The following is a 62,756-nucleotide window of genomic DNA, read 5'->3' as shown; positions in this document are numbered from 1 at the left end:
GCCACACTTAAATTATGTTTCGATACTTGTCTAACTTCAAAAGATATGCTGAAATCGATCTTTAACTATTTGTTCAGCATACACTTGAGAAGCTTACATTCACTGTTTTTTCGTTTTGTATTTCGATAGTAACTGCAATCGGTTGGTTCTCTTTTGTTGTTTTAGGTCCTATTAATCCATCTGTTAGTTTTGTTTGATTGTGCGAGATAATTTAATTTAATTTGAATTTGCTCTCATCTTGTCTTACTTTTCTTTACTCTCAATTTTTTTATTCCTAGGTTGTGTAATTTATGTATTTTTCTTTCACCTGTAAATTGTTGTGTTTTGTTTTCTTATAAATTTAATTTCCTCATGCTACATATTTTATTCAGAAACTGCCATAAGTTATGTTTCTGTATAGGGTTTAACTTTGCCGAGTTGTTCTTCACAAGTGATAGTTCCTTTCATTCATTTAAGTTTTCAAATTGTTATTTTTGTGTCCAGATGGTAAGTGTGAAATGGTAATGTTATATGTCTTCATATGTTTAGTTAAAGCATTGTTCATAGGCGTTCATAAAATTTGTTAAAAACACTTGAAAACTTTTTCTTATTGCTTATTTGCAGGCTAACTCACGGTTGGGTTTATCATCTCCTTCTAGCTCACCAAACAGATAAGAGGAAACCAAACTTTTTATAGTTTTTCATCAAATTATTCAAAGTTCCATAATCACAAGGCAGGTGTTGTGACACATTGCAATAATCAGATTGCCGATCATTTATAACATATCAGTTGGAGAGCTGGAAGTTTTTACGAGATGATTAATCTTGTTTACAAATTGTAAAATTCATATTCGGCACAAATGCCGTTGTATAGTAAATAAGACGCCATTTGTGCCAAATTACCACTTATTGTGATAAAGGGACCCACGCAAATGTTGTATGAGTTGTGACTGGAAGGGGGATCAGACTGCTGATTTTGCAAACTTCTGAGTAATGTTCCCTTGAACCACCATAAGTCTCCTGCACCATCAAATTAGTTAAATTCGGAAAAATAAAAATTTACAAGTAATTTTTAAAATTACATAAGAAATGCGTTGTAATGTCTCCGCTTAGCGGAGTTTATTTTAGATTTGTTTCTTGAAAGAATCATATGTGCTTCAATGAAATAAACAGTGTTGAAATGCTGAGAGTTACAATAGACCTTTCTACTTTTAATATCATTAGAAAATGCTAATGTAAGAAATGGAAGTAACTATAAAGGGAGGTAAGATAAGAACTAATGGTTTGAAGTTCATCATACATTAAAACGTGTGCTAACGATTAGAAATGCATGGCACTCTTCAAAGCATACTGCACTGCATACTTCCAGCGATAAGTTGAGATAATTCAGAATGTATTTTAGAGAAGTCGGGAAACAGATGGGAAGTTAACCTTGACCTAAATGAATGGAATATGATGGGTAAATTACAGAGACTATTTCAAGCGTAATGAATAAAGGGTAGAATTATCACACTTTTCAATTCGTACATAGTAAAATGCAGAAAAAGTAACATAAACAGTGATATAAGTATTACCAGGAATGCATTGAGCTGAAATAATCCAAGTTCTGCTGTCATATTATCAGTGATCATAGAAACTGATCATATATCATAAAGGATGAGATCAGTATAGTGAAGCACATTAACGATATTTGGCAACTGGTTACAGTAAATGCCCTCATATTCTCGGGTACTGATCGAGTTTCCCAACCACTACTTAGAAAATCTTCTACGTTGGACCATGTACCATTATGTCGATGTGGCGGCTCAATTCCAAATATATTCATCATTACCTGCCAAAAAAATGTTGTAAATTTAGTGAAAACTAAAGCCGCATATTTGAGTTTAATATAAGAAAATAGCACTACTTAATGGATCATGAAACACATTCTGCTTATTTCTTAATTTACTAATTACTAACCAAATGCTCAGTTGACTGGAAATCTAAAAAGATATAAATTTACAAAAAAAAAAAAAAAGCTTCAAATAGTAAATACAGGAATTCATTTTACCTGATAGATGTCAACTACATTGATATCTGAAGCTTCGTAATCTTCTTTGAAAGCTAAAAGAAATAATACTAAAAAATTCAAACAAATTTCATAATTTGTAGTAATAAAAATCACTTAAAAATTATACATATTACTTATCGACTTGTACACACCATTTATTAAATACTGTTTTTGTTTTTTATCTCAAAAATTTACCTGGTCCTCGAGCAAAAAAAATACCATGCATATTGAGATTTTCATTATCCCAACCACCAGTTAATAAAATATCTCTTTCTTGCTCATCATGTGGTGGTAGAGAGGGCAATTCACGCTGTAAAAAAAGAATGTTTCAGTTAAGTGTAATTTATTCATAGCAATTTTTTTTTTCTTCAAATTATTTTTGATAAACTTATTTGTTAATAAAGATAAGCTAGTTTTTAATAATAAATAGTAAAAGAATTATTTTTGATACGAAAATGAAAAATATATATATCACATTTTAGTATTTCTTTTTATTTTATGGCAGAAACGAGAAAAAATCAGCTTTAAATGAATATCAGTCTGAAAAAGATATTGTTAACGAAATTTATGCAGTATTCGGAATACTGTAAACAACCGGAATGTAATGATAATATACCGTTAAGACAGTTGCACCTGGACGAGTTATCAGTACAATTTCTGGCATATACTGAAAATTTTTCCAATGGAAACGATCCGGTAACTCAGTTGTTTGATAGACTGATACAAGTGGTTGTTCATTTTCATCATAATCACCCATCGGTGCCCACTGATCGCACAATTTCAATTCAAAAAATACCTTAAAAACAAATCTATTTAAAAATGATCGTTGCAACACTGGTTCTATCCAGATAATAACCAGATTCAAAAACAGAACAGCTTACAAGAACTATTTATATGATAAGCTTCAATAAAGTAATAGCCTGTAAGATAGTGTAGCAGGCATTGCAGGCTGTTGTGAAATATGCAAATATGATTATGCACATTTTGTTTATGAACCAGATCACGATTTAACTAGAAAAATTTCATGATCCGGTACTTTTCTTGATTAAAATAGCATTTTGATTAATTTGTATGAAACTTGGTATGTTCACTACAATAAAAACCCTTTCCATACCTCATTAGCCTCATCGGGATTTGTAAAAATCATCATCATTGCATGATGATTAACCACTTTTTGAATTTTTGAATAATCTGTTAGACATTCTTCGATGAAAAATTGCTCTTCTTGTTCTACTGTATACAGACCATGTGTTGAAATTACCATCAAATTTGTTGATTCGAAAAGTTTCTCAGCATCAAGCTTTTGCTATAATGTGAACGGATATTTTAATTACTGATAAATACCTTCTGATTGATAATTCAGATGTTATCGTATAAAATTTTTAAAAATACGAAAGCAACAGCTTTTTTAAAAATACATTTTTTGGAAATGTCTTGGAAATCAAAAAAATAAAAAAAGAATAACTTGTAACAGAAGAAGACTTAAATCGACATTAATAAGAGCTTGCTTTAATTCGTCGCTACGTAATCCAAATGTCTCTAATGCTGCTTGTACACCAGCATATCGAATAAGAAAAAACTAAAATACTTGAAATCATTTTAATACTATTAAATTTTATTTAACCATAAATGATTCTAACTAATTACTGCATTAAAATTACTTGTTGCCTATATGGTTGGTATTTGGTAATTCGTTCGATTATTTCTGGAAAATAACTCATCAGTGCATCAGTTTGCTCTGGTAATGAAGCATTGTACTTACGCTCCTGTGGTACCTGTACAATTATATCTTGATATGGAAGCTGCAAATATTACTTGTTTAAAACATCTAAATTTAAAAAATTTACATTTAGGACAACAAGACAAAAAGAAGAATGAGGCAAAAAAAAAAAAAAAAAAAAAAAAAAAAAAAGAAGGAAAAAACCATACGAAGAAAACAAACGAGTTACTAGCTTTTACTTTATTAGTACTGAAAAAATATCTTTATTTCAAATTATTGATCTCTCATCTGAACTCCTAGTTTTATCTACTTTAGATATTATATTGTCTTGTGCAGAATTAGCTAATCACGGTAAGTCTAGATATAAAAAGGCAATTATGGTTTATATGTGATGTAAGTTTTAATAGATCATTTTTTAATTCTTTATTTTAAAATTTGGCACAATAACATTAACTAATCTAACACTAACTAAATTTTTGCTTTTTTTTTCTAACAATTAATTTGAACTTACATCACATCCTGGCATCCAGTAGCAGTGCACATCAACGTTTGATTTGCCTGTAGTATACCAAGCTGGTACTACACCATCAGGCCACCAACTGTCACCAACACGATTTGTTTCACCTTTCCAAAATCTTCGATTTTTAACCCTATCCCACATGTAATTAGCGCCAAAGCCATGATTTTCTGCATATAAACCTAAAGCACTAATGAATGAATCATAGCTTTTAATTCACACTCTAAAGTAAAATTGAAATTCGCTAAATTTCAGTAGCATGGGAAAAATTTTCACTGGACTTTCTATAGTCTGATTTTCTCTTAGCTTCAAATGTCGCCTAAATTTTATTTGTTATGCATTTAAATTTAGAAGGTTTAATAATGACTAGAAACGGACAGAACAAGCAACCTGTTACAAGACTCATCCAATTCGGATAATTATGAGTTGGATAAACAGGTTTTAAAAAGTCGCTGTATACGCCATTTTGAGTTAGCAATCGGAAACCAATATCAGATTGATTCAATAATGCTTTCCCATATCCATCTATGATAAATACAATTAAATTTTGACCACATGGAATTTTTTCAGTAGCAGCAACGAAATGGGCTATTATGCAAAATATGTACTGGCAATACCACATAATTCCTGAAATATGTTTTCAAATGAAAAGAAAAAAGCCAAATTTTACCAAAAATGTTCCAATAGAAGTATTTCAAGAATTGTGAATGCATAATTTGTAATTAGGTTCATTTGGTTGTTTATAGTTTGAAATTTATATTCAAAAAACAAGGGGAATGTATTTGAATGATTTTTTAGAAGAACAGCAATATAAAACTTTTGAAAAATAATTTAAAGTTGAAAAGGCTTAGAAAAATTGAAAAATACGGAAATGTAAATTAAAGTTGCGAAATTATGCAAAAATGCAAGAAGTATTTTTGATCAATGGAGCAATCTGAATCACGGGAGCCCATCTCGTCCTATGATAATTGCAGGAGGTGAAGAGACACCTGAAATAAAGCAATGGCAACAATAATCAAATCATTTCATTTAATTCACCTGTTGATTAGACTGTATGATTGATATTTCTGATGCATGTGATAAAGTCCAAATTTCTGAAACGAAATGAAACATCAAATGCAACAACTGCTGCAGATCATCTATTCCTTTCATAAAATTCATATACACTCGAAATATAGAGGTTCTCGGTATCCTGAAATTTATCAACAGCAATCAGCAATTTTTGATTATAAATGATTTTAAGTCATTTTTCTGACGATTTTTTTTAACGAATTAAAGACTTCGGATTACCGACAGCCTAATCAGTAGATGAAAGAAAGAATTAAATATTGCGACAATTGCAACAAGCTTGTTTTAAAGAATCTCATATACCGTAGCAATTCAATACTAGCATTTTAGTGGAACAATTATCATAAATAGTAGGTTGGTTATTAAAGAATGTACTTCACTTCGGAGTAATGGAGAAAACTTGACAATAAAATGATACAATAATTGTAAAGTTCAAGGTTTTTTTTTTTTAACTTGTCACATATTTTGTCCATATCCATATAATAGGGTTTTGCTATAAAGGGAAAGGGAAAAATGATAAATAATTAATAAGCATTATTTTTAAATCAATACATTTAAAAGAGAATTTATGAAATAAATTTAGTATGATAAGAAACACTAAGTAATACATGAAATGAAAAATAGGAATAAATGGGGTTCGATCATCAGTTATTTTAGCATCACTCGATCAATCAAAATCTAGAATTCTGCTTTAAAGTGCACACATTTAATTTAATCTAAAAGATTTTTTATTTGAAACCAATTCTTGCAGCATATTTTAATTTCTTCTTTCATTAGCTAATTTTTTGACTTGAATTATTTGCTTGTTAGATGAAAATTTGAATATTGAAATAATATGATTGAAAAATTATCCAAATATTCGAAAATTGTATATTAGATCTATGTGGAAGAAAATTTTGCATTATATTATTTTTCATCAATAAATTTATGTATTTCACATAAAATGAAACTTTCTTCAGTTTACTTTCAAACAAATCATCTCAAGTTAGAAGGTTATCTTATCACTCATACAGCTAGATAGATTGATAAAGATACGTTGCATACTCAGAAAATGGAAACAAAAGATTATGAAAAATAGTTGAAACAGTAAAATATCATGTAATCTCCTCACGATAGACATATATCAATTCAATAATCAAAAATCTTTTTTTTTTTTCTTGCAAAAGGGAGTTACAGTGGGTTAACCCAAAATTTCTTATTTAAGAATTATTACCTGCTCGAGTTCAACATCCCAAATTACTACCAAAAATTTGAATAGAAGTAAACTCCCAAAACTTTAACAAATTAGTTACACTCAAAAACATTACCTAAAAAAAAAAAGTAAAAAAGAAAACGAAAGCAAAAAAAAAAGCACTAGAAGACATTATTTTAAGAAAAATGATCAATCTTTTTGATCGAACAATTGTTCAATTCGACAGCTCGCAGTTCTTTTTTTTTTTTTTTTTTGTTTTTTGCAACTACAATTTTAATTACGAATTACTATATAAGGGGATAAGATTTGTGTATTAAAATGATGCAAAATTATTTGATTCATTTCCTTGCTAACAACTAATAATAGCTAAGAAAGATTTTGCAAGATTTGAAAATTTGAAAAATTGGATTCAATGCATTGTGTTTCTGCATAACTTAAGCCACCAATGATTAAAAAAGAAAAGGTCTGTTGAGGAAGTCAAAGATGATAAAATTCCTTTTATAATAACATATTTTTATGATATATATTAATTTTGGTTTACTGCTGCATGAACATAAATAAATGCAAAAACTGTTGACATTTTTGCATAAATTTTGCATAATCAGCTTGTGCATTAAAAAAATTATTTTAAATAATAGAATATTCGTTTAATCAATTTCCACACTTTTTTATTTAAAAATTTAGACATTTTAATGAAAAATGAAAACAAATCAGTAATTAAATTAATGAATTTATTGATTTCTGTGTTTACAAAATGTGATGTGCTATAATTGAGAAAGACTTTTTAATTTTAGTAAATTGGCTTAAAAAGTGGCAACAAATAGCAAAATCACATTCAAGACACAATTACCTATCGGATATGACCGAATGTCAACTTTATCAAAAGTTTTCACAATGACAGTCGTTCTATTATCTATTCACTGGAATGGCAACTATGTCAATTAAACAAGTGCTTTGAACTATAGAAAACTATACTGAAAATCAACCGATTCAAATTTGCTTTCTGAATCTTTTTTTCCTGAATTTAATTAGATGAATTTTATAAAAAATAATACATCATAAATTTGTGAATAAATTAAATCAAAGATTGATGAACAATGAATGATATTTCAAGAAATAATGGTAAGTTAAAACTAAATTCTTCACTTTCAATAAACCACTGAATCATATACCGAACAAATGGTTTAACTGAATGTGGAATTACGAGAACACGACGTTTACTAAAATGATGTCTAAAACTTTTGCTTAAAAATGGCAAATTTTTTTTCTTAGCTTTTTTCTCTTAGCTAATTTCTTACTAACAACCTTAGGAATCCGAAAAAGTCAATTAATCATAAATTACAACCATAGTCTAATTTCAAATTCCTAATACACGACTTTAGTTTTAAAAAACGAAAAAGTGAACGAGATAATAATGATGATTCAGAGCAAAAAACTTATTTCAGTGTTCAATATCAGCTCAGCCAATTTGCTTACACAACTCAAAACTTGTTCTCATCTGTCACTATTTTGTTCCTCACCAACTGACACTGAAATTAAACACCTTATTTTAACTAACCATTGAATTGATTTATTTAACTGTTTAGTCATTTTTTTTTAGCTAACGTTAATGAATTTTCGTTTTCCGCCTGCTAAATTAGTTGCAATTTAATTACTAAAGATTACCAAAATCTGATAAAAATTTGAAAAGTTTGCTAATCCATTTCAAATCATTTCGAGCTAACACAGAAAGCGAAAAAAAAAATGATGGATGATGTTTAATGCGCTATTCAAAAAAGTAACCAAAAAATCCATAGTAATGGTGCAAATTAAATGAATTGATAAAAGACTAACACCTTATTAAATTTCATTAAAAATGCAGTAGTTATCCGAGTGCACTTCCACCGGATAACTAATAACTTGAGCGTTATTTGTAAAAATTCATTATTAGCAAGATAATAAAATATTATAAATATTATAATAAAATATAATCATTATTATTAACAAGAAAATATTATTTATTATTGCTATTATTATTATTATTACCATTATTATTATTGTGTTTTTCCAGATCATCTCCTTTTCCGTTCTACAGTCATTCAGCCTGATATCTCTCTCCATTATAGTTTTGAAAACCAATTGAAATTGAGTTACATTAATTCTGAGTGTTTAGGTCGAGCTACAAATCTTCTTAGGATTGATAGAAAAATACCTGCTGATAAACTTTGCACTAGTTCCTGTTGCTGTTGTGAAAAATATGGACAATGAAACCCATTTGTTACTCCATTATCGTTTTTGATTGAAAGGGCCAGACCTTTTAACCCAAGTTTCTGGAAAATTGGACATGACGGGTAATTTTAACGGCTTAGAAATCCATCTTTTATATGCCATGCGTTCATTAATAACTCGTCTTATTTCTGTTTTATCCTTAGATATCCAAAATTTACGTCTTATATCTGATAGCATATGGATAGTTCCATCACGGTACAATCCTTCATGCTTTTGCTGTATGAAAAACTCTGTTACTCGATTATGTCTTGGTAGATTGGATATTTGCTGCTTCTAACTCTAAACTTTCCAACCGACTCTTTGATTTCCATAACAGAGACTTCATTTATTTGTTTAATTAAGATCCATCTTGCTACATCGTAATCATTGATACAATTGATTTTTTTGCGTTGAAATCGGTTGTATCCAAAATAAGTTTCAAATCAAAAGGATAAATCGAAAATTCAGGACTTTTTTCGAAGTTCTAGAGAAGCTCCATGTTTTTTCCTTCTCCGGCTTATTAGTTATTATTAGATATAAACTGTATATACCTTTGATCTTCTCCAGCACAAAGATAATTACAACATTTGATACCAGCTAATGCTGTTCAAAAAAATTGAAAAACAAGATAACGTTAAATTACTCGATGATATCATTATTTCTCAATCTGATAATTTAGTAGATCTCAGTCAGACATAAATCCAACGTGCCATTTCAAAACTTACTCAAGCCATTAACAACAAATTTAAATAAGTCTTTACCTAGCTGTTTAAAATCTATAATCCACCATCCTTAAGCATAACATGACACTAACAAGCATAATGTAATAGAACTTAACCTATTGCAATTCAAGTGATATAAAATAAAACATATTGCAACTTGGTGCTCGAAATGAAATAAAAATTTGATGAAAAAATTAAACGAGTTAAGTAATATTAAAACAATATTTAAAAATATTGGATAAAATAACACAAATTCCAGATAATGAACAATAGTTATCTTTTTTTAAGAAAACAGAAAATGAAAAATAGTTATTAGTTCATAAACAGATTATTCACATTGATGGAATGAAAAAAAAATACAAAAGTGAACATTCAACAAAAATTAATCGCCCACAGGGGGGGTGGGCTTCCGTGCTAAATTCCGTCTTTTGAGGTAAATTCCTCTTCCAATTCTTCTAAATTCCACCTTCCTCCATATATTATTAAGCATTTCGCCCTTCATATACCGCCAATCCCCTTTCTGTTTCATTTTCATCCTGAAAAACTTATAATGATTATTCTACCATTTCTTTCAACGTTCAATTTCCTCCATTATAACTTCAAAATTTCATTACTATTCGGCGTTTTTGGCGCAAATTTAACGCATCTTTTACACCAGAATTAAAAAGTAACAACACCAACAGTAAATAAAAATCATAAAATCAATTGGTGAGAAATAAAATAAAAGGGGAGGTGAAATAATTACCTACTGCGATATGGATAAGATCTCCTATAATGCATAGAGCATTGCAAGGCTATTCTCGAAATACTGAAGGAACAGTAAATATGTTCGGATGTTCCGGACCTTCTTCATCTGCAGCAAGCATTCTACAAAGTGATCTCAAGTATACCATACATCAGTGATTTCAAGTACATCCTTCAGCTAAAATAAACCATTCATTTGCCTAAGCTAAAGAGATGCAACATCCCATACAACGACATCACTCCACCGTTCATTTTTATTTTGCCAAATAAAACCATATCTACTGAAAAGGAATTTGAAATGCATTTGACGAAAAGTAATTAATTGTCTATGTTGCAAATTAAATAATGTAAGCTATTTCCCAATTTTATATTGTATGAGTCATAAACATTTCTTACAGTACTCAGTTTTGAGATGAACGTGTTTTTTCATCTGAAAGCTTTGCTAAAAAAAAAAAAAAAAAAAATATTATGTTTAGAAATGATAAGAATATTTTAGTTGTAAAAAATTGGAAGTTTAAAAAATAATTGGAAATCGAATCATTTTTATTGAATCTTACCTGCTCAAAAAATTAAATCATACACAAATATAATTTGAGTATCTTACACAAATATAATTTGAGTAGGAATTTGGAATTCTTTTTTTTTTGTATTTTTTCGATTTCTTGCATTTTTGAATTCTTTTTATGAGCTTTCAAATTTCGTAGAAATTTTCGAAATTTTGATTCTTTTGTTTTTTCGATTTCCAAACCTTTTCCGTAAATTTTTGAATTTTTTTCAAAAAAACCTTTTTGATAATAATTTGGAACATCTCAAATGTAGATCTTATCAGAAAATGAAATAAAAACTAACTTTCATTCTTCGAATTAATTTTAGCATAACATAAAGATTTGAACATACACCTGATCAATCATGTTTGAAAACAAAGTGATTTGTTAAACTGATAAAATATAAGATTAAAGAACTACCTAAAGAGTGCGTTCAGATCCTCAATGCTCTATCTTTGTTCGTTTTTAAGGTTTTAGATAATTATTAATTTAGCTCTCATTACATTATCAAATATTTAATTTTATGTTCAGAAATACAAATATACTCTGATATATGTTTTTGCTATCTGATTTATGCAAATGACCCCTGACTTAAAAACATTTTATAACAGAAAGAACTGAACAAGTTTGCTTATAGATTTCAATGCTTGTAATGATGATGTAAGCATTTTATATAAGCGCCTATTCAAATACTCTATTCTCCTGCATCGATATTCGCTGCACATCAGTCCTACTTGAAACGTTAATAGGCTCATCAATTAACTAATTTCGTAGTTTTTTCTGTTTTTTGTTTTTATTTTTTAATCATGGGTTAATCACTCCAGTCCATCTTATTAATTTCATTTGATGAAGTCTACTCTTATTTTGTTTACTTACGTTTTATTTGTAAAATATGGGCACTACTTCCTCCGATGATCTGTTTTTTCCTCTTCCCTTTAGCATTGAGATCTCTCTTTTGCTTATTAATTCTAAGCAATATGCGTTGTTTCTTGTAGATGACATTTTCCGTTCATAAAGTTCCCGACCCGCTAAATGAATGAGTACCTTTTCCATCCAAAACTACTCATACCAACAAATTTAAGGCATTGTTGTCGATTTCGTCATAAATTCAATTTCCCTTGTGGTATTATAGTTGAGCCGTAATGTCAGTTTAGCACGAAATTTGCAATAACATTTAAAATGGGCCTAAATATATTTACCGCCAGAAATGCTCTAGAAATTGCAGATCATGCACAAACTAATTTTCACCTGGGAATTAAAGCGAATATCGGAGGTCATTCCAAAAGAGCATCTCGCACTTTCATCCACTTCACATAATTTGTCGTGGAAGATTTGATAATTTAATTTATTATACTGAGAGAGGCTGTTGATTGCAGCGAGATTCGTTGATGTAGATGTAAATATGTCAATTAAATCCCGCATAAAAGACAAAAAAGAAAGTCTGGAAATTTTCCGACTAGCTACAAGACATCAAAATCATTCCTTTCCTTATGATTTCAAAACACTACTTTGGAACTACTTTTTCTACATTTCTTTGTACCAGTGTACCAAAACATATTCCGAACACCATCGATCTAAATGACACTTACTTTCACTACTACTCTTTATTGGGAGCTCGAGTTTCTTATGATTTTAATTTTAAGCTAAGTAGTACAAGATTTCAATAATATGGTAGTTTTTCTGACTTTTTTCCATACATCAATTCAGCACATACGTGCAAGTCCTTCATGTTGATAATGTCTTCTAAGAGCTCATCAAGACCTGGAGTGGTTTAAATAGCTTCACAGTACCTGCTTAATTGTTATATGTGATGTGGAGCGGTGTATTTCTTCAATTTGTGAACTGTTATCAACAAACAGTCAAAATGAAGCCAAATAGTATATAGCAAGCATTAAAAGAGAATAAATAAGCAGTGAAAAAGAAAAGGACAAAACGAAATAAGAGGTTGAATTGCAAAAGAATTTCAAATCGTTAAGATTTAATCAATCCTCAATGAGGAAATAAGTAGCAAAATAAAAACTTCATATAAAAAAAAAAAAATATTGAAAAAATAAAAAATATAAGTATATATAAAATAAAAAAAAATGAAAATTTCTGACTGTCATATTTTTTTATGAAACTGATAATGAAAATCAAACATTACAATTTATCATTGTTCGTTTCTTTGAAATCCAATAAAAAAAGATTTAGAGCTTAGTAAGCTCCAAAATTTCTTATTAACACATGGAAAAAACATAATGAAGAACAAGTAACGCAACCACCATCAGGCTTTTTTATCCACCCTAATGGATTATCTGAAGGGCTGCAACAGCAAAGGCAAAAGGCATATTAAAGCAAACTAAGTCAAACTGTGATATTTCTTCTTTATATAGACCGATATATTCAGCCAGCTGAGTGGTAACACTTCTCAAGTGCATCACTTATTGTTGAATTATTCAGTTTGTGATTCGGAAATTTACCAACATAGCGTAGAAATCTGAAACTGCTATTATTCAAAGCATTTTAATGATTTAAGTAGAAAAACAGATAAGAAATCCTAAGAGCAAATAATTTTTGTTGGAAAGTCAAAATTCTCAAGTCGAATTTTGAATTAAATTATAAGCAGAAACATTTCTCAGGAAGGCATCAATTCAAACTAGTCCGCGGAGATTTTCTGTGACAGTTTGCTCTTCCAGTAAAAGGTACGACAACTGGACTGAAATGCAAAAGAACCAAGCACAAATACAGCCGGAAGCCAAAGGAATGTTGGAATAAAAGAATTCATTCAAAGCAAGCTTCAATTAATTCAGATTGTTTAAAAAGAATAGAATTTAAAGAATATGGAAAGGAGTAATCCCTCGATCTGAAATGCATATAGAAAGAGCACAATTATAGAAAAACATAGTATAAATATTGAAGAAAGTAACAAAATCATCAAGTTATTAGATTGAATAATTTCGTTAGAAAAAACTGTAAAAAGAATACAGAATGTTGAAGCCAGCAAACCAACAACTGTACAACCAATACTGGGAAGCAAACTATTCTAACAACAATTGGATCTAATTGAGATTAATCTTGTTGTATTATCGAGAACTGAAAATGCTGTAGGATGATGTGTCAAATTGCAAAAATTTCTCCTCAACTTCCACTGCTTGTCATACGCCTAGCAGATCATTATTAAAGAGATATTATGTAGTTTACAAAACAAACACAAAACAAATCTTTGAAAGAACCAATCTTTCAGAAAACTTAATATCCTCCTTTTTGCATCAGCAAGGAAATTATATAGTGTTGAAATGTCAACTGATTTGAAATTAAGAACAGATACAGTTTAAGAAAAAGCAAAGAACAACGAATATCAAGCAACAAAAAGTTAACATATTATACACAACATAACATGTAATACAAATTTTACACACAAAGTATCACCTAACAACTTTTAATTTGTTTTGACGTATATAAGCCACATATCGACTAAATATATATTGAAATGGAGAAACTTCGACACTCATTTCAAAAAGGGTCAAGATCGCAAACTAAAAAAAGTCCAGAAGATTCCAATAGTAATATCGCCCCGAAGTTCAATAAAAAAAAGAACCAAACTAACTACAGTCGACAAAAACGCTTTTATTTCCTAAAATTATGGCAAAAGGAAAATCGTAGACCTATAGCAAAACAATCAGTTACAAAGAGCGCCTATTTCTCCCTATAAATGACGAATGCGCTCCTCCAGCCAGTATATCTAGTCCTGTATTCCTTACTACAATAATTCCTTATCTTCTTTTGCATACAACCAGGTCTACAGAGGAATAAATATGTCTCGAAATTTTTATCTCAGTGAGGCGATCTTGTTGGATTATCGAAGGTTGGAAGTGTTGTAGAACATAGCAAATTATTAGAAGTTAAAACGTATTAGTCAGTTTGGTCGTTTGTTATGCAAATTTAGTGCAGGCGGATTTATCATAAATTGTAAATGCAGTTGTTTGCTGAAATAGACATATATATTCATCCCTCTGCAGACTTCAATGCCTCTATACAGGGCTTAGGCTTACAAAAAAGAGAAAATGTAGTAGTGGAAAGGAGGGAGTGCTTTCATCGTTTGTTAGGAGCAGGCGCTCATTGTAATTGTTTCGTCCCATGACAGTAGGTCTACGATTTCCCTTTTATTATCATTATTACTAAATCGTTATTATCTATCATTATTCATATTTATTGTTTATTATTTATTATTATTTATTATCTATCATTATTTATTACTATTTATTGTCACTTATTTATTGTTTATTATTATCAATTATTAATTATTATACATACATATTCTAAGTACGTCGCAAAATTTCATTTATTAGGTTCTGCTTTCCATATTACGGGCGTTAAAGCATATGTATTATTATAGGTTGTTCCATGTCTGCATGCTAAATTTTGTGTGTTAATATGTCATAATAAAATTTTATTAAATCTAAAGGACTAAATTTGTCTTAATATGGTTAAGTTTGATAAAAGTTAGACGACTAAGAGCCACGTCGTTATTAACTGTAAAGGATGTATTAGTTATTCAATGGGAGGTAAATTGTGATTTTAACAATCATTTTCCTATGCTCGATGATAAAAGAATATTTATTTAAAAGAAATAAATAGTGATATGAAGCTGAAAAAATGTTGGGTCGCCAGGCAAAACAATCCTCATGAACTTATTAACATTCATTGTACTTGAATTTGAATCTTTTGGAGTAATTTTGAATGAATTTTGTAATAAGCAGATATGGTCGTTTCATCAATTTGACTTATCCCGATAAAAAAAATATGCTTAAAAATACGAATCTGTTTTTAATGAGGCTTCAGTGGGTCTCTATCGAACGATCGATGGAATTGGAATCCATCTCGAAAAAGGATCAAATAGAAATCAAATTAAGAAAATCCTTGGAATTAACTGAGGTCATAGTAGGGACACAAACGCTAAAAGCAAGGAACGGGTAGGGATTTACGAAGAGGTCCATCTTACAATTCGTGGGCTCTCAGTATGTTTCACTAAGATTTCTTGTTCCTGTCATGATAAAATTTAAATTATCACGTAGGTTTTTTTTTGAGCTATTTCAGAGTTACGAAGGTTACGATTCTCTATATGATTAAGAGAGTGGTGGAACTTTTGATGTATTTGCATATTTGCACCTAACATTTCAAGGTTCTCTTAAGGAAACATGTTATGTTGTATGGGATGTTGCATCTCCTTAGCTTTGGCAAATGAATGGTTTATTTTAGCTGAAGGATGTACTTGAAATCACTGATGTATGGTATACTTGAGATCACTTTGTAGAATGCTTGCTGCAGATGAAGAAGGTCCGGAACATCCGAACATATTTACTGTTCCTTCAGTATTTCGAGAATAGCCTTGCAATGCTCTATGCATTATAGGAGATCTTATCCATATCGCAGTAGGTAATTATTTCACCTCCCCTTTTATTTTATTTCTCACCAATTGATTTTATGATTTTTATTTACTGTTGGTGTTGTTACTTTTTAATTCTGGTGTAAAAGATGCGTTAAATTTGCGCCAAAAACGCCGAATAGTAATGAAATTTTGAAGTTATAATGGAGGAAATTGAACGTTGAAAGAAATGGTAGAATAATCATTATAAGTTTTTCAGGATGAAAATGAAACAGAAAGGGGATTGGCGGTATATGAAGGGCGAAATGCTTAATAATATATGGAGGAAGGTGGAATTTAGAAGAATTGGAAGAGGAATTTACCTCAAAAGACGGAATTTAGCATAAAAGCAGAGTGTTCTAGTTTGTCAGATGATAGCGAAAAAATTCCTGAGGTGCTGGTGGCACTAATGGAGACAAATGGTGTTAACAAATCCTGAAGAAAATATTCAAAAAATGCCCTGTAAGCTTCATACTACTGTAATGGGAAAGAAGCTAAAACGAGTATTAAAATTTGCTTATCATGTGAAACAGATAAATGTGCCTAGATTTAAATTTATTTCAGAAGATCAGGGATGATAAGAATGCCAGCTCCGCATACAATGATAGACTTTGGAAAGGGTTGGAAGTGCTGCAGACGAAGTCGTACGCTGTTTCGAGCGGAAGGAAATACTAACATCGATAATTCATAATTTTATGAATATTAAATTATATTAATAAATTATGTCTGTCGTAGTGCAATGAAAGGCATCATATTTTAGCTTGCTTTCATTTTAACCAAAGAAATCAACCAAAAAAGTAAATTTCATGCAGATAAGGCAGCACATTAATGTATCCAGAACGGCAAGTGCTTCAAGAAAGAATTTTCAAATTGTTCGGGCACAGAAAATGTGGCAGACTGATCATGCATATTCTAGGTTTTACTCATTAATTATATATTTTCTAATCTAACAATCTATATTATATTTTTCTAATTCTTATGAACAACTGACATAGTATATATCAGTAAAAATAAGTTATAATCGTACTTGTTTAGGTAGCAGCAGTGGTTGATATAATGTATACTTTAGCAATAATAATAATAATAATCTCATGTTGCACATATTACCACTGTTTATGGCTAATTTAGAATTTTTGGAAATAATTGCTCACGATCATTTATTAAAATGACAGCTCAATTTTGTAAATAATATATAATAGGTGAAATTTCTCAAATTTGGAATTTTCAAAAGATTTGTTAATTACATACTATATCACATATTTTATCTTCTAAAATAATGATTTAGTAATTTCAGATAGATGATTATAATAAATTCAATAAGAGAAGCAGTTTTTGCTTCGGCATTGGTTGATGCATGCAAATCGACCAGTTGCTTCATTTGAAGTTTGTTTTAAAATTATCATTTGAAAATTTTGAGTTGATTCAATTTGACATATGTTACAAAATCACGACGACAACATCTCCATTCCTTTATGAATGAAGAGAAGTAAAGATCAGCTTTTTTTCGCTGCTAATATAATTCACATAGAGTAACAAATTTACAAATGGATCAGTGAAATTAACAAATAAAGTTGAAATAACAAATGAAATTGATAGCATTTATTATCCTCTTAAATTAAAATTACACATTAAAGAAGGGCATGCAACAGCAGAAAGTATAAATTACTTGAGTGGACAGAGTTGACAAAAAGTATACACTAAATAATAGTAACCAAAAAGTGGAAAAATAAATTAAAGAAAAAGAAACAAATAAATAAAGTAAAACATTATCCATTAATTAAAGTTAAATTGACGAAAAGAGCATGCACTTGGTAAAACTACAAGAATACAGATTTCTGATTTCTAATAAGAGGAAACGTAAAATTTTGAACTATGCAAGTCTTGAAAATTTGACAAGTTCTGACGATCAGATTCAATGCCAAGTTACCAAATTTTGCAAAATTTTAAAAATTGAATAGTTAGAACAAATGATTAATATTTTCAAACTATTTTTCAACACGCATTTTTTGATTTCTTTTGGTACTGTTGAAAGTTGAAGAAAAAAATAGTGATCATTTTTTATTAGTTTTCGATAATTCAGTAGTGATTAGAATGCATTTTCACGAGATAATGATAATTTGAACATTACTCGCAAAAATTCATTATTAACAAAAAATCAGTCTCTCAAGGATTGTACCATGCTGAAATCCTCATGTACTGCTTAAGATGACTTAAACAAATTAGTGTATAAGGTATGCATTACTAAATGCCAATTTGTAGTTTGTAATCACCTGTCACTGTCAACATGAGCATTTCGCTGAACAAGTTGAAAAGTAAAATAATTTAGATTCCAAGCTATAAAAGAAATAAAGCATTGTTTATTTCTAAAAAAAGTGGAAAAAGCTCATTGTATTAGTTATTTATCCGATGTTTATTTTAGTTGTTGCACATTAATATTTGAGCTATCAATTGGAATAAGTTAAAATGGTTACAGTTAAACTTAATGACTGAAATTAAATCCGTTTTTGCCTTTGCCCATAATTAATCTTACTACTATTATACCTATTAGCAATATGAAAGTGCTATTAATGTCCATTGGATATACATGTTGATCAGCCAATGTCATCTGAGTTCGTTTCACTTTGATTTTCATTGCGAACAAGTGCAAAACTATTTTTTAATTGCTGCTACCAAAACTATAATTTTTTTTCACGAAGCTTAAATTCTGAAACGGAAATAAATTTAAAAAGATTTCATTCTGAAATCTATACTTATGTAATTCAATAACTGCAATGGAAAGGCTAATAGTGAATTTTCCTACAAAAAAAGATGAAAGATGAAGAAATTTCAATTCATTGTCATTTTAATTCATCCACAAAAAGGATAAAAGAAGATATTTTCTTTTTTTAAATTTGTCCCTAAAAAAAAGGAAATGGAATTATGAGAAATAATTTACTGCTTCAAAAAAAAGGCTAATCACAAATTGTTTCTTTTAAATTTTGAATTTAAGTCATTTTGTCATTAATCAATTAAGCAGGCATGCAACAGAAATAATTTCTCTCAAATACATAATAATTGGATCAGATGTTGAACTTGCAATTATATAAAGCCATATGTTGCATCCTAAGGAAGGAAATTATGTCAGAGCAATAAAATTTAGCTAAAAAAAGTTTGTTATGCTTTAATTTGTGCATAATAATTTTCTGTTCCCTTTAAACTGTGCTTTGATCAAATTTTGCGACTCTTTAAACTTTAATTTTTCATAGCTTTTTTTTGTGCAACTATTTAGACAATATATTGATATCGGTAGCTTATATTACTTGGCCGAAAGGCAAATTAAACACAGCGATTTAATGGGAAGCATTATATTAATAGCTTTCAGAAGTTCCGTACACTTGTCATAAACAGAATAAAACTCTCTGTAGACTTGTAATCAAAATAAGACTTTAAAAATTTCCCACATTTATCACCATTGTTTTATTTAAAACAATAAAAAAATTTTCCCATACATAATATAATATAGTCGGAATAAAATTCTTTTAAAAAACATTGTCAAAATAATCAATCCGAAAGAATGAAGAATGAGTTTCCATAAAACAATACAAATATACACAATCACAATAGTATCAAAAGCAATACCAGTATTTGTAAAATGCTTAACCATAACATTAACAGCCATTGTTTTTTTACATAACTGATAACTAACTGAAATAAAATGAAGAAAATTTGATGGTGAAAAAAAAAAAAAATTAATTAATTAATTAAAATTTTCAAGATACTTGAATAAAACAATTCCTCACTTATTTGCCACTGAATAAAAATAGAACTAATTTTATTATTAAAATTTCTTGAAAATAAGACTGCATCATCAAATCCTAACTGATTAAAAATGTAAAATAATTTAATATAAGTTATTTGAAAATTGTACATTGTATGAAATATGAACACTTTCAATTTTCAGATGAAACGTGTTTGTTCATCTGAAACCTTTGATAATATAATAACTAAAGTTAGAAAAATGTTAAAAGAAAAATGTTAGAAAAGATGCGATAATTTAGTTATAAAAAATTGGAAGTTAAAAAACTAATTGAAAATTGAGTCATTTCTGTGTACAGCGACAAGAAATTTAGAATCCTTGTTTTTTATTGTTTAAAGTCGCGGTTATTTTGAACTAATTGAGTTTTGAAATTCATTTTCACATTTTTCCGAGTTTTCTATGTTTCTGTTTTTTATATAAAGCTTCTGAATTTCATAATTATATTCTAAAAATTTCGACTTTTGTTTTTGTTTCGTCGATTTCTAGGTTTTCCAGATATTTTCGAACTTTTTTCATTTTTTTTTTTGAGCTTTATGTACTATACATCACTTACTTTTTGAATCTTTTGAAATCCTGAATTTTTTTCCAAAATTTTCAAAGCTCAATTTTTTTAAATATTTTGGAGTATTCTAATTTTATTACACATTTTATAAACTAAACGATGAAAGGTAGTGAAATCAATGCAGCCATGAAACATTTACTTCATACTAATTCATCGAAATTGATTTGAAGTATTCGATTATTAATATAAATTAACCTTACTAATTCCATCAATTATATGGCACACTTTAAGATTTATTTATTGCTATGTTCTAAGGGAGCGAAAAATCATGAGCAATCGATGGTGACTAAATGACTGCCAACCAAATAGTTATTGAATGTATACAAGGAAATATCAATAACACCTAGTCATTCTAAACAAAATTTATATGTCATATGTGAAAATTTCTGATTTATAAGAAACGCTTTCTTTGTACATATTTAAGCCAAGATTGAAGTTCAGAATTCAACATCCTGTAAAAGCAGTTCAGTTTCTTCATATTGCTAATGTGATTAAGCAATCATATAAAATTATTTGATTTATAGAGTTTTCGAGTGGTTTACTATTAAATATGAACGTTGCAGCAAAATTAACAAATAATAAAATTCATGCAAAAATTGGTGAAATATGAAGAAAAAATCATATAAAAACATAACTTTACAATTAATGCATTAGAACAAAGCAATTAATTAGTTGTGAGCATATGGATAACTTCATTCTTAGATTTAACTTCATTTTTTTTATTTGACATCAAATAGAAAAGAAAACATGACCTGTGAGAGAAAGAATATTACAAAGACCCAGAAGACGAAGTAACATAAACATTTGTTTTATAATCAAATTTTAAGTAAAAATACAAAAATTTCAGATAGTAAAGAGGTTTAATGGAAAAACATTATCATACGTCTTTTCCAATCATAAAAATTATTTTCAAACTGTCAGAAGCAATTATTTTATTTGATAATAGACATGAAAATATGATAATATTAGTATGTTCTCTGCAAACACTTATCTATTCTTTTTTTTTTTTTTTTTCATATTTGATATCACTGAATCAATTTACAGTATTTGAACTAATATCTTCTACTTATTTACAATCACAAAGAATATTTAACAGGCCCCAACAATAGTCAATTTATTATCTCATAAAAATCTTATCGTGGATTGCAAATTTGATTGTTATCACTAAAGTTACTTGTTCATCTCCATCTACATATCCGTATAGATAGATAATAGCAACTATTTATTAGTTGCAGAAAGTTTTGAGAATTTGACGAGAAATTCACAAAAAGTTCCTTTCTAAAAATTAAATGTACTTATTAATATTAAAATATTATGGTTGTTTAAAAAATTTCAAAATCATGCATATCACATTTTGAAAAGTTTTATTTGCAATTTAGGTAAATACGCTACATACAAAACAGCGTGCATTATTGCACTGAAAATTCCATCATGATTTATCTATCTATTAGATTAGCTAAATTATTTGTTTTACTGAATTCGGTAATTCTTTCTTTGATATTGACATCAATTTTTTTTGTTAAAAGATAATATATGAGAAGAGTGATCAACCTCTGATCACTTTTTTTTTTTTTTTTTTTGCTGTTCGATTTTTATTTTGATCAACCATTCATTTTTCTAAATCTAACTTTACAATTGCATATGCATTTTGTTTGACTAATCCTTTCATAAGTTGGAAAACTTCTTCAATAATATTCTTCTTTTCCTTACAATTTCAAAGCTATAACTAGATTGTTAAATTTTTTTAAAGAATAAAATTTTATCCCAAATTTAAAATGGCAGTGCTTTCAAACAAATAATAATCAATCAGAATAGCTTACAAACAAAAAAAAAAAAAAAATTCTTTAGCTCTTCTTTACAAATGAAAAAAAAGCGAAAAATTTCTTTTTTTTGAACACAATTTAAAGGTTATCAAATAGCTATTGAAATCTGAAGTTCAATGATAGAAAGAAATATTTGATTTCATCTAATTTCATGCACACTTCAGCAACTATCGAACAAGTTATTCCACTTATTCACGGCATTCATCGTAATTTAATATCTCGTTTTTTTTTTTTTTTTTTTTCTTGTTTTTATGCTATAACACATTTATTGCTTTCCGGACCCGTAAAATTTGCTGCTATCCATGTTCCTTGTCTTTTGTTAACTAGTCAAGTCAACATCAAATTAATCAATATTTTCATCGTTTCTTCAATGCATCCTCTAAGTTAATTAACTTTTCTACGTTCTTTTTTTTCTGCTTAACGTCATTTAATCAGTATGCACTGCTTAACTCCTTTGGGTGAATGTTTTGAATGATTTTAGTTTTAAATGACCAAATGCATACTTGACTTCATTTAATTCAAGTATGAGTTTCTAGCTGTAGTTTTAAATGCAAGCTTTAATATGATTAAGGAAATATAAAATGTCTTATTTAATTTTTTTTAAAATGAAATATCGTTTTGCGGTAGTTCCCTTTATTTATAATAAAATGAATGACCGGAAAGATGACAGACTAACCTACTAAGCTATCATTTTCTACATCATCTTATAAGTGTGTTTTTTTTTTCTACATTCATCCAATAATTCCAACAACAACGACAGCAACAAAATTTCTATAATTTCCATATTCTTTTCAAATTTAACATAATTTGGAAAATTTCAACAATTTCAAAGACTACACGAAAAATGTAATAATCGTTTCTATCTTAATTAATGCAAATAATGAGTAAATAGAAATTGCAGCATTAAAATTATTTTCATCATTTCAAAAAGAACATTGATAATTTTTTTCTCTCACAGCAATTTTAAAAAATCAAAATTTAATGCTAACGCAAAAGATTCTGATGATTTGGTTATATCAGTTTCCAGACAACTTTTTTCCCTGCTTTTTTAATGTCATAGCAATTTTCAAAAATTAAAGCTTAATGCTAGAGATTCTATTTTAATTTTCTAGCAATCTTTTTTTGCCTTTCTTATGACATAACAATATTGAAAAATTAAAACTCAACATTAAGGATTTTGATGATCCGGTTGTTTTAATTTTCATATAGATGAAATTTTCAATTTCATCAGCTGAAAGATCTTGGCATCAGAAAAAAGATGTCACATTTAATAAAAAGTGCATTAATTAAAATACTGAGCATTTTTCTTTGAATCAAATTATGCAACAAAATGTTAACAATTCAGTCGTTTTTCTTTTGTTTTTTGTTTTTTTAACAAATTGAATTAAGTATACTTGAAATGATGGCTTTATTTTAACGAATGCAGTCGAGTGTACTTGAAATATTGGCAAGAGATATCCGAGGTACGTGTCGGCTGGTTAAATTGCAGCTTTTACAGTCTTAAGAATAAGCGATGTCATCAATCTCAGTTATCAACTTCATCATAAAGAAAAAATGCCTTTTCACTCCTCCGAAGTATTCATTTTCATTTTTCATTTACCTAAAAATATATGCTACTACTACTGACAAAAGAAAAAAAAAACGGATAGTTTTTGTTTAATTTATAGTCAACAATTAATCGAAATTAACGTTTATAATTTAAAATTATAAATCATCCAACTAAAATGAAGGATTTCTCGATGCTCAGTCGGTTTTTCATCAATCAAAGTTAAGGTTTATATTTTGAAAGATATCATTAGACGGTCCATTAATAACACAAAAAATATTGCAAAACATGGGCGATTAGAAGTGACGAATATTAGTAAGAATGAAATTATTTTACACTCGAAAATAACCTTGATAGAAAAAATCGAACGAAGAATTTGTTGAAGTGCTGATAAAAATTGGAACAGTGATAAGTTTGCTGATAATACTTGGAAGATGAATACAACTACGTATCAATACAGCAGGAAAAAAAAGCTCATCTTTTGATATTCTGCAGATCTCTTTGAGATATTATTTTGGATAATTAAACGTTATATAAAAATGACATATTCTATAGCAATCATTAGCTATTCCTTCAACAATTATTTCTTGTTTTCAAAAAATGATAAAATATCCTTCAATGCATATTGCAACATCAAAAATTTAACTTTTTTCAAATTGAAAAATATTCATTTCAAGTCAAAAGTATTTATCATCCAGTGGATATGGCACTTAAAATTTTGTTTCATATAACAAATTTCTTGAATCTTTTCTTATTTTTTTCTTCTCTTTTGTTAGTTTCAAATAAATTTAGCATGAATCTTTATCGTGTCCATGGCAACAACAAAAAGTATAGCGACTGGGGAAAAGAATTGAATTAGAATAGTTTTGTTGAATTCTTTTTTTTTTTTGGCTTATTTTTGAAAAAATAATTTTATGCAATCATCATCTTATTTATAACACTATTTTTTGAACCTTTTTTCTTTCCTTATCTTTTTTACAGTCAGTGATTTAACTGTTTATATTGCACCAACTAATTTAGAAATTAATTTAAAGAAAAATTAATTGATAATAATATGACAACTTGAAAAGAATGCAATGTGATAAGTAAGATTAATTATAATGTAGCTCTTATATCATTGAGTTTGATCTATATTAAGTATATTGGCTTACTGCACCAAAAAGTTTATGCTGACATCGGCTAATCGATGTCATAATGCGAGAAAAAAATTGTGCTACTTCAGTAACTGTAAAGAATTTCGAAGCTTTACGAAAGTTTGCTAGTGATTTACGGATGATTTTCATCAAACAGTAAAACTTCTATCATAAGAATGCATGCCAAAAGAAAATGTCAAAGGTCAGTGATTTCATCAGTTCACCATCAATTTATTGTGTTGAGTATTATGAACTTAAGAATATCACAAATGTAGCAGTAAAGTTTTTAACTGCAATATAATTGCAAGAATGTTATTTTCTTCACTAATCTAAGTGGTTTTGCATGATATTACTAATTGAAATGGATCATTCGAAAAATTTGGGAATTAGAACAATATTTTTCTGTAATTCAGTGAGAATTGCTTATATTTTTGTTTTTCTCTTGTTCCCTTTTTTTTTTTTAAAAAAAAAAAATGGAAGAATGAATAAACAAAATCTATAAACTGGTGGTAAAGAAAAAGTGTTGAAAATTGACAGATATTAGATTTTTTTCGATCAAAATTTTCTATTTATTTTTGTTCTTCATCCCAATTATCTTTTTCTGATCTCATTGATGAAATTGAAATAATATAAAGTTTGGGTTTTTATCTTTGAAAGTTATGATTAAAAAATTATTGTTTGAAAAGTGAAACATGCGTGGGAAGTTCTTTTTCTTATTAACACATCAGAAACATTGATAAATATTACTTTCCATAATAATATTATTAGGTTTAATTTTACTGTTAAAACCAGATGAATCATTTAATTATCTGTTGTAGCTGTCATCATCTTCAGCTGTGACAATAATATATAGAAAATCCGTGGGGAAGAAGAGGTGACACTACCGTAGAAAGTTCTAGTTTCGTTCAAAATCTAATATTCAGTAATTGGTCATTTAATTATGCATGGAGAAATTTCATTGCCTGTTTATGATTTTTTGTTCCCATTTTTTCCCTCAACACCACCATTTTTTTTCCTTTTTTTTTTTTTTTTTTTTTTGTCGAATTACAGTTCACTTCAATCTTTCTGATTAGTGTTTCACTTGTAATTTCTGTAACTGTTAACTAATGTCAAATGATAAATAGTGGAAGTTATGACCAAACAATGGAAAATAAGTGTTTTACGTGAGCTGTATAAATCCGAATAAATCCGGAAAAATTAACTACTCAAATGCTTTGCTGTTTTTGAAGGAAGTCTGAAATGATGGATTAGTTTCAAATAATATAATGAAAAAAGAAGAAAAATTCTGTTTGATTAAACATTCAATGGAATCATGAATAGCAAATTTTGTTTAATAATTTATCATTAGTAATTTACAATAAAATATTATCAATATTCGTATACATTTATAATAATTTTATAATGAGAATCCTAAAAAAAAATTATTTCAGGTTAATGAAAATAATGACTACGTTATGAATATATTTTTGAAAAGCATTAAGTAAAGTTAATTAGATGAGTTACGCAGTCATAAATAAATTTAATATTTGTAACTGTCAGCAGTGACTCATTTGATCTCATTTTTTAAAATTATTATTAAGAAAAATTTCAGTGTAAAAGAAAAGAGTATATCAAATAGAAAAGAAAAGCCTTTTAATTATCCGAGAATACTAAAGCAAACATTCAACAAGAATGCTAATTGAAACTGTTGTAACTCATCGACTATCTGCTAACATATATGTCATTCCAAGCCAGCAATTTCATAGTTTCTGGTTGAAGCAGTTGATGTTAAACAAATGAATCTCTAAGATTAAATGCAAATTTATAGCGATTCATTCACTTTATAATGTTGTCAATGTCTTTTTTTTACGTCTTGTTTCGGTTTCTGTTTTAAAATCTATATTCTAAAATTTAGAGAAATAGCAAATTTGTCATATCTTTATGCTTTTTTGAGATTGAATTTGAGGATTTTGATTATTCCATAAAATATTAATGTTTACTCCAACTGACTGTCAGGAGAGGAAAAAGAGGTAGAAGGAAGTGGACATTATTCACTTTGACCAGTATAAATTATCGTCTCATAAAACTAGCAATCCACGAATTCGAATTAGCTTTTATGTGAAAGGTTTGAATGTAAAAAATTTGAGAGATTGAAATTTTGCACAATCATTTTATGACCATACATTTTACTAAAGAGTATGTATTTGAGTAATGTAGCCGGCCTCCTTACTAATTCTACGCCTTTATTTGCATTCATATAAGCTCATTCACTCCTGCCTTTTTAACAATTTTCAAGTTCTCTCTTGTTTTTATTTTCCTGTATTTTTTCATCAGAAATTTCCTTGGGGTCATTCACTTTCCGAATCAATTAACAGTAAATCTTACATTTAACTTTCATGATTTCTTCACAAAAACTTTTATTTCGAATTTTCATTAAATAATGTTATTCATTTTTCAGTTTCTAAAAAATTTCATTTAAGAAAGAAGATACTATTAGAATGATTATACTAAATTATACACTCCGGTTAATCCATTTGTAGAGGAATAAAATTGTATCATAATATCTCAATTGTTATCATTGAAATGATTTCAGCTTGTCCGCTATTTATTTATTTTTTTGCTGGTTTTTTGTTTATTTTATTTCTCTTTTTTTTGTCGCTGTTATTTTGCTGTTGATGAAATACATTTTAGGAAATATGAAAACCACTGTAGTTTTAAAGTATTAAGCTTATATATACACTTTGTTGTAAATTGTAACATATTTCAGCGTTTTTATTCGTCCCAACAAATGTGGTAGGAATTCTTTGCAGGATAAAGCAAAAATGTAATCAAGGAAATACTGCATGGCAAAAAGAAGCAAAAAAATTTAAAATGATTGGAGAACTGTTCGATTCTGATGGAGTGACAAGGGCAGTAGGAGGAATTTATATATTCATTGGAATTACTGGTTCATTATGCAATGTGACAACACTGCTAATGATTACATGCTGTCGAATGTATCGTTTATCAGCCTATACTATTATGGCTAATCTTGCATTAGCTGATGCTATTATGCTCATTGTTGCTGGTCTCGTTTGTGGTCTCAATATTATTCAAGTGCCTTTTCTAAATTACGACAATACTACCAATAATTCCACTGAAATTCTAAATAGCAGTAATTTTATGACTGATCCTATAAAAATAGTTGGAATTAAAAGTGAATTGTATAATGTAAACAGGAGTCAATTCAATACACTTTTGGAAGATTTGCATTTTTCCGTATTTTTATTATCATTCCTTGAAATAGCTGCTTGGACGGCAGGAATAATAAGTCACGCATTGCTGGGTATCAATCGTTGCGTTGCAATTTGCTTCTATCGTACTCGTGCTAAAACAATTAATCGAGTGTCATTTGCGCTTGTTGGCTCTACAATAACATGGCTTATCGGCATTATTGCAGGTTCATCCATCATTTTCAATAATCATTCCACGTGAATATTAGACGCAATTTCAAGCATCCTGAATTACATTCAAGTATGCAGAGAAAATGAGAGCGAAAAAACGAAAAAAGAGAAGACTATACCGTCAGAAATAATTATCAAATTTCAAACTGACTTTTAAAACAGTAAGCAGAAAAAATATAAAGAAATTTTAGACAGCTTTTTTAGCTTTCAAGTAGCATAATTTCCTCTGGCATCTTTGATAAGATGATATATAATGGGTTACTAATGAGAAATGTGCATTTTAATGTTTGATTATCTTCTTCGTAGATATGAAACTAATTAACCTATCTCTTCAAACTTCAGCTTTTTAATTCTTTCTTTATTCTTTAAGTAATAATTTAGCTTTTAGCTTATATCGGAACAATGCCTGTGCCACTGATGGGCATGCGAACTGATATGTGGACAGTGAGCTTTTTGAATACAGCTGGAAGAAGGCCGGGTATACTTTCTCATATTTCACTTCTCCTTTGAAAGATATTTGGAAGAAAATTGGTAAAAGTAGCTTCACGACTACCTTATGAAAAATAAAATTTTTCTTGTTTGATTAGAATCAAAATCTGCAAATTTGAGTAGAACTTTCGTCCGAAACGGAATTAAAATAGCAGATATCTCTTCATTTGAAATTATTTTCATGTCATTTAAAGAAAGAAATGAACTATAAAATATGACAATTTATAGCAGTGTTCATGGTACTTGCATTATCTTTCAATTTTGTCAGTATCTTAGCGCAATGGTCATGTTCTTTAATGGTACTTATAAAAATATACAAAGTTCGCCATAAAATTAACTGTAACAAGTTGAACCTTGGCAGTGCTAAAAGATTTAAAAAACAGGTGAGCTGTTTCTATTGTAACATATTAGACATATTAAAGATATTTTTGACAGAGTAATATTACTAATATTATTACTACAATAGCTGCATGTATCATTAAATTTGATCGGTTAGAGGAAAACAGAATTGTTATGTTACGCTGATAGAACTTGTAAATGCATGCGTAACTGCAACTGTTATTTTTTATTATTTTGTTATTTTTTAAAAATTTAATCAGAAGCAAAAATTTTTTTTTTCAGGCTCGTTTAACATTTCAGTTTTTTTATCCATCTCTCATTTGTACTATTTCATCTATTATATTCTTTGCTAAACCATTCATGACTGATATATTGACCAGTTGGCAGTTTGTTTTTCTACATTTGGTAAGATAATTTTGTGTTTAATTAACAGCTTCTTTTGTAAGTGGTAAGGCGTAACTTTGTAACAATAACTGTAATTAATGTTGAACAAAAACCTTAAGTAAAGTATTCCGCCTAATTTACCTGCTAATAAATTGAGCGATGATTTGGAGTGCTTAGTTTTAATTAGTCAACATTCAAGCTTTGGAAGTTATTCAACTTTTCATGAAGCGATGTGGTTTCTCACAGCAGTTCCAAGTACTAAACTTTGCTATTGATTATTTATAGCTCTACGAATATTAAGGTAATTCTAGTTCGTAGTAACCGAAAAAATTATTAGAATCATTGCTGGGTATAACATATGAAGTATACTATTTACAGATTTGGTTGTGTAATCATATGTGTAATCCATTTATCTATGCATATTTCAATGAACGTATGCGTTTAACCTATGGTCAATGGTTGACATGCGCACCTTTGCGAAAATGTATCAGTAAATTGGAGAAGCAATATTCACGAAAACACGGAAAACCTTTACGAGTATCAAAGTAGAATCTTAAAAAGATTTAAATTAGAATAAATGATAATGAATTTTCTAAAGTTGTGACAGTGACAGAGATAAAGCAATTTAATCTGATCTAGATTTGATCAAATAACAAGACTATTCTTGAGCAAAGAGAGAAAGATAAAAGAAAGCTGAATTATGATCTAAACAGAAATAGTGAATCGAAATGTATTTGCGATGTATTGTAGGCGACTGAATGCAGCTGCATCAATGGCAAGAAATGCATATTGGCGTGGTCGAAGTAATCGAAGTGATAATTTTGTACGGTCAAGCTTGCAGATGCAAAGTCGTGATTTTGAACAATTTTGTGAAGTGATGATGAGCGTTAATACCGCAAATGAAAGCAGTGAAGGATGGACGGAAAGTAGCAGTGATACGGAAGCAGAACCGGTTACTGCAGCAATTTGTGCAGCACCACAAACATCATCACGACGTAGCAATGCTGCAAAAGGCCTGGAATTGCATTCGCTTGTTTTTGATTTGGGACGTCAAACAGTAGAACATTGGGCTAATTTTGCTAAGAAAGCAAGCTTTTGATATGCTACACATCGTATCATTATAATAGCAAGCTTATCCCAGATTTCCGGTTTTCTGCTATCCACAATATTGAATGTAAACTGATTAATAGGAAAGGAGGAAGGATATTGGGATCAATAAGTGCCTTATCGTTAAGCAGCACATTGATGAGCTCTTTGTCATATCCTTCCTTATCACTATCTATTCTATTATGCACAGCTTAGCCAGAATTATGTTCATCAAATTAAAGTCAAATCTACTGAATAAAAGTTGCATTTATTGAGTGAGAATTGCACTTAATAAAATTTAATTCATCAAATACAAATTTATTCTGACAGTCTACCATAATGTGGTAAGATGTTCAGTTTCATGAATGTTGCACAGTATGGCGGGTATTTTAAAGTTTCAAACATATGATGTTATTGCCAAACAGTAAAATGCTGCTGTACGGTACAGTTAGTCGAAGATTTCCGGTGCATTTGTAAAATGCTGAAAAGGTGATCGGGTTTTGTACAGAAAATTAGTTAGCACACATGACTGTTATACTTGAATGATAATTCGTGATGTGAATGTTTCTTACATAAGGAAAAGAGAACATTTGAGACTCCCAACCATTTATCAGATCAGAAAAAAAAATTCTAAACTTGTAGGAAAGCACCATATCTTTACTTCTGATTGTAGTAGTTTAGAAGTCGCAAATTTCAGCCTTACGGCTTGGGTATTACCGGATTACGTGGATGTACGTATTTTTAAAAAATATATATTCGATTAGTTCAGTACGAAGCAGATAATCATCTCACATCAACAAAATTCTGTTCTTCAGTGAACAGGGAATAAACAAATCGAAAACACATAGTAATGATTGTTGTCTGTTCATTTTTTTTTTCCGTAGGTTTCTGCTGTTTTATTCAGAATACAATTTCCTGATTTGAAAAATTTAGAACAGGATTGTATCACTAAGTTGGAATTCAATAAAACTGATAATAACACTTTTTTGCAGTGCTGGAGCTATCTGATAAGGAATCTGATGATTCCAAAGAGAATCGTTGGGGAAGACGTCAATTCAGTATGTTTACTAACTTTTCATCCATTTGGCTTATAATTCCTCATTCTGGTCATGTTTTTACTGCTGTGTTTATGTTCATGTGCATGCTTTTCCTAGATGATAGTATACAAGAGTTTCCTGATAATCCAAATGACATATGTATCTCTTACCGCATATTGTCTTTTCTACCTGATTATTGGCTTTTTATGGCTAGGTCAATTTTTGTTTAATTTATATTCAAGACGTTTGTACTTCCGTAACATGCATGTCTGCATATAGGATTTAGCCGCATATGCATTAGAACTAGCTACTGATCAGTCTAATGCTCTTCAATCCAAAATGCTTGTTGCTAATGACTGAGAATAATATGAACTTTGATATTAACTTTGCTGTTTGCACTAATACATTTTTTAAAACCAGTGAAATGAATGTCGTTAATAGCTACCGATATTAAAATTTCTGATACATAAGTTTTCAATTGCAAAGATAATATTTTGCTGTGCAAAATTATATATTTAGTTCATTTTCAGATGTTGGGAAACAGGAATGTTTCATTTGTAGGAAGCTGGAAGAATCTGAAGATGGGGAATTTGTTCGTTGCCCCTCAACTAGTATTGAAAATGCAGCCACTACTGATGAAGATGCTTCTGATTTCGGCAATAATAAAATTAGAAAATGCAGTTTCTCATCATGCACTTTGCGATTCCACGAAAACTGCTTTTTGATTTTTACAGAAGGTTTTTATTGAAACTATCCAAGCTTTTTACTACGGGAATCCTCTATTTGTTCAGAGAAACAATGTAATTGCTTTCATTCCACTAACAGTTTTTATATCTATTTGTTCAGGTGACTTCCTGCCAAGAATTCATATATTGGACAGACATGGTGATCTCTGTATTAATTTAAAAGACAGTAAAAAGTGGATATGTCCTCAACATGAATGCAACTTTTGTAATCAAGAACTTCTACGAACACGAGCTTTTCTAGGTAATCTTTTTTTTTTTTTTTTGCGGACTGCGTGCTCACGAAGAGGCATATAATTAGTTTCTAGGGAAATTTATACAATGCGTGAAATGTGTGTTCGCTTGGCATCCTTCTTGCGTCATAGTCGGTTCGCTACATATGGATCGAAAACGTGATCGCTATGTACTTTGTCCCAGGCACAGCACTGTGAAGCGTGCGTCAAAACGGAATATTCCATACTGCGTTAAATGTGAAAATCCTTTCGGTAAATTTTACATTAAAGAGAAGGAAAGCATTGAAGAACATATTGCCGAAACCACTAATTAAACTAATTATAACAAAACGTTTCGTGCTTATGGATTCTTATATTCTTTTGTAGAAAATGATTCTCAAAAAATGGCATGTAAGTCTTGCATACGTTCTTTTTGCCATAGCTGTGTTGCTGGGAAAAATAAAATCAAAGATGTGAAAGCAGAAAATTTTGAATTTGTGTGCGATTTTTGTCGATGCTTTGACTTCCCGAGAATTGGTGACTACGTTCTGGCAGCTTACAAATCCAAGTAAAAACCTTATTTTTTTCGTTTTTTTTTTCGAAATAATTCCGCAAATTCAAATTAAAAAATGTAATTTTTTTGAATTGTTAACGAAACATTTCCGAACATCTCTCATATAGATTCCGAATATTGTGAGTTTTGCGAATGTGAAATATGTTAAATCATTTTGATAATTTGTTTCGTTTAGTCTTATCTTTCAGTTTTTGGCCCGCAAGGTCTCTTCATGCTGATTTATTGCCAATATCGTTATATTCTATGAATAATTTGTTTGGAAAACTTCGCGAGGTATTGATATTTTTTTGTTCCCATGTTTCACAAGTGAGAATTATGTTATTCACCACATCGCTTTGTGCTTTGTGAAAGGTTTGCGGCTTCCTTATAGATCCGTCATGTATCTTATTGTTTTTATTTTAGCCGGGCTATGTACTTATACAGTGGGTTGAGGGATTGGATGTTCCAAATTATGATGTCGTAACATGTAGGGACTTGGTTCCACTTCCAAAGACACTGAATTGTTCATTTTGGAAGCGCATGAAGGCACATTCAAAGATTTACAAAGGTTTTTTTTTTTTTTTTTTTCAAGACTATATATGCATGTGATATTAAGTGATACTAAGAGATTGTTATGGAAACAGTGCTGCATAGTATTCATAGTGAAGCTTGAATTATATTATGCGTTTTCTAGAGTCTTATAACTCTTTGAGCTTCATGAAATCTCTTTAAAATGCAGGAGGTATAATACACTTTTTTCTTTGGTTTTTCCAGACTATGAATTTTTTATCACTACGGTTGTACTGTGTAAATGTTGATTAAATAAATGGAAATTTAGCTGCTGAAGCTATATACGCTAGTTCGAAAGCAGTAGTTGGTATCAGGCGTCCACTTCCACAAGAAGTTAAGGCATCAAAGTATACGAGAATTAAGGTGCCTTTTAAATCAAATATTTCTAGATTCTGCACATTACACTGTTTCATTTCTTTATGTTTCATGAGTGTAATTATTCAAAAACCAAAAAAGAAAAATTTTCTAGGAAACAACTTGTTAGGATAGTGAAAGACTAAGAGGGATAGCTGAAGTTACACAATTTTAGAGGGATTTTGAACTGTAATTATGGTGTCAACTTAATACAGAAATATAGTTGTATCATGAACTTCAGACAAATATAAATATGCGCTTAGCCAGAGCATTATCAGACACAACGGAATTAGGTCACTGCAATTGCGAACCTATCAATGGAATGCGTTGTACTGTTGCCCACAATTGCTTGAATCGAATCTTGATGACAGAATGTCCTGAGGTTATTTTCTATTTCTTTTCTAATCAATTTTTTTCTTATTAAATCATTAGTGTTGATTTTGTAGCACATTAAGTGGCACTATGAATTCTTCGAAGTTTTGTTAAAAATGTGATTATAGGATTGTGATTCAACTTATTTGGGGAAGCGGAACGCACTTGTAGGCGGTACAAGGCGACAGATTTTAAAAAGAACTACAAAACTGGTTACCAGTGAAAAATCCCTTTTACCATCACAAAAGATGTGTACAAATAATTTTTTGCGGCATCATGATACCAATGATGATAATTTATTTATGGAGGAAAAACCAACTATGTTAAAAGGATTTGGTGCCTTCGCGAAATGTGATATTGATAAAGTAAGGCATCAAATAAATAGAGTGTGGTGTTCTTAGTTCAAAACGTAAAACTTATTAGCTTTATCAAAGCTTAGAATTTATTGGTTTTATTTCATCAGTAAATAATTCAAAAATGGCGAAATCATATATTTGTTTGTCTTGATCGAAACATGCAACCATCTTATTGCCGCATTTCAGTAGTTTGTTAATTAGATCGAAAAGAAGGAAACAGATTTTTTTTTAAATTGCATATGAAATATTGCAGAAACAAAACCATCTTTAGTGCAGTCTCTTTTAGGGTATTGATTTAACCGAATATGTTGGGTATGTGATGACGAAGGATGAATACTTAGAAAAATTGCGGTTTCGTTGTTTATTTAATGATTTGGAGGCGTCATATTTTGGGATGCAATTGACAAATGATTTTTACGTGGATGCACGAAATTATGGCAATATTGCTCGGTCGTTCAACCATTCATGTGAACCGAATACTAAAGTAGATGCTGTGGTGGTATGTACCTCCATTTACTGTCTGGATTCTTTTACTGCTTAATTTATAATTGTCGTAGTTTTGTTTCTTTGCAGGTTGATGGAATTTACAGACTCAAAATTTCGACAATTAAAGATATCAAAAAAGGTACTCAGTGATTTGAATTAATCGTGTCATTAAGATTTCATTAAAATTTCAAGTACACTTGAACCACTGTATTTTTTAAATATAGTCACTGAAATTTTTTTTGCATTATTTTTAGGTGAGGAGTTGACCTTTGATTATGATACGGAGATTATTGAAGGCCTTGTGGGCATGGAATGTTTCTGTGGTTCTAGAAACTGTCGACGCATAATTGGGGTAATTGCTTTTTACTAAGCTTTTTTTCTTGCGCTTTTACCATATAAGTAGAATTAAATTTTCAGAAAAGAGCAAATACAACACGAAAAACTACAAGTATAAAAGATCTTTCTGTGTTGAACCAACACGTCATTGATAATAATAACACAGCGAAGAATGTTCAGTCGAAAACAACCCAGTTGAAGAGTTACAATGAAGTAATATTTGTTTCCCATATCATGGAAGAATATCCTTGATTTTCCTGCTCATTATGAATAATTTTCAGATTTGTGAAAGCAGCGATCATCTAGTGCAGGAATATGTGCAAAATAAGCGAAGCAAATACTCTGATGAAAACAAAGGTGCAAGAAAAGAACAAGCTTGTAAAGTTTCATGATAATTCATTCCGTTTTGGGGAATTTCTGGTCCCTTCATGTATTGACTTCTGACTTATTTTGAAAGGAATCCTACGACAAACGTCTTTAGTTATTCACATATGGTGTTCTGATATATTTTGTAATTGAATGCAATAAGGTAATGTTGTTTTGATATGAACTTTTCAGATTTCGTGGAAAGCAATGGTGAAAGAAAGCAGCAACTACGGAAATTACAGACATGTAAATTTTTGTAATTTCAGCACAAAAAATGTTTTCTGATGACTTTTTCTACCTTGAATCCATCATATAAATAACTTGCAGTTATTTCTGAGAACGTGAAAAGAAATGGAGCTGAAAAGCATTTATGCTCAGGAAAAGACCTGACAATTGTTAATGTTTCTGTGAAAAATGCTCATTATCAATCAAGGCAACAAAGTTGACTGGTTGAGTTAGAGGATGAATTTCTTGGAAATTCTACTGCAGAGCAACTGGAAAGAGAAAGAAGTGAATATAAGAACAAATTCCTTTCTTGAAATGCTAAACTATAGGTATCGATTTAATTTGTCTTTCCACTTGAACAATGCTCTTGGAGATTTCTTTGTTTCGTGCTTGACTTTATTCGAAATTATTCATTTTATTTAATGAATTTGTCAAGGCTCTGTGTTAATAAGCGATAACGAACTCCTAGAGGTTCATATTACACAGATAGTTAAAGATAAAAAAAAAAAAAAAATGGAAAGAAAATGGTTTATTGCTAATCCCATTAGGTTTGTTATTTTAAATGTATGTGCGTATTCATTTTATTTTAAATATGGTTTTATTGCATAAAAAATCGCTTTCCTTATCTTCATTAATATATTCCGGTATTGTTTCGTTTTATTTCTTAAGTTTTCTATTAAATTTGTTTCTATATTTTCATCTACTTTACTTTTATTAAATTTCTGCACGTTGTCTAATGGCTAGATTTGAACAAACATTGCTTTGAACATGAATTAAGACTGTTAGTTAACATCGAGATAACTCTTGTTTTTTGTTCTGAATTTTCTCTAATTCTTGTGGTTTATTGTCTTAATTATCATATGAAATCTATTTATTACTTTATTTGTATTGTTTCAGGTTGTGCATTTATGCGATCTAATAGTCTTTTCGTAATATTGCTCTTTTTCTGAACTTAGAGTGATTTTTGAAATTATTCTTGAAATATTTATTTCGATCGCTATTATTATTCTGTTTCTGGGTTATAATATTTGAAATTTAGCGTGACATTTGAATTCATGTGCATGCAGTTTTTTGGTGCTTATTTGGTTCACCATGTCTTTCTGATATGAAAATATAACTTTCCTGCATGCATATTGGTGAGGAAGCACTGAACTTGAGTAGATTTTTTGCAAAGGTAGTTTATTAACTCGATGTTTACATAGTAGTAGATGTATGTGGGTAAAGCGTACAGCGAATATTATTCGAATAAACATTACTTTGAATGAGGAACAGACTTGACAAAGCAATAGTCTATAATTCATCTGTGTTGGATATTGTCCTTTAACCGATCATTTTTTTTTTCAGCAGTGTTTCTTCATGCGATTCGGCTGAAAATGTCAGCAATTTTCCTTCATTTTGTTCGACTGCTGAAAATATCAGCAATCTTTAAATTGTTTTTTAAATTTGAAGAAGAGGTACAAACAAGAAAAAAATTTCTAATGACTCATAAACAAACTAATTTGCTCCTTTGCCTTTGTAACGTGGGTAATTTGACTGTTTTTTGATCTCTTCGAATTTTATGCTCCCAGCGGGCATGTAATTCATGTTGCTGGGTTAGTATGATTTTTTGTTTTTTGGTTTAAAGGCAATAAATCTTACCTTTCAAATTTGATTCAACTGGAGCAAGCCCAGGATGGATATCATGTTTCATCCATGGAAGCTGTAAAGAAGAGAGCTAGTGAATATCTTCATTTTGATTTGTATAAAGTTTTTTTTCCACAACTTTGCATTAAGGATATGTTTAAATGCGTGAAAAAACAATGGTATTCCAAATCAAAATTTAATTTTCTCTCCTTTTACTCTCTCTTTTTACATCACTTCTAATGTTTGGGGTATTAATAATAATTGATTACTAAAGCTAATTTCTTTATTGTAAAACTTGACAACATCAATTTGGTGTCGACATGTTTCCTTCTAACATATTGAAGTTGTATATCATAAAGTACAAAGCTTTTGAAGGAATATCATCCAACAAGAAGTGATATTTTGCTTACGAAGGAATTAGAGATAACCTTACCAAATCCAACCAAGTATATACTGTGAATTGAAATTTATGGGAAAATAGAAAGACATTGTGTCATTATAGTTCCTTGCAAAGCGTTCAGATTACTTTAAATAGTTGTGATCTTGTACTTCCTTCGTTTATTATTTATAGAATAAGCCACAGTATATATCGTAAATCTTGCGGATGGAGAGATTAGTGGATAAATATATGGCATGATTTAAGAATTTAACCTTCGATACAGAATTCAATTACTGGATTTATTAAAAAAAGAAATACCATAGATGAGTGTTCTTTAAATTTTGATTCCCTTTTTCGGTGTATTTTATTACTCAAATTAATTGCCGTCTCATTTTTTCCATCTTTATCATCTTCCTCACTGCTGCTACTACTGTGTTTTCTATCTTTCTTTTGCCCCACCTTATACTCTCGTTCGTATCCTGTAAAGTTTGCCGTGATACCTTCTAATACTAACAATGATTATTTACTTGTATTTTAAAGTAATTAGTAATAAATTTTTGAAATATCAATGCACATATAAAAATGATTAAACAAGAAGGCACGGGATGAAATCAACCAAACATTTGAGTCAACGCCAATTAATTAAACTTTCATACCATGGCTCTTGTCTTTTCTCTGCCTATCTTCATCATCATTTTCTGCAAAACCTGCAATTAATCATGTTTAACTATATTTTTATTCCTGAATTCCAATACTCATTTTAAAATGAAAAAAAAAAAAACTCCACCTGAGGAGGATGAAGTGAATTCCGACGTATTGCCTCGATCAACTGTCTTTTTTCGGTTACTCTTACTACGTGCTGCATCTATCTGCCATAGCAATACACCAATTACCAATGCCACAACAATCATTTTAATATTCATCATAACGTTGCACTGCAAATATTCACTCTCATAAAAAAGAAATTGCAAATCACTTCAGTGCTGTACACTTGTTTTTATAAAATGAATTAATAAAACAATGAATTTTATTTGCCATAAATTAGAAAAGGATATTTGTAAGTACTTACAAATTTTTTTTTTTGGAAAAGAAAAAAAAAAAAAAATCAACAACTGAAAAATAGAATAAACAGCAAAGGAGTCTTAAACATTCCGGATATATCGCTTTAGAATATTGATAACGTAAAACATAACAATTACTTATACAAGATACTTTTTGATGAGAACATAAGTTTGTAGATAATAAATAAACGCTGAAATGGAACAATGAAAGCTCCATATTCCACAAATTTCTAATAGCTGCATTATGTTTACTTACTTACCATAAAATTTTCCAGCTAGCTTATTTTTAATTTAATTCCATTTAACATATGAAATATATAACTAAATATTTAAAGAAAAAGAATCATTTAAAAAATTTCGTTATTGTATTTGCACCATATTGACCTCGTTGAAGAATAATAAAATACACTTTATTATTTGTGATTTATTTAAGGCTTTTTTTTTTTTTTGGTGGGAGGAAAGGGGAAAAAAACTCTGACAATATTTCACTTAAATATTAATTGAAATACTGCTTCAAGTAATTTTTTCTTGGTAAAGGTATTTTGCTTCTGAAACATGCATAAAATATCAGTTGTTGTGCATTTATCAAACATGAACAAACTTTTGGAAAAGATATCACAATGAAAAAGTAAAAAAGTAAATTATTTTTACAAATCCCTAAAAGTTACCATCATCCAAATCTTCATTCAAGCAGTGAAATAATAGGAAATATAAATAGGAGACATTATTAGCAAACTGTGTGTGCTATTCAGTTTAAAGGATAAATGATAATGAAATCAATTCGAAAAAAACAACTGCTTCGATTAGAAACGAAAACCATCGTTTCTTTAAAGAAAAGACTGTTGATAAGTGCTTTGAAATAACAGCTCCAATGATGAACGATGAGTAATGAACAATGATAAATTACAATTCTATGGCACATACATACATATATACTTAGCAGTTATCCCCAAGTTGAATTTCTAGAATTTTTAGAACATTTTATAATTTTAGTCACGAACATCAAGTCTTCCTGCCCATTTCACAAGCAGACGCAACTGACCCAAACAGCACTACTTCAAGTCCATGTTAAGCAACCAGTCTCTGTGTTCGTTTTTTTTCTTTTTTTTTTCTAACGAAACTGCCATCATCGCAGTCATAATGTAAAAGCTCATGAGTCACTCTAAATAGGTATACCTAAACTAAACTCTACTGCATAAAATTGATTTATAAACCGGCACAAAACTACCAACTCATTAAGGCCCTCACTTCCTAAAATAATTTGCTTTCTCAGAAGATGAGGACCTTCTCCACCTTATACTTCATTTTATCAAATACTATCACTTTTATTTATCGCCAAGTGCTCGTTGCCCTACTTGCATACCTTTTTATATGTCAGTTTGATTTTTACTGCCACAATTCGGACAAATTTTTCATTATATAATTACTGAAAATACCACAAAAAAGCATTTAAAACATTTCTTCACACTGCGCATGAATCATATATTCACATCAAAAAATGAAAAAAACTGCAGCTTGCTCAATCTTATTTCCGAAAAAACAAAGCACGCAGTTTTTTCCATATAATAAAATTTTTTCAATGCGATCGAAATAACACAAATTTTTAAAATTTATAAATTTGCAATTTACTACTTTCAGTTTAATAACTATTTCCATGGGACACCAGAAATGAGAGATCTTGGTAACTAAAGCTTATCGCTCTTTCTTCGTTTCTGTATTATTTTGAACTGTTTCAGCCGGGGTCTGTAGATCATTATTACCGGGTGGTTTGGCATCCACCAATTGCTTTTGTGATTCGTTTTCGCCAGTTGGATCTTCCAGCGAAACTCCATATTCGTTCACACGTGTTGGATCAACTCGATAAATCCACCTTTGATAAATATATATCTGAACAGAATAAGAAAAATAAATATAAATCTTTTTTCACAGATTATATATGCAAAAAAAAAAAAAAAAAAAAGAAAAACGAGGTTAAAAAAGAATTAAACAATTAAAAAGACATAGTGATTCGTAAGGAAGTTCTGAAATATTAGATATATTTCACGTGTTGTCTAAGTAAGCTCAAGTCAATTTGGTTTTGAAAATTTATCTAAAAAGGATTCATACTACGTGTGTAAATGACTGGGACAATGTATTTCTTTTTAAAATGTTAGCAACCAACCAAAAACACAATATCATCTCGAAAACATCCTAAACGATACATTGTTGGCATTCTGATGACAAAAGCAAAGAGATCATCGATGAACGTATTGATGAATTTGTATGTTAACATGCGCCAAGGCAAATGAGCCACAGATTTTAACTTATAATTTATAAAAAGCTGAAATATGCAACGTATATCTCATTCTTCTTCCAGAGTTAAATTAAACAAATATTTAGAAATACAGACCAAATGTTTTCGTAAAAAAGATGTGAATTTTTGACTGCACTGAAAGCCAACCTGTGGTGTCATCATAATAAATCCAAATGTTAGTAAAAAGCTATACAGCATGCTTAATATCCAACTATACCAACCACGTTGTTCGACATATATGAGAGAATATACTGCATAACCACCAAGCAATGGAAAAAGTACCCATGACAAATATTTGAAGGCTAACTAAAATTATATCATGAAAGATTTGATGGCGCAACACCAGATATCAATATATCCAAAAAAAATTATCATACCAAACTTTTGACGAGTTCTGTAGGCATAAAAATCTCAATTTTCCTTTTTACAAAATACTTCGAATCTTCGTTTCAACAAAATTACCACTAAGAACAAAGTTAAATATGCCATCGAAAAAGCAAGTACAGCTATGGTTACCATGATAAACTATAACTAAACAAACTAACCTGGTCATACTGTTTTGTATCTGATTCAACATATGATCCCTTATCAGTAAATATGATCTTTGGCAAGAACCCAAATAGTTTTTGGGTCTGATCAACCTTAAATGGTGGTTTTAGGTCCTGAATATCAAGTAAACAAAGTAGGCAAAGCTGATTGCGTATAATGAATATAATACTACAATTGCCAAATAAAATTTTTTACAGAAAACAACGATTTCAAAATATATAACATCTGTAAATTGTGAAAGTGAAAATCAACCATACATTTATATTGACACATTTCGGTATTTTCCATAGTTCAATCACCAAACCAACTCCAACAGACATTTTGATAATCCATGAAGTATCGTTATCACAAATATACAAAAAAACAATGACAGACTGGAACACGCTGAATAAAACTGAACGAACAGATAGGCCCTGCAAAACAAATTTTAACATAAGTAAAAAAATATGCAATATTTTACAAAGACTTAGGGATTCCGCAACAGAAAATTCTCACAAACCTCCAAGCTCTTTCGTGATCTCCAAAATTGGATATCATTTTTGAAAGCCAAAAACTCGAAAACGGTATGCAACAACGAAACAGTAATTGTCAGTCCTGAAAACAGAATTTCCTACAAATGACCCTCCAAAAATGGATTAATAAAATAACGGCACACTTCTAAAATGAAATGACTAACCAAGCAATACTGGGCTTGTTTCGAGAAGTGCCTGTTTGATTGAGTCCTGGTCATCATCTCCATCTTCAAACAATTCACCACCGAACATCTGTGACCACTTCCCGCGCATCTGCAGGAAAGCAGTTAGTAAAAATTGTTGAGAAATAAAGTTAAGAAAAAAAAAAACCTCAGCAAAACAGAGATGGAATGTAGGTTGAAGGACTGACGTTCAAAACCAGTTATAGCTTTGAACGTTAATGCTCACCATACTTTTTAGCGCTTTATGCAGGCCAAACAAAAATTTTTGAGTAGCTGAATAAAAGCGCGGAAACTCGTTCTGCAGACTTAATATTATAATGTTTCACAGATTTTTCTCTACCATGTAAAACTAACCTGCTGGGATGCGTATAATTGCCATTTAAATAATGATATTGGTGCATACCGAACTGAGAGTTTTAGTTCTTCAACTGAGCTATTTATTAATATATAATCGGCCGCTAAGTTCCAATAGTCGTTGAAAAAGAATATGGGCTTGTAGGTGTTGTCAATAGGATCAAACTTTACAGCTTCATCAAGGGGAGATGGCAAAGAACCTGCAAAACAGATCGCTAATAATGAACTAATTAGAAGCGAACAAGACAATTTGATTAGTATTTACAAACAATTTCATGCAAATTTTTATAAAACCATGATTTTTTTAATGTAGTTCAAAAAAGTACCTCTTTGCCATGCCGTCTGATCATCGACAAGACTAATCGTTAAATTTGGGTGCCAATAATTGAGTACTTCAAAACTCATCACTTCAGCCTTCTTTTGTTCTTCTTCAGTCTGTTCTGTCTTACCAGTAAGTAGATTTTGTGTCCTTTTATAATACTTCTTCTTGTATTTATTAAGTTGCCGTACATTATACAGCACCTGAAAACTATAAACAATGAAATTATTATTAGCTTAAAAAAGTATAGATGACGTACAGCATCCTAATATATTTCATAATATCACACTTATTTTAACCTTGAAAACGACAAAATATGTTTAAAAAATTTGATTCGACTAGAATGAAATATTGTTGACATAATCAAAAAGTAACCTCTCTTTTAACATGAAGGCGACTTCTACGATCAGGTGACTGATCTTTCTTTACAATGAATACATGTATGTATAACGAGCCATTATTAGCAAGCGATTTGGGAGTGGGAAATGTAGCTGATTTAGTACGTGAACCATCACCATCTGGACCAGATGTCCAATCACTATATGTCATGCCGGTTTCTTTCCAAAACAGCGCACTTTCGTCATCAAATTCATCGAATTTATCCTGCTGAAAGTCGAAAGTCTTCCAAACTTAACTCGCAAAAAACAAAATCAGTTATGGATTATTCTACATGAAATTTAAATACACAGATCCCTATTATTAGCCATAACAAACAAGCATCGAATTCTACACTTAAAACAAACCGAATCCGAGAGGTATATATATAGATCAAACTTCTGCCCTGGTTGGAAAAGATTTCGCGAGGGTAAAGATGCACCTGTATTCGACACTCCCGTATTATTATAACCAACACCACCAGACCGTCCACTCATAAAATCTACAACAAGAATATTCTTATTTTTGAAACACTATGATCACTGGTAAAAAAAAAAAAACCAACATTACTTTTCAAAAATGACGTTACAAAGTAAACGATCATAATGCGATACAGCATCCCTTTAATGAATGTCCATGTATCGAAGCCCTGAAATATAAACCGGAGATATAAGGATTCCCATCTCTTTATCTCTCTCCTCCGTGATACAACCAAATCGCCATTCCAGAATAAAAACTAACAGAAAATGCTCAAGAAGGTTATATCGTGTTTAAAAAAGTACCCGTTGCTGCTCCGGATTAGCTGGAGCTTGGTCGTCGCTCCTAACGATCCCACCATCACTCATTTCAGTGTTCCCCGACATAATGCACAACCTGAAATACACAATGAATTGCACAAAGGAATGTGGAACATGGAAAAAATTTATTCAAGAAAATAGTGTGGATCTTTCCACTATTCTTGACCTTGCAATGATTTTCCATCTGTGCCTGAACTGCACGATTCCACTATTCCCCGATACTTCCGTAATTCTTGCAACTAAGATTCACTAAATTTCATTTTTGGTAGTCAAAGATGAGATCAATAAAGTTTAAATATCGGACGAATGCTCTTTAATTCTAAAATGAGAAATCACAAAAGGTGTTATGTAAGGTAGGAAAGGGCAAAAATCATATCATTGATGTGAAAGTATCTTACAAGGGATTGAGAAAAAGTGTAAAGAATAACATGCCACTATTATAGCAGAGAATAAGAGCTCCCCAGTATTAAGTAATGAAAGCGAGAGAAGGACAGAGAGAGAGGGAACAAGACTTTTGTGCAAATTACATTACAAATTCCATCATATTTCCATCCGCTCTCAACAGATCAGTAATGTTTCTATCTCTTGTCTAATGAATATTGATGACAACGAGCTGGGCGCAGTGCAAAACCTCAATCCCATTGACATTGAAATTGGAACGAAACCAGGACAAATTGTTTTCCATAAAACAAAAGGAAGGAAGTCTAGCGGACTTCTAACCACTTTCCATTAATTAAATTTCCAAATCAATATATGCTATAGTTGGGATCTCCAACTATACAATCACTATAACTCTCAAAGTTCAGTCAGTTTTAAATAAATTATAATACTATTAAATAATTTTGAATTACAGTTGATTAAATAATTTCGAGTGGCAGTTTGATTTTCGAATAGCAGTTGATAAAATTCAGGAAAATGAAGTCGATGCTTAAGGTAGAATGAGCTGCTCTATCGTAACTAAAGTACTTAAAGTTATTAATTATGTAGTCGTTTTGTCAGTGTTTTTAAAAATGAACAATATGTATAAATGTTGTAATATTACAAAATTACAATAATTATTTGTTCTAATATTCGACTTATCGATTTTATACTACTTTAGTTTTATTGATTGCTTATGTAATTACGACAACCTAATAAGGGAAGTATAACGATGTTTAAGTAGCATCATTTGATATGCTATCACAAACGTTTCATCATAGAATTGGCAGAAAGAAACCTGACAAAGAACAGCTTTCTTGATTGTACTTGAGATATCAGGTACAGTTGTCGTGAAAGAGAAAATGGAAATGGTATATGACAGTTTTATTGTCAATCAAATCATTGCAATGATACATTGATACAAGCTCATTGTTTATAACTGATGTAAGACTGTGTTGTGATGAGCATTTCTAGCATCAATATATTTATTAGTTAATTCAATTTATATTTATTGAATGAATTTATTTCAAAAGTTATAAATGAGAAACTTCAACAACTATTTTGATCAATAAATAATTAAATAAAGCAAGTGGGAGAAATGCTTTATTCACTTTACTAAAATCCATAAATGAGAACAATTAATAAATATCTCCATATCGCCGAAATCTTTTAAATCAAGCATGTATTTAAGAATGAATAGTTGGGCCTTATTTCCTATCTACAAAAAAGTTAATATAGTTAACACATGCAGGCTTTTGCAAAAGATGAATTCAAAATATAGTACTGTAATCACTTAAAGCTAAGCATAAAACCCATTTGTACATTGTAAATAGATATATTAGATAATTGCACCTAGAATTTCATTTGCTATTTAAGAAGAAATTTATAACCTTTCACGATTGAAATACCATGTTGTCGGCAAAAAAGGCCGAAGGTACTATTACGGTAACTAAAGAATGAATAGGGGGATTGTATATAGTGTATATAGGATCTTGTAGTTAATAAGGAACAAAGGAGGTCGCTAACAAAGGAGTCATCCTAACAAGCAACTAAGAGAAGGGAAAAGCATAATGAGACAATAGACATACAAAGGAAACGATGTGGATATTAAACCAGAACAAAGAGGGGTTGTCAGCGATATAAGGGGAGTAATTTCTCGATACGGATATTACATGGGGTCGACTAGTTGAAAAGCGGTGGTGTTAGGGCGCGTTTAGGTTGTCGCGAATTATAATTATGCGAAAACATCTATCTAAAATAATAAAGAATTTTAATAAAAATTAATCATTTTTAGTTTCATAATATCATAAACTAACCTCTTATGATTTATTACTCATGAGATTTTGAGTAAAATTTATTGTTAACATTTCCAATTCTTAACGCACATGATTTTATCTTAGACACGCCCAATCTTCACTTACATAAATTTAATTCTAATAAACAAAATTATTCATGGTCATTGTTGTCGACTACTACGGATTGGGCGTGTCTAGGATAAAAATCATATGTGTAAAGAATTGAAAGGGTTTACAACGAGAAGATTAAAATGAAAGCTAATTTCAATTTTACAGAAAAAGTATATGTGTAAAGAATTGGAATTGTTTACAACGAAAAGAAGAGATGATTTATGATAGTATGAAATAAGTTAGAAGTTTCTGCGAAATTATAATTCGCGACACTCCCAAAGGGGGAGAGAAATTGTTTTAAGAGGTAATTTTGAGAGAGTGATTTTGAGGTATATAGTTAAATGTATGGAGTTTAATAGGTGGGATTTCTTCTTTAGTTAGAAATTGAGTGTGTGGTGCTTCTATAGGGAGAGTAATGATGGTAGTTTGATTTGAATTTCGTTTTGAAGTACTACAAAGGAGAGATTGAACTAATTTAAATTTCCACTTAATAATAACTAAAATAGTTAATAATGTCACGATTATTATACAGATAAAAATCAATTTTCAATGTGTTATCAGGTTTTCAAATTCTTCTTCTATCGGTAGAACAATTTCACTGAATTCCCTTTCCATTTGTTTGATAATTTCTTCTCCTTCTTCAGAGATTTCTTGCCAAAAGAGTTCATCCTTCATCTGATGTGGTATTGAATTAATTGTTTTTTGGGTTTGAGTTAAGATTTCTAATTCAACGTTAATTCTTTCAATTTCAAAATTGCTTATTAAACTGCCTCTGAATTCGATATTTTTGATTGCTAGTCGTCCACATTTACAAGGAGTTACCATCAAATTTCCCTTAATTCTTTTAGCTATTACATCGTTTCTTTGAAGTATTAGTTTCGTGACAAGGGTAGGATTGCTGATTGATAGCCATTTGATCAAAAGTAATAGGTTATTTCTGTTTCGGCAACTTCTCTGCTGTGTTTCTTTGAGTTGTTGAAGGAATTCTTGTCTTAGTGAATCAGAAAGGTATTGAAGTTTTATGTTTTCAAGATCGTACTTTCTATCCGGAGACTTTTCCATCATCAATAGTTTATTTGTTACTCTTCGTTTAAATTTTGTAGTAGAGTTCGAGTCATCTTCAACGTCTAGTTCAATAACTATGTCGCCCTGCATTAAAATTGGAGAAGTGAATCTACAATTTTTGGTGTTTAATATAAGGGGGGGGGGGTTTATCAATTATAAGCGATGCTTGTATCTCATCGATGATGAAGTGGTTGTTATACTTTGTAGCCTTGAATCTTCCGATCTTTCGATGGATATAAACAATGATTGGTCGTATCATTGCTATTCCATATGATAATGCTAGTATTCGTTATGCATTCACCCTTTTGTGTCGAACAGTCTTTTATATCTTCAAGGTTAGAGACTAACCCTTTTCCATCGTAGAGGAGAATTTCTCCTTGAGTTAATATGAAGTTTGACGTTGACTGAAAGTTAACTCCTAACCATCCGTAGGAGTATTGTATTTCCTTATTCGTTATCCATTGATTAGGAGAAGATTGAATTAGTCCAATTCCGTTCATTTGTTTTCGAACATTTAAATATCTGCAGAATTGTGAGGAAGTAGTAGACGTATGGTCTGATACTACCGATAGTGATATTCTAAGAAAAGCTTTCGTGCATACAGTCCGTGTAATGTTGCTACATTTTATAGCTGGTATTCTTACATGGGTGCGTGTGTACACATTCACTTTGTGATATGTAGCATTTTTGTGAATAATTTCTTCACAATTCCATTTTTCAGGAATATTAAAGGGTACTCCAGTAATGCAATTACAGCTGTTGTTAGCTAATACCTGTCTTGGTATTAACGACATCATCGTTATCAATGATAAAGTTTTTATCAAAAGATTAGACTTGTCTTTTGCATCGACTGTAGTTTGTGATTTTTTAGCACTTCTGGTTCGTCGAGCAATGGGTTCTTCCGGTTCATCTTCCACCTTTTCTTCTTTATCTTCAGTAGCATCTATTTCCATAGGATAAAGCATATTTATTGATCGATCGAATTGTTTTCCATTCGGTAATTGTATTGTTGCACTCCTTATTTTTCCATCCCATCCTCGATTAATTTTTATTATCCTTGCAAATTCCATACACCACGAGGTACTTCTGGTTCATTTAGTAATACTATCTCATTTTCATGTGGTACTCTTTTTTCTACTATTCTAGGTGATTTTAATTCTCTTTGAGTGCGTTCTCTAAGGCTTGTAAGATATTCTTCTTTCCACAACTTCCAAAAGATATCTAATGTGGTAAGAGTAGTAGCCCAATACTTGACTAACTTATCTTTAGTCTTTATTGTATAAGGGGTATATTCATCTTGATCACTATCATAATTTATTGGTAGATCTAATGAAGCCATAGGTGATATAAAATCAATTGCACGAATGATTCTGTAGTCGTCAAACCCTACATAAGTTAATGGATTCTCTTTCCTTTAGAAGTTTTCTTCCTATTGCTCTTCTTAATGCCCTTTTTGTGAGTCCTATAAGTCTTTCATATACACCACCACTCCATGGTGCTCTTGGTGTAGTATTTTTCCATACCATACCCTTTGTAGCCAAAAAATTAGCGTTTTCTTCCATAATGGTTTTGAATACCAGTTGAAACTGGCTTGCATTATCGCTTAATATTAATTTTGGATATCCACGTCGAGATAAATCTTCTTAAAATATGTAAAAAATTCTCGGCAGATAAATTCTCCGCCATTTCTAGATGCACCGCTCTGGTAGTGAAGCACGTAAAAAGTGCTATCCATCTTTTGACTAGACCAATATTAGATTTGACTGAAAGAGGACCCATATAATCTAGGCCGACTTGTTCGAAGGTTCTGGATCGTTTTACTCGTGTTTCTGGTAAACTTGGCATCGCTGGCAGTTTAAACGGTTTAGCTTTCCAGCGAATGCAATAACAGCATAGGTTTATGATTCGTTTTACAGCAGCTCTTCCTTTCGGTATCCAATATTTTCGACTTAATTCAGATAACGTATGTGCAATACCTGCGTGATATAATTCATTATGCTTGTGTAAAATAATAAGATCAGTAATATAATTATGGTCCGGTAAATATATGGGATATTTGCTTTTTGTCCGTTAATTCTGAATTTTCCAGTCGTTAATTTCAATAAATTATCACTTTCATCTAGGTATAGATTCCATTTTTCCTTTTCGTCCTCCGTTAGCATTTGTGATTGGGCATGTTTGATCAGCATGGTCTCTGCTATATCGTAATCAACTTTAGTCATATATTTCTTTTTTACGGATAATGGTTCTAGCCACACTAATTTCTTTTTGCAGGTTTGTTTAATAAATCTAAAAGTCCAAACAGTTACTCGAATTGGTTTTGTCCAACTGCTGAAGCGACATTCGTCAATAAATTCAATTGTATCCCTTTTAAAGTTTGGGTTATCTTTGTCAAATTCAAAGCAATAGCTTCTGCAAATTCATCGTTTCCTGAATAGTGAAGTTTACACTTTGGCCATTCAGATTTCTTGAGTTCCAATCATCGAGGTCCTTTCCACCATTGTTTACAATTTTGGAGTTTAAGTGGTGATACTCCTTTGGTGGCTATATCTGCTGGATTTTGATCACTTGGTATGTATTTTAATTCGAAGTTAGATTTCCGTATTTCTTCGATGCGATTTTGTACAAATCTGGGAAGCAGCTTTGTATAGTTCTGGATCCAGTAAAGAACACATTTTGAATCTGTCCACAAAGTAACTTCATTATTTTCAAGATTTAATTGTTTCAATACGAATTGAGCTGCTCTTACTCCAATTAGTACAGATAATAATTCAAGTCTAGGAATTAACATACCTTTAATTGGAGCAATTCGAGATTTAGCATAAATTAAGAATGAATTCGAATATGTGTCTTGATATCTATGATTGAGAATATAAATAGCTGCAGAATAGGCAACTTTCGAAGCGTCAGTAAATATGTGGAATTCTGTTAATTGTGAAGTTTCCATTATAAATCTTGGCAGCTCTGTTATATTTGTTGGCCATTTTTTGATGAGATTTATCCACTGTTGAGGTAAAATTTACTCCTTCACCAAATATTAATGTAAATCTTCCTCATTTATCGCTCCCTACTTTCGATGGAGACCCTAGACAATGGCGACAATTTTGGAGCAGTTTTAACGCAGCAGTCCACACACAAGCGATTCCAGAAATACAAAAATTGAATTACTTGTACTCATGTCTTAAAGGAAAGGCTCTAGAAGCAATATCTGGATAATATCTGGATATGATATAGCTCCAGAGAATTATGAAGTCATCAGAAAACTGCTCAATGAAAAATATGGCGATCACTCAATAGTAGCAACATTACTATACAACGAACTCCAATCAATTAAACGAAATGAAAGAGAATGGATTGGAACAATTGAAAATATAGAACGAGTACTACGCCAGTTAGAAGCTTTAGGAGAAAGCCTCGACCACTCAAATATCGAAATTTTGATCGAGAGCAAGTTGCCATTATGGATATTAAATAAAATATATAAACATAAAAAGAAAGACATGTCTTGGTCAATTCTCAAACTAAGAAACTTTTTAACAAGTTTAGTCAATGTGAATGAACAGATTAGAAACTGTCAACATTCACTCACTTAACTCAATATTAAATCTACAACTACCAAACTGCAACAAAAACAACGATACAATCCCGGAGGAACTTCAGCATTGTCGACAATAAAAGATAATCGAAATACTTCGAAAACTACAACAACGAAAAGACGACCGTGTGTATTCTGCAATCAAGATCATTGGGACTGTGATTGCGTGATATGCTCGACTGAATCGTCTCAAGGTATTAAAGAAATGTACTATTTGTCTTAAACGAGAAATCAAAGAATTAAAATCAGGGCATATGTTGGTTCAATCAAAAGTTGGTCCTATGATTGCTGGAAGTGGAGATATTAAGAAGCTTTGCAAGAACGAATTATATCCTAAAGAAGTAGTATATTCTACGAACGCCAATATTAACTCGGAGCTAGGAAATTTTTGGAAATTAGAGACGATTGGTATCCAAGAATCACCTCAAGATGATTATGATGATCAAGCTTTAAAGCATTTCAAACGGACCATCATCAAGCAGGGTGGAAGATACCAGGTTTGTTGGCCATGGAAAGACTCCAGACAAAAATTAAGCAATAATTATGGATTATGCCTGGGACGATTGAAGAATTTGATCAATCGCCTACAACATAATTCAAATCTCCATTCATATCATCAAATACTTATGGATCAACTACATTTGGGTATAATTGAGGGGGGGTAAAATCTTAATATCTCCACTTCCAGCAATCATAGGACCAACTTTTGATTGAACCAACATATGCCCTGATTTTAATTCTTTGATTTCTCGTTTAAGACAAATAGTACATTTCTTTAATACCTTGAGACGATTCAGTCGAGCATATCACGCAATCACAGTCCCAATGATCTTGATTGCAGAATACACACGGTCGTCTTTTCGTTGTTGTAGTTTTCGAAGTATTTCGATTATCTTTTATTGTCGACAATGCTGAAGTTCCTCCGGGATTGTATCGTTGTTTTTGTTGCAGTTTGGTAGTTGTAGATTTAATATTGAGTTAAGTGAGTGAATGTTGACAGTTTCTAATCTGTTCATTCACATTGACTAAACTTGTTAAAAAGTTTCTTAGTTTGAGAATTGACCAAGACATGTCTTTCTTTTTATGTTTATATATTTTATTTAATATCCATAATGGCAACTTGCTCTCGATCAAAATTTCGATATTTGAGTGGTCGAGGCTTTCTCCTAAAGCTTCTAACTGGCGTAGTACTCGTTCTATATTTTCAATTGTTCCAATCCATTCTCTTTCATTTCGTTTAATTGATTGGAGTTCGTTGTATAGTAATGTTGCTACTATTGAGTGATCGCCATATTTTTCATTGAGCAGTTTTCTGATGACTTCATAATTCTCTGGAGCTATATCATATCCAGATATTATCCAGATATTGCTTCTAGAGCCTTTCCTTTAAGACATGAGTACAAGTAATTCAATTTTTGTATTTCTGGAATCGCTTGTGTGTGGACTGCTGCGTTAAAACTGCTCCAAAATTGTCGCCATTGTCTAGGGTCTCCATCGAAAGTAGGGAGCGATAAATGAGGAAGATTTACATTAATATTTGGTGAAGGAGTAAATTTTACCTCAACAGTGGATAAATCTCATCAAAAAATGGCCAACAAATATAACAGAGCTGCCAAGATTTATAATGGAAACTTCACAATTAACAGAATTCCACATATTTACTGACGCTTCGAAAGTTGCCTATTCTGCAGCTATTTATATTCTCAATCATAGATATCAAGACACATATTCGAATTCATTCTTAATTTATGCTAAATCTCGAATTGCTCCAATTAAAGGTATGTTAATTCCTAGACTTGAATTATTATCTGTACTAATTGGAGTAAGAGCAGCTCAATTCGTATTGAAACAATTAAATCTTGAAAATAATGAAGTTACTTTGTGGACAGATTCAAAATGTGTTCTTTACTGGATCCAGAACTATACAAAGCTGCTTCCCAGATTTGTACAAAATCGCATCGAAGAAATACGGAAATCTAACTTCGAATTAAAATACATACCAAGTGATCAAAATCCAGCAGATATAGCCACCAAAGGAGTATCACCACTTAAACTCCAAAATTGTAAACAATGGTGGAAAGGACCTCGATGATTGGAACTCAAGAAATCTGAATGGCCAAAGTGTAAACTTCACTATTCAGGAAACGATGAATTTGCAGAAGCTATTGCTTTGAATTTGACAAAGATAACCCAAACTTTAAAAGGGATACAATTGAATTTATTGACGAATGTCGCTTCAGCAGTTGGACAAAACCAATTCGAGTAACTGTTTGGACTTTTAGATTTATTAAACAAACCTGCAAAAAGAAATTAGTGTGGCTAGAACCATTATCCGTAAAAAAGAAATATATGACTAAAGTTGATTACGATATAGCAGAGACCATGCTGATCAAACATGCCCAATCACAAATGCTAACGGAGGACGAAAAGGAAAAATGGAATCTATACCTAGATGAAAGTGATAATTTATTGAAATTAACGACTGGAAAATTCAGAATTAACGGACAAAAAGCAAATATCCCATATATTTACCGGACCATAATTATATTACTGATCTTATTATTTTACACAAGCATAATGAATTATATCACGCAGGTATTGCACATACGTTATCTGAATTAAGTCGAAAATATTGGATACCGAAAGGAAGAGCTGCTGTAAAACGAATCATAAACCTATGCTGTTATTGCATTCGCTGGAAAGCTAAACCGTTTAAACTGCCAGCGATGCCAAGTTTACCAGAAACACGAGTAAAACGATCCAGAACCTTCGAACAAGTCGGCCTAGATTATATGGGTCCTCTTTCAGTCAAATCTAATATTGGTCTAGTCAAAAGATGGATAGCACTTTTTACGTGCTTCACTACCAGAGCGGTGCATCTAGAAATGGCGGAGAATTTATCTGCCGAGAATTTTTTACATATTTTAAGAAGATTTATCTCGACGTGGATATCCAAAATTAATATTAAGCGATAATGCAAGCCAGTTTCAACTGGTATTCAAAACCATTATGGAAGAAAACGCTAATTTTTTGGCTACAAAGGGTATGGTATGGAAAAATACTACACCAAGAGCACCATGGAGTGGTGGTGTATATGAAAGACTTATAGGACTCACAAAAAGGGCATTAAGAAGAGCAATAGGAAGAAAACTTCTAAAGGAAAGAGAATCCATTAACTTATGTAGGGTTTGACGACTACAGAATCATTCGTGCAATTGATTTTATATCACCTATGGCTTCATTAGATCTACCAATAAATTATGATAGTGATCAAGATGAATATACCCCTTATACAATAAAGACTAAAGATAAGTTAGTCAAGTATTGGGCTACTACTCTTACCACATTAGATATCTTTTGGAAGTTGTGGAAAGAAGAATATCTTACAAGCCTTAGAGAACGCACTCAAAGAGAATTAAAATCACCTAGAATAGTAGAAAAAAGAGTACCACATGAAAATGAGATAGTATTACTAAATGAACCAGAAGTACCTCGTGGTGTATGGAATTTGCAAGGATAATAAAAATTAATCGAGGATGGGATGGAAAAATAAGGAGTGCAACAATACAATTACCGAATGGAAAACAATTCGATCGATCAATAAATATGCTTTATCCTATGGAAATAGATGCTACTGAAGATAAAGAAGAAAAGGTGGAAGATGAACCGGAAGAACCCATTGCTCGACGAACCAGAAGTGCTAAAAAATCACAAACTACAGTCGATGCAAAAGACAAGTCTAATCTTTTGATAAAAACTTTATCATTGATAACGATGATGTCGTTAATACCAAGACAGGTATTAGCTAACAACAGCTGTAATTGCATTACTGGAGTACCCTTTAATATTCCTGAAAAATGGAATTGTGAAGAAATTATTCACAAAAATGCTACATATCACAAAGTGAATGTGTACACACGCACCCATGTAAGAATACCAGCTATAAAATGTAGCAACATTACACGGACTGTATGCACGAAAGCTTTTCTTAGAATATCACTATCGGTAGTATCAGACCATACGTCTACTACTTCCTCACAATTCTGCAGATATTTAAATGTTCGAAAACAAATGAACGGAATTGGACTAATTCAATCTTCTCCTAATCAATGGATAACGAATAAGGAAATACAATACTCCTACGGATGGTTAGGAGTTAACTTTCAGTCAACGTCAAACTTCATATTAACTCAAGGAGAAATTCTCCTCTACGATGGAAAAGGGTTAGTCTCTAACCTTGAAGATATAAAAGACTGTTCGACACAAAAGGGTGAATGCATAACGAATACTAGCATTATCATATGGAATAGCAATGATACGACCAATCATTGTTTATATCCATCGAAAGATCGGAAGATTCAAGGCTACAAAGTATAACAACCACTTCATCATCGATGAGATACAAGCATCGCTTATAATTGATAAACCCCCCCCCCCCTTATATTAAACACCAAAAATTGTAGATTCACTTCTCCAATTTTAATGCAGGGCGACATAGTTATTGAACTAGACGTTGAAGATGACTCGAACTCTACTACAAAATTTAAACGAAGAGTAACAAATAAACTATTGATGATGGAAAAGTCTCCGGATAGAAAGTACGATCTTGAAAACATAAAACTTCAATACCTTTCTGATTCACTAAGACAAGAATTCCTTCAACAACTCAAAGAAACACAGCAGAGAAGTTGCCGAAACAGAAATAACCTATTACTTTTGATCAAATGGCTATCAATCAGCAATCCTACCCTTGTCACGAAACTAATACTTCAAAGAAACGATGTAATAGCTAAAAGAATTAAGGGAAATTTGATGGTAACTCCTTGTAAATGTGGACGACTAGCAATCAAAAATATCGAATTCAGAGGCAGTTTAATAAGCAATTTTGAAATTGAAAGAATTAACGTTGAATTAGAAATCTTAACTCAAACCCAAAAAACAATTAATTCAATACCACATCAGATGAAGGATGAACTCTTTTGGCAAGAAATCTCTGAAGAAGGAGAAGAAATTATCAAACAAATGGAAAGGGAATTCAGTGAAATTGTTCTACCGATAGAAGAAGAATTTGAAAACCTGATAACACATTGAAAATTGATTTTTATCTGTATAATAATCGTGACATTATTAACTATTTTAGTTATTATTAAGTGGAAATTTAAATTAGTTCAATCTCTCCTTTGTAGTACTTCAAAACGAAATTCAAATCAAACTACCATCATTACTCTCCCTATAGAAGCACCACACACTCAATTTCTAACTAAAGAAGAAATCCCACCTATTAAACTCCATACATTTAACTATATACCTCAAAATCACTCTCTCAAAATTACCTCTTAAAACAATTTCTCTCCCCCTTTGGGAGTGTCGCGAATTATAATTTCGCGAAAACATCTATCTAAAATAATAAAAAATTTTAATATTAATTAATTAATCATTTTTAATTTCATAATATCACAAACTAACCTCTTATGATTTATTACTCATGAGATTTTGAGCAAAATTTATTGTAAACATTTCCAATTCTTAACGCACATGATTTTATCTTAGACACGCCCAATCTTCACGTATATAAATTTAGTTCTAATAAACAAAATTATTCATGGTCATTATTGTCGACTACTACTCTGTTAACCAATATCAATTCCTCCGATCTTCTTTATTATAAGTTTCTTCTCTCTTTTTACTGCTCTGTTTATTAATACTACGTTTGCAAAAAATAAATGCTTATTAATCTTTCTACTGTATTGCAAACAATTCGAATATCAACCAACAAACCTTTCGCGACATAGGTCGCGTTAGAGGAAAACGGTTAAAACGACGCGTAAGGGGGATTAGTTCTTAGTAAACCAATAGGACAACAACGGGGTTTAATTACCCAACTTTGAGGTAAAAAACAATCGACGACAACAACAGCAGTTTACTTATCCAAGTAGAGTATTAAACGACGTGAATTACGAAATGACGAAGAAATTCAACGGGTGGAGAAATACAACGGCAAGCACAGATATTCTGGCAATAAACAACGACGTACAAGCAAACGACAGTTACGACACTCAACGACAATTCAAGGATCAAGAAGAAAAGGGGAAGAAAACAACAATAGTCAGCTCGACCAGTTCTACTGATAGTACAACCGAAACGATGAGAAGAAACGTGATAAAATTATAATTTAAACAGGAAACAATTATATAAAAGGAATCGTCTCTTATCAAATAAAGGTTGAAATATTCTTTTTTTTTTCCTACCAAATTTTAATTATCTGGATGTGGGACGATGATATGACTTCTTGTTCTGAATGATATTGGTCCATCATCTAGCGTCGTGATTTTTTCTGACGTTTTCATATTCCGTTTATCTTTCGTGCTTCCTTCGCTCTTAGGACATTCTTTTTATCTTCTTCAGGCATTTCCGTTTCATTCGTGTCTTGTAATTCCAGTGGGTATAATAAGTTTATGGGTCCTATAACTATATTTCCGTTTTCTGTCTCTTTCCCTTTTTAAGCCTATTATTTTTGCTACTTTCCAAATTCCTCGTGGAATTCCTGGTTCATCTAATAATACAACTTCGTTTATCCGTGGTGTGTTTCTGGCCGTACATTTTGGGTGAACATGATTTGCTTAAGCCCTTTCTCTCAGTGTGGCTAAATATTCTCCTTTCCATTTGTTCCAAAAATGTCTAAAGTTTTGAGTGTATTTTTTTAGCATTGTATAAGCTTCTGTCGTAAATTTCTTCTAGCAGGATTGTATTCATCGTCGGTAAAAATCGGTAAAATTAATGATGCATTTGGAGAGATAAAATCAACTGGTCGTATGGGTTTAATGTCATCTGAGTTTACATATGTTAAAGGGCGTGTATTTAATACGCCTTCTATTTCTATTATTAACGTTTCCAGGTCTCTTTCTTGTAGTAATTTTCTTCCTACCGCTCTCCTAAAAGTTTTCTTAGTTAAGCCTACTAACCGTTCATATAATCCTCCACACCATGGAGCTCGAGGCGTAATGCTTTTCCAATGATTTCCTTTCTTTGCTAACAATTCGTTGACCTTTGCATATTCCTGAGTGAATACGGTTTGGAATTGAAGTGCGTTGTCACTGATAATTTGGTGTGGATAACCTCGTCTACTAGGAAATCTTCTAACAATGTGCATAAATGTTTCGGCTGATAGGTCTTCGGCAATCTCCAAATGAATAGCTCTCGTCGTAAAGCAAGTAAACAACGCAATCCATCTTTTAGCTGTACTTGTATTTGATCTTACTGAAACCGGTCCGAGATAATCTACTCCAATGTTTTCGAAAATTATTGACCTTTTCACTCGCGTTTCTGGTAAATTTGTCATTATCGGCAATTTAAAAGGTTTTACTTACCATCGTTTACATACATGTAACACTTGTTTAAAATTCGTTTTACTTCAGATCGGCCTTTTGGGATCCAATAACTTTTCCTGATTTCTGATAGCGTATGTGCTACTCTGGCGTGAAATCGTGACTCATGTTTATATAATACAATAAGCTCTGTAATAGCGTTGTGTCTTGATAAGTAAAGTGGATGTTTCGTTTTTTCAGGCAAAGATGAATTTTCGAGTCGACTAGCTGATCTCCACAATTTATTTTCATCGAGATAGAGGCTTATCTTAGTTCCATCTTTTCGTCGAAATTTTCATGTTGAACCTGCTTTATTAAAATCCGTTCAACTAGTTTAGAATTATAAACTGTTATGGGGTTGCCAACATCCGATAATAGTTCAATCCATTTGAATCTATTTTTTGTGATTCGTTTAATGAATCTTAATGACCAGATCGTATCCACTTGCTAAAGCGACTGGTATTAATTATTTGAAAGGAATTGTTACCGTTTTGGTTTGTTACTGCTTCTATTGCAATTTCTCGAGCTTCTTCCTCTTCGTGTATATTATCGTCTAAATTTTGGTAAGTCCAATTTGGCCAACTTTCTTCATTCATTTAACCAATGTGGCCCATTCCACCACAATTTCTGGTATTTTAAATCTTCTGGCTTAATTCCTCTTGCTGCTGGATTGGTTCTACTAGGTACATATCGAAAGGAAAACTTTGATTTCCTTATTTCTTCTACTCGATTCTGTATAAATTTTGGCTGCAATTTCGTACAATTCAGTATCCAATGTAAGGAACATTTTCAATCTGACCAGAGAATTGTTGGGATTCCTTCTAATTCTAATTGCTTCTTAACAAACGTCGCTACTCTTACTCCAATTAAAGCACCCATCAATTCAAGTCGCGGTACTGTAATAACTTTTATTGGAGCGAGTCTTACTTTTGAAAATATTAACGATGTTTTTCTTTCATTGCCGTCTTTTAGTTGATATATAAACTGCTGCTGAATAAGCAATAGCTGAGGCGTCTGTAAATACGTGCATTGTGAGGTCGTCGTTTGTTTCCATAGTTTCTCGGGGAATGTTTTTGATAAAGTGTGGCCATTCTTCAATAAGGGATTGCCATTGTAGTTATTTCCTTTTCTTTCCAAGATTTGAGCTCTATTGTAATTGTATCATTGTGATAATCCCAAGGAATACCAAGAATTTTAATCTTCCTTTTTAAACTTCTCGTCTTTCGGTACATAAACGTTGAACTCTTCGTTACTGGATAGAAATCCTCGAATATTCATAGATGCTTCACTAAATATTTGTTTCACTTCTTGATATTTCTTCAAGCTTCTTCTGCTGTAGCTGATGATATCAAAACGTTGTCTACGTATAAGTTCTTCTTAATTTCTTTGGCTAACTCATTCCCGTTGATTTCTAAGTGATGATTCAAAGTCGCAGAAAGTAGAAATGATGATATTATTCCAAAAGGGACTCTCTTGAACCGGTAGCATTTGACGCTGGTGTTTTCCATTGGTTTTTCTATGTTACGTAGCCATAAAAATCTAGTGCAATTTCTATCAATTGGTTTTAATTCAAGCTGTAAAAACGCCTTTTCTACGTTTACTACAATAACGTTTTCCATCATCCGAAATCTTAGCAATACTTCACAAAGATCGGGAAGTGTGGATAGTCCACGGTATAATACGTCGTTTAAACTTTTGTCATTTTTCAAATGGGCTGAAGCGTCGTATACCGCTCTAAGCTTCGTTGTTTCTTTGTTAAGTGTAAGAATCTCATAATAACACTGGTTTGTCTCGTAGTCTTGCTATAAGTGATCTAAGTCTTCCTAAACATAACCCATAATGACTTTTAAGATTTACCGTTGTTTCTTTCCACGGCCAGCTAACTTGATATCGCCCATTATATTTACTGACGCTTCTTTTGAATTGAGACGATGCCTTGTCATCGTCCGTTGTTTCTGGTTCTTCTTTCACACCAATAAGTTCTAATTTCCAAAACTGATCGATACCTGGTACATTGCGGCGAATAGTTGCGCAAACAATTGCCGTTTCCACTTGCGTTATATTTGAATTTACATTGTTAATTTGACCATAACCTGCCACAATTGGTCCCACTTTCGTCTCCACTAAGTAAAATCCCGAATTTATTCGTTTGGATTTACTTGGTTCCATGAAATTGAAAAACTAGTTAGCTCCGATAAGTAAGTCCGGTTTTTCCCACTCACCATGGAGCTCTTTTATTTGTTCGAGATTCTGATCAGGAAGATCCGCTACTTGCAGGTCGTTGGTAAGATGGTCAACTGTACTGACTTCCATCTGAATCGTTTCCTCGTTGCTTAATCTGATTCCCACTACCGTCTTCATCGTTTGAAATTCTATGAGTCTTTCCTTTCGAAATCCGGCTAAATGAAGAATTTCACTTTTTCCTTTAATTCGCAATTGGTTTGCTAAGTTTTTCGACATGAATGATAACTGTGATCCTATGTCGAAAAATGCCAGTACTTTAGCTTTGATTCCAAGTTTTTGTGGATTTACTACTGCTACTTCTCGACAAAGTAGTAAGACGTTGTATTTCGTTTGTATGTTGCGATCTGCTAAACCGTTGACTGCTTTTACTTCTTCTCTTTGATTTATATTTGTAACCGCCTTTGATTTGTTTTGTTGTGATTGATCCCTTCTTTGGAAAATGTGGTACAAGGCGAAATTGTGATTTTGCTTACAGTGCTTACAGTGTTTTGATTTGTCTTACAGTTTCTTGTGTTATGTTTCACTTTTAAACAATTTCTACAGGCTTTTAGAGAGTTTAATTTTGCAAGGCGTTCTTCCAAAGTTGTATATTTTCGGCATTCGTCGTCCCAGTGAACTCGATTGCAAAGTGCACAAGGTCTTGACCTTTTGTTAGAATTGATGTTTTGATTTGTGGTTTCCATTTGAAATTGTATTGTCGGTATTCCTGTTGTTCCTCTTAGTTGATTGAATTAAATTCTTCTGTTGCACGTTATTCTTGCATCGTCTGGATTCTTTGGTCCATAAAATTTGATTAATCGTTTCTCTTCGTTTCACAATAATTTCTACGAATTGTCGAAGCTTACTGACAGACCAATCTGGGTCTAGCTCCTTCCGTTTGTATACTTCATCGAGTACCCATCGAGGTAACTTTTCTTGAATAGTCAGTTCGATACTCGTTTGTTCTACGTTTTCACCTAAGTTTGTCAGCTGCCTAAGAGACAATCTTTCGATTGTCTCTATTGTTGTTCTCAAATCGCGATCATTATGCTTGAGTTTCTTATCCTTCTACTGCGTTTAATGCGGTTCCTCTTAAACAAGAGAGAAGATATGTCAGTTTCTGCACATATGCCGAATTCTGTTGATGTACCGCTGCTTCAAATCCACTCTAGAATTCTCTCTATTGCTTCGGATCTCCATCAAAATTTTTAAGGGCAAGACGTGGAAGTTTAACAGTTAGTGGACGTCTTACTTCCGTTGATCCTTGCTCTTGTTGACTCGATATTCTATCCGATTCAGAATTATTTCGCGCCGTTCATTCCATTGATTGTTGTAGACACTGCATCGTTGCTTAAATATCATT

At 31.1% G+C, this 62,756-nt stretch overlaps 10 protein-coding genes across 11 annotated transcripts; 4 read left to right on the top strand and 6 right to left on the bottom strand.

Moving 5' to 3' along the window:
• Positions 1 to 1,606: 1,606 nt before the first annotated feature.
• Positions 1,607 to 4,888, bottom strand: Bm5521 (Type I phosphodiesterase / nucleotide pyrophosphatase family protein; the record flags this gene model as incomplete). The annotated part of the gene is made up of 9 exons (XM_001892685.2): positions 1,607 to 1,810; positions 2,030 to 2,082; positions 2,225 to 2,339; positions 2,646 to 2,825; positions 3,144 to 3,335; positions 3,495 to 3,608; positions 3,691 to 3,831; positions 4,261 to 4,448; positions 4,657 to 4,888. The coding sequence occupies 9 exons, from the start codon at positions 4,886 to 4,888 to the stop codon at positions 1,607 to 1,609; spliced, it is 1,419 nt and encodes a 472-aa protein (XP_001892720.1).
• Positions 4,889 to 9,877: 4,989 nt separating this feature from the next.
• Positions 9,878 to 10,275, bottom strand: Bm17911 (Uncharacterized protein; the record flags this gene model as incomplete). The annotated part of the gene is made up of 2 exons (XM_043073386.1): positions 9,878 to 10,031; positions 10,241 to 10,275. The coding sequence occupies 2 exons, from the start codon at positions 10,273 to 10,275 to the stop codon at positions 9,878 to 9,880; spliced, it is 189 nt and encodes a 62-aa protein (XP_042929320.1).
• Positions 10,276 to 27,898: 17,623 nt separating this feature from the next.
• Positions 27,899 to 30,781, top strand: Bm4720 (putative 36.5 kDa protein K01A12.3 in chromosome X, putative; the record flags this gene model as incomplete). The annotated part of the gene is made up of 6 exons (XM_043073385.1): positions 27,899 to 28,466; positions 28,859 to 28,948; positions 29,188 to 29,342; positions 29,581 to 29,703; positions 30,061 to 30,227; positions 30,433 to 30,781. The coding sequence occupies 6 exons, from the start codon at positions 27,899 to 27,901 to the stop codon at positions 30,779 to 30,781; spliced, it is 1,452 nt and encodes a 483-aa protein (XP_042929319.1).
• An 833-nt stretch (positions 30,782 to 31,614) lies between these two features.
• On the top strand, positions 31,615 to 36,179 carry Bm10906 (the record flags this gene model as incomplete). 2 transcript variants are annotated; one of them, XM_043073384.1, is made up of 16 exons in its annotated part: position 31,615; positions 31,761 to 31,826; positions 32,336 to 32,542; positions 32,652 to 32,792; positions 32,857 to 33,033; positions 33,148 to 33,328; positions 33,523 to 33,607; positions 33,737 to 33,881; positions 34,152 to 34,246; positions 34,479 to 34,619; positions 34,738 to 34,974; positions 35,252 to 35,464; positions 35,539 to 35,590; positions 35,706 to 35,803; positions 35,869 to 36,000; positions 36,069 to 36,179. In XM_043073384.1, coding segments are annotated over 16 exons (2,082 nt in total). The 2 variants fall into 2 exon arrangements, with proteins under 2 accessions (XP_042929318.1, XP_001892723.2); XM_001892688.2 differs by lacking the exon at positions 35,869 to 36,000.
• Positions 36,180 to 37,698: 1,519 nt separating this feature from the next.
• Positions 37,699 to 39,306, bottom strand: Bm10905 (Uncharacterized protein; the record flags this gene model as incomplete). Its single annotated transcript, XM_001892690.2, has 5 exons — positions 37,699 to 37,784; positions 38,017 to 38,077; positions 38,699 to 38,859; positions 39,037 to 39,087; positions 39,168 to 39,306. 5 exons carry the CDS (start codon positions 39,304 to 39,306, stop codon positions 37,699 to 37,701), a joined length of 498 nt encoding a protein of 165 aa, XP_001892725.2.
• A 1,827-nt stretch (positions 39,307 to 41,133) lies between these two features.
• On the bottom strand, positions 41,134 to 44,888 carry Bm2630 (cleft lip and palate associated transmembrane protein 1, putative; the record flags this gene model as incomplete). The annotated part of the gene is made up of 13 exons (XM_001892691.1): positions 41,134 to 41,328; positions 41,603 to 41,761; positions 41,882 to 42,040; positions 42,280 to 42,375; positions 42,541 to 42,696; positions 42,783 to 42,877; positions 42,960 to 43,068; positions 43,332 to 43,531; positions 43,658 to 43,853; positions 44,026 to 44,256; positions 44,394 to 44,527; positions 44,596 to 44,674; positions 44,808 to 44,888. The coding sequence occupies 13 exons, from the start codon at positions 44,886 to 44,888 to the stop codon at positions 41,134 to 41,136; spliced, it is 1,890 nt and encodes a 629-aa protein (XP_001892726.1).
• A 3,565-nt stretch (positions 44,889 to 48,453) lies between these two features.
• Positions 48,454 to 49,171, top strand: Bm13548 (Uncharacterized protein; the record flags this gene model as incomplete). The annotated part of the gene is made up of 3 exons (XM_043073383.1): positions 48,454 to 48,546; positions 48,740 to 48,859; positions 48,944 to 49,171. The coding sequence occupies 3 exons, from the start codon at positions 48,454 to 48,456 to the stop codon at positions 49,169 to 49,171; spliced, it is 441 nt and encodes a 146-aa protein (XP_042929317.1).
• Positions 49,172 to 49,262: 91 nt separating this feature from the next.
• Positions 49,263 to 51,002, bottom strand: Bm17910 (Uncharacterized protein; the record flags this gene model as incomplete). The annotated part of the gene is made up of 4 exons (XM_043073382.1): positions 49,263 to 49,597; positions 49,695 to 49,853; positions 49,960 to 50,187; positions 50,720 to 51,002. The coding sequence occupies 4 exons, from the start codon at positions 51,000 to 51,002 to the stop codon at positions 49,263 to 49,265; spliced, it is 1,005 nt and encodes a 334-aa protein (XP_042929316.1).
• A 1,058-nt stretch (positions 51,003 to 52,060) lies between these two features.
• Bm17908 (Uncharacterized protein) lies at positions 52,061 to 57,440 on the top strand (the record flags this gene model as incomplete). Its single annotated transcript, XM_043073380.1, has 8 exons — positions 52,061 to 52,303; positions 52,648 to 52,736; positions 53,601 to 53,869; positions 54,402 to 54,629; positions 54,736 to 54,894; positions 54,992 to 55,118; positions 55,292 to 55,604; positions 57,357 to 57,440. The coding sequence occupies 8 exons, from the start codon at positions 52,061 to 52,063 to the stop codon at positions 57,438 to 57,440; spliced, it is 1,512 nt and encodes a 503-aa protein (XP_042929314.1).
• Bm17909 (Uncharacterized protein) lies at positions 55,418 to 56,135 on the bottom strand (the record flags this gene model as incomplete). Its single annotated transcript, XM_043073381.1, has 3 exons — positions 55,418 to 55,645; positions 55,730 to 55,849; positions 56,043 to 56,135. The coding sequence occupies 3 exons, from the start codon at positions 56,133 to 56,135 to the stop codon at positions 55,418 to 55,420; spliced, it is 441 nt and encodes a 146-aa protein (XP_042929315.1).
• Positions 57,441 to 62,756: the final 5,316 nt, after the last annotated feature.

This window comes from Brugia malayi (genome assembly GCF_000002995.4).
Source record: "Brugia malayi strain FR3 genome assembly, contig: Bm_v4_ChrX_scaffold_001, whole genome shotgun sequence".
In the NCBI taxonomy this organism is placed as follows: domain Eukaryota; kingdom Metazoa; phylum Nematoda; class Chromadorea; order Rhabditida; family Onchocercidae; genus Brugia; species Brugia malayi.
The sequence above is the reverse complement of the archived record's forward strand: the minus strand, read 5'-3'. Positions and strand labels throughout refer to the sequence as shown.